Here is a 72,089-nt window from a genome sequence, read left to right as displayed (position 1 = left end):
ACAATAACGCCTTGTTGAGGTGCACAAGCTTGGGTATGCCCAAGCCATCCGTTCGGACAGGCAAAGAAACATTCTTACAAGTGACTAAAGCTTGGGTCGGGTTCACACACACGTCAACAATTTTAGGCAACCGGATGATACGAAGGAGATGCGAAGGAATTATGCACAGTAGTACATGCTTGATAAGCATCACACAACCAAGTTTAGAAAGGCCGGTAGCCTTGCAGCTTGGATGCAATTCTGTTCTCAATTTTAGCCCAAAGAGATGCAAGCTGCCTACCTTCAATGACAAAAAACCATGGTATTCTATCTGCAATACCTTGGTTTGACAACCATACATATCCCTTGGGAAAGAGGTTATTTCTCGAGTGGCATTGAGCATTACGATGCTACATTTATCCTCGCTAATGGTGAGGTTGGACAACAACACAAAAATCTTTAACAGTAGACACATCTTGGTGATTTGCGATGTGGAGGCACACTCGAAAATATGCGCATCATTTGCGAACAGAATCATAGAAAAATGTTTGAGGCCTTGCAAGCGTAGGTCATTAATAAAACCAATCGACATGGCTTTCCTGAAGAGTGCATTTAAGCTTTCTTCAATGATGTTGAATAGGAGGGGTGAGAGTGGGCACCCTTGTCGTGATCCTCTCTTTATAGGAAAAGACTTTTCACGGTCTCAATTAATCGAGATTGCTAGTTGAGCATTGGAGACTAACTCAAAAACCCAACTTGTAAATCTGTCTCTAAATCCCATGTTCATCATAAATGAATGCAAGAAGGACCAATTGACTGTATCAAAAGCTTTCATGATGTCAAGTTTAAGCATGAAGAAGAGCTGGTTCTGCTTTAAGAGCGTGTGCTACCTCATTCGCCAACATCCTACAATCATGAATATGTCGGCCCAATTACAAGAAAGCCCCTTGGAAGGGTGAACTTAGTGAATTGAGCTCGAACTTCATGCAATCCGCCAATAGCTTTTAGAGTGCCAAGTAGGGGAATGGCTTGAGATCACAAGATGTCCTCAATTGCATGTCTTTAGAAATGAGAATAAAGTCGACCCTATTCAGCTCCTTCAAAAACTTGTTGTTTATATGAAACTGATAGACCATATGACATGGATCTCGCTTTACAACAATTCCAAAATCCTTAAAGAAATGGGAAGCGAATTCGTCAGGTCCTAGTGCCTTACCCGAGGGTAGTGACCACAACTCAAATTTGATTTCATCCTCCCCAAAGGGTCGCTCAAGTACATGAGGCGATGTTGCACTGAGCTTACAGAATGTGGATGATGAGAACACACCCTTTGCATGTAGGATATGGAAAATAGTGATTCAAAATATGCAGCAGAAGCAAGGAGCACTAGTGAGCCAACATAGTGTTGATCACCAATTGTGAGAAGTGGGATCCGGTTGAGAATTCTTTTGTGCTAAGCTTTCATGTGAAAAAATTGTGTATTCAGAGTCACCCTATTTTAGCCATTGCACATGCTATCGATGTTTCTATCTGATTTCCCTGCACGTTCACTATTCTTTGATGCAAGATATGGGACTATCAACTTCAAAGAGAGTCACGTCCATTTGAGAGGACAATGCTAGTTCATCTTTGTCTAAGGTTTCCTGCTCCTTTACCCATGATGTGATTTCTCTCCTTAGAAGTTTTAATATCTAGGCCAACCAAAATGTTGCCCAGTAGCCTAGTTATTGTGTTTCCTAGGTATTTTCAATCAACTCAAACTCTGGGATGTGTATTCAATCCTCAATCCTCAAGTGTGAAGTACCTCTTACTTAGCAGGATTGAACCATGTTGGATAAGCACTATGAACCTCCCCTCACTGTGTGAGGGGATAAAGATATGCATGAGACCATTGGGAGCGATAGGGGTTATCTGATCTTTACTATCAAGGATTATCCTTCCAAATGAGTGTGACAAGGGCATTGCCCTACTGTATATACAGTGTACCTATGCTCCTCTAAAAGGTATGAAGTAAGGTTGTTTTGTGTTCATAGATGTAGGCCTTCCATGGCCGAACCATGTTAAAGGTGTCTTCATATCTCTCTCTCTCTCTCTCTCTCTCTCTCCTAGTCTCTACACTCTTGGATTCTTCATTGTATCAAAGCAGGGGAGATCTCCCTACATTAAACTCGTTGATTATCATCCCCACGAAGCCTTTCCTCCATGCTGAACTGCTGCTGCTGCAAGAGACTGACTGTTGACACTGGTTCTAAGGGTGTAGTCCCTTGTTCACCACCATCATTGATGTTGCCAGTCATCCTTGACCACTACTGCAGATGGTGGTCCTGCCACTACATCCATATTGTCCACTATCATTGTCAGTTTATTATTTTCTCTACTATCGAAGAACATACTTGAGAATGAGGTCAATCCCTTCTATCTTTATTCACTGCTTATGGTTATAGATGAAGGAGAGGTCACCATTCCAATCACATCCTTAGCAAACAAGTCCCTTACATCAGATCAGATCAATCCAAGCTTGAAGATCACTACCATTCCCTTGAATGACACCAACTATCTCTCATGGAACAAATTTGCCTCACTATAGCTGGGTCACGTTAATGAAAAAAAAACCAACCCCCGTTGCCTCAGATCCAGCCTTCGAGGAATGGCAATTCTTAGACTACCTCATCATGTCTTGGTTGTTGAACTCAATGGAACCGAGAATCATCGAGGGATTCCTCTTTCTGAACTCTGCTGCTGACATCTGGTATGCTGCCAAAGAAATCTATGGGAAGCAATACAATCTTGCCAGATGATATCAACTCCCTCATGACATCAACAACCTAAAGAAACTCAATAGTCCGTTCAATGAATACTTGGGCTTTCTCAAGGCAATATGGGACGAGCTCGACTTGTACTCTCCCACTACCTACAACCATGCTACGATTCGAAAATGGCATGAGCAGGACAAGATATTTCAGATACTTGCCAATCTCGACTCTTATTATGAGGCCATGAGGAGTCAAATCCTTATGACCCAGGAGCTCCTATCCCTAAAAGTCGTCTACTCTACCATCCTAAGAGAAGAAGCTAGAAGAAAGGTGAATGCTACTAAGCTGAAGCCCCAAAACCTTAGAGAGAAATCAACCTTCATTGTCAAGAAAGAAGAAAAAGATCGTTCACATAACAAGAATCATCCCGACAAGTCAAAGTTCAAAGGCAAGAAAATTTTCTGCACCTATTGTAAGAAGGAAGGTCACACTAGGGATCGGTGTTGGAAAATCATAGGCAAGCTCAGGACGTCCAAAAACAACTTAGACAAGAGAAATAGCACTGCAACTCATATTGCCAATAGCAACATTGACCCCCCTCTTACCCTTGGAGCCTCTCAAAGCTATTGCAGGCTATCACTAAAGGCAATGCAACAGTTATGGCAATAGCTCCGGCAATTATAAACAAATCCTCTATGGACAAGTCAGGTAGTCACTCATCCCTCTTATCTACTAATACTCAAAATACATGGGTTATTGATTCAGAAGCTATCAATCACATGACCAATATGGAAACCAGTCCCAACAAGAGCTTGGTTACCATTTCCAATGGCTCTCACATTGTTGTTCATGGGGTAGGAAAAATCCAGTTTTTTGAGGCATAACAGGAGAAGTTCTCTACATTCCCTCTCTCGCTTCTAACCTCATGTCAATCTGCAAAATAATCATATCCCATAACTGCAATGCAATGTTCTTCCCTACTAATGTAGGATCGCTCAATGGGGATGATGATTGGTGAGAGTAAGGAGTCTCGTGGGCTCTATGTCTTGGATTTTGGATGCAAGTTGCTCATTTCCAACCATGATTCTATAATAACTTTTTTCTTTAATTTAAATCTTTTTTGAGTTAAACAAAAAAACTGTAACTATTTTGTAATTTCAAAAAAATAGATCCACTATTTATGAAAAACATTAATCAGAAACCCTATTCTAGAATAATTTCAACAAATAAGTCTGAAAAGGAAAATATCTAAAACAAAACTACTATTTGGAAATTTCTTAAGCCTTTAATAGAAAATGTTTGAACTATTACAAATGCACTCATTTGTCATGGTTGGAAAAAAGGGGATGATTTTTGAAAATGGGATAAAGGAAGGATGATTTTGAGTTTGCCTTACTTGAGAGGGACAATTATAACCCCCTCATCCACCTTGGTTCATTGTCATTCCTACTTGTAAGGAGCTTATGAGCAACTAGGTTTTTCAAGAAGCTTACCAGTTGTTCAGCTTATCATTCCTTTTTCTAGTATACAAAATAAAGGACTTTCACCAAATCAATTCTTATGAAATATTGAATCTGATCATTTGCTCTTACTTCATCAGAAGAACCCTGAACCTTTTTGATTTTATCATGAGCTTAATAGGAATTCTTAATCTTTCTTTAGTCATCGCTATTTTTATTTAAGTTAAAAAAATGAAACCTTGATGCATGTTGACTTCAAAAATTAAGCCTTCTCTACTGAGTAAAAAATTATCAAGAGTAAATTACAATAGCCTTCTAACTTGTGATCAATTATGTCCCAACTTGTAATGTCACTAATGGACCATTGTTTAATCAAACAAAGTGATCAAGGGGGAGGTTGTTGCACCCCCACTCAAGAGAAGCCATACTTTTCCTTGGAAGGGGACACCAAAGAGGGAAACTGTTTTTTCATGAAGAAAGGTGTGAACCCATCTTGATAGGAGAAATAATTTTTTTCATATTTTTATGTGAATTTCATCACATATTTCTCATGATGGAGATTTTTGTCCAATGTTTCTTAGGAAAGAGGCCATTTTTCATAGGAGAAGGCATGATGAAACAACACTCCTTGAGGGTATTCAACAAAAAGACATGAGATGAGGTATTTTTATCAATAAAAGAAATATATAGTTTTATGCATTTGTCTACAAGTATGTTAAAAAAAAATCTGACATATGAATGTAATAATTGACCATAAAGCGAAGCTGCAAGATTCCTGTAGGAACTTAGCAGCTCACAAACCTGGATATGATAGAGGGTTGCCAGATAACGAAGCATGTGTGCATAAAGGAGGAGTTGAACCTCCAACCTTGTGAAGCTAGACGCTCTACTTGATTGAACTATGCTATCTCATCTCTAAGTGTGGTTCCTTCACAATCCTCTAAAAGAGCTCGAAGATGGCTTTGTTATCTAATATGACATGGTCATTGCCTTCTTATGTAGGCAACATGAAGGATTTGATTAATTTCACCATTAACTTAGAGATAGTGTCTCATTAAACCCCTCCATAATCATCATATATATTATGCATTCAACTATTAAATCAAGATTAATATTCACATTAATCCTACTTAAAAGACCCCATTATATTTCTTAATGAGCCCACCATACAATGTTTTTTGGAGTTCTTGTGAGACTCTATGGCTATATCTGAATCTGTTACCAAGATCCAATATCTCTCACTTGGCTATATGGGGCAAACATTAGCATTATGAGGATTTATCGCGCATTAAGCAAATTATTCACTCATTCATTTATACTTGAGTCTTATTTGACTCACATTTCTTGCAAAGGGCATCTTCAGAAACTTCCTTCATCAATGGATCAATCACCACATTTGATGAAGGTAAATAATCAATTAAGAGTTTATCCTTCTTTAGCATAAATAGCTAAACATCAATTAAATAAACTTGAATGTCATTATTCTTATTTGGAACCACAATAGATCCATATAATTAGGATCAAACAAACATTAACTATAGGCACATGCAATAAAGTGATATGTGAAACGTTTTAAGTTCTCATAGTGCCAATATGGATCAAATTTTCTGTATCATGAACAAATTCTATACGGATCATAACTATGTTCATATCACTCCACAAGTTTTGATCTCCATGATTGATACATATTGAGTTATACCCTCAAAACTCATAAGATAACTCATACAAGTATGATAATTATGCAAACATGTCTAATAGGTTCAACCGAATTTAATGATGTTTTCTTGATCTAAAAATATTCAACTGGATCTATTCAGATCCATTCATGTTTAACTAGATACAATATAGTTTTATCCATGTTTAGATTGGTCAAACAAGACTATGGGTCATACAGGATTTGACTATAGTCCAAATCCATTAGATTCATAGGTCTATTATATTCTATTATATAGACTCATCAACTAAGAGAGTATATTGAATTCATAACATGAATCATCCACAAATCATATCCAACAATATATTTTAGGATCTCATGGTGTTGTTATTAGTTAAAATAACAAAATTAAAACATTCAAAATAAACCCAATTACAAATACAAAGTTTATATCATGGGTCTATTACTTATTTAGATTTATGCAATATTATAGGTTCAAACCTATTACTTATCAAATTCATTATTATGTAAAATCATGGGTCACTAAAATTTGACTATAGTATAAATTCATGCTCTTAGGATCCAAAGTTTAATGAATCCATACAATATATAATTAGATCCAAACATATCAAGTATTATATTATTCAAATCAAGAAATAAAACTAGACCAATACTAGGTCCATACTGTAAAGGCATCCAATGGAGACATACATTAAGATGTCTATAGTCACCCAAACTAAATAATCTTGGATCTACATAATGCTAGTTTGGATCCAAACACACCCAAAACAGGTAGTGATCTAATTCAAACCATAATTGGATTCTTATAATACCTTGATTTTTGTGTTAAAATAATTCTGAAGTTGGATTCCAATATCTAGATCCAATATTGGGTTACCAAACCCAACTAAAAAATGCCCATAAACTCATAAGTTTGACCCAACAACATAAATCCAAATTGTCAAATAAATACAAGGTGATGACTTATCTTGATATCATGCAAGCAGTAGTCCAATATACATATTCATGGATCCTGCATTGATCATTGGTCTAGCTTTAGTTCTGGTTCCACTGGTTCAATCGATTTTAGACAAGCTCACTTGGTCCAATCTAGTTGACTAAATCCCATCCAATTCACTTGCGTTTCTAAGATTGTCGAGCTTGAATGCTAGTACGTGGATTCAATCTAGTTTGACTGGATCCAAACATATTTAAGTGGATCTATTCAAATATTTTAGGTCCAAATCGAGTCAACCCAAACTGCATAGAGTCAATCCAAAAGCTTGATCTACTCTAGGTATATTTTATCCATATCTGATCTGAATTGGACCAACCTGCTCCATTTATAGATCCATACTACATATCCATTTTGGCTTAAGTAAACAGATATGATCCAAAGCTATTTTGGTCCATATATCTGTTATTTACCGGATCTGAACTGCATATCCAAATTCACTCTTCTTTTCCTCCTTTTTTTCTTTTCTTTCATTCTCTTTTTATTTGTTTTCCTTTTCTTTTTTTCTTTTTTTTTCTTTCTTTCTTTTTCTTTTTTTCTTTCACGGTTTCACCCTCACTCATAAAAAGTGGCTCGATCAGGTTTTTCTCTTTTATAGAAAAGGGGAAAACACAAGAGAGGAAGAAATGGGGAGGGGGAGTCATCGCAGACGAGTGTCTTGTTGGTGATCAGTGATACCTCCCTTTGCAAAGTCTTCATCTGTGAAATCGAGAGAAGAAAAAGTGTGGCTGCCAGAGTGCCTCCACCTGATCGGAGAACAGGAAGAGGAAGCGAGCGACAACCGAATTCGTGCTTTCCAGCGACAATCAGTGGGCATTTACCGCCTACCGTGACTGTCAGGCTTCATTCATAGGTAGATGATCAATGGATTTTCATCACCTACCTCAGGAGCGTGGCTCATCGGCGATTAACAACCCCCTATTGTGCCTTCGCCTGAGACCACCCAAAGAAGGAGCAAAGGCCACTCCTTGTCGATGAATGTTTTGCATGTTCACATCGGGGGGTGTAGAGGGCTTGTGCACGCTAGTGGTTGTTCCAGCAATGATCTAGACCGACTTAGATCGATTACCCTCTCTTTCTGTACCTGGACCCAATCGTTTCTCTCGGTTGGATCTGAGCCGCAATCAATCGATTCAATGAATCTAAATCTTCATGGATCTGATCCAACACCAATCATATTTGCTCTTCTGCTAGTCGACTAGAGCCAACACTTGATCGTATCTACTCCTTTGCTAGTTGATCTAAGCCAACACTGACTGTATCTACTCCTCTGCCAGTGGCCAGATCGTCGATCACCTCAAGTTGTGCTCTCTCTCTTTCTCTCCTCATCTGTCTCTCTCTGCACCAATCTGCCATTCATTCTTCACCGTCGGTCTGACTCTTTGTGCTAGGGTTAGATCTGCACCCAATGGATCTGAATTGCCGCTAGCAGATCTAACCCCTTCAGGGTCGATCCATGTCTAGCCTGGTCAAGTATGAACCCTGATTGATAGATTTATACCCTAGTCAGTGGATCTAACATTTTGTCGATCGATCCGTGACTTCTCTGGTCAGATCTATAGTTTAGATAGTTGATCCAAGCCTATACTAGTCGAATCTAACTCGTCAAAACCTTCTGATAGCCAGATCGACAAATATGAGCCTCTATTAACTTGATCTATCCTTTGATTGGTAGATGTGCGTTAGAATGAGGGGTTGAACCTCCAACCTTGAGAAGGCGCACACTCTATGTGATTGAGCTATTCTAGCCCATCTCTAAGTGTGGTTTCTTCACAATCCTTCAAAAGAGCTCAATGATGAGTTTGTTATCTAATCTGCCATGTCCATCACCTTCTTATATAAGCAACAATGGAGGATTGAATTAATTTCACCACTAACTTAGAGATAGTGCCTTACAAAATCCAATAACTCCCTCTTTAATCATCATATTTGTTATGCATTCAATCATTAAACCAAGATTAATATTCACTTTAATCCTACTTAATGGGCCCCATTATAATTCTTAATGAGCTCTCCATGCAATGACTTTTGGGGTTCCTCTGCTGAGACCCTATACGGATCTGGTACCAAATCCAACAATTCCAAGTGTGTGAGAGTGAACAAAGGGCTTTAATCTCTTGAGTGTGGGCCATGCAACGGGGTGCCATTCTCTCTTGAGGCCCACCACTTGAACTAGGGTTTCTTATCAATAAATATGAAAAAAAATACCAACGGGACCTCTGCTTGTCCAATAAGAGCAGCTACTGTACGGCAGTGTTGGGATGTAGCAGGTGCAAAACCCAATGGTATAGCCGTTATAAGTGGTAGGGGTCTGCCTAACCCCAGCTTGCCTTTAAAAAATATATATATAAAAAAAATCATGAAAGTGTTGGATTTTGTTTAACTTACTTAACAAGGTTTTTGAAAATATATGAAATAAGATACTTCAAAAACCACTCATAAAGAGGCATTTTATTATCAATGGTTAGAATTAGCATAAAAAAAAAGCTCCCTCAAGGCGTGTTACACATTTTTTCTTTGTTTTTGTTTTGCTTTGAACAATGTTCATTGATTTCATAGTCAGTTTGATGAGTTTCTAAGGTGTTATCACTGTAGGACAGGTCTTGTTATTAAGAACAGATGTTATACCCACCAACAGTTGGTTGGTAGGAGCTGTCAGTGCACGTTTCCTTGTGGCGGGACTTTGCAGGTTCAAACCCCAGTGGTATGTTGAATAATAACAGGTGGAATCTAACTAACCCTAGCTTGCTTTATAAAAAAAACAACAGATGTCATACCCACCGGGAGATTACATTGTTGTAAGTTATTTTTAGTAAATCTGACTCCATAAATGGATTCAACACAATCGATTTGATGTTATGAATCAACTCTTGGACATGACTCTTAAATCGTAAAAAAACAGTGCTTTTACAACCATTGCTTTTTTAATTAATTGCCTAAAAATCCTGCACACAAGTTGGATTGCAGCGATTTAAATGACCATCTTCACTAAAGGCACCATGTAGGTCACAACTACAGAGTCAGATTTGATGATAACTGCTTGGGATGGTGAGACCCCAGGGTGCGTATGACACTAGGGTACATTAGGGATGACTAGATCCCATTCTGAGTATAATATAGTGTTAGTACTTGGTAAAATTAAGTAGATAGTACTAACGGGGGCTCTGCTTATCTGGTAGCTAGTGCACGTCACCTTGTGTTGGGACGTTGCAGGTTCAAAACCCAATGGTATAATTGTGTAATTAGTAGGGTCTGCCTAACCCCAGCTTTCCTTTAAAAAAAAAAATTTTAAGTACATAGTGCTCCGTTCATCTGGCAGGAATGACTTGTGAATGTTGCACCAAGTTAACGAGACATCAAACCCAGGTGAGAATTCTTTGCTGCAAGAGGAAAGGTAGGTGTACTCCTCGATGGGCAGGAGGCCGGGGACCTCAAAGGTTTTATATATAGAGTGCAGGTATGTCAATGTGCGGCTGGTGATGGGAGTTTTTCTTTTGTTCTAACCAAAAAAATTAAGTAAATAGTTTGAGATAAAAATGGCCACATAATGTCATTATCTGGACGAGAACAAAGCATGGTTTTCTTACAAACACAACGAATACGAATGTGGAGAATTTCTGACCTCTTCTTTAGGTGGGTGTTGGCTGTAGATCTTGAAACATTAGGAAACTTATAATATTAAAGTAAGTTTTTGTCCCTCTCTACTAGGAAACCTGAGTGCTCTCCAGTCTAAAAAGTATCGGTAAAAAATGGCGTTACGTGACTTGACTAGGGATGGCAGTGGACCGGGGGACAGCGGGGCCCCGCCCCGCCACGATCCCCGCCCCAACCCCGCTCCGACCACTTTTCCCCGCAATATCCCCGCCCGCCCCGCCTCATCCCCGTTTGGACCGGGGATGAAGGGTATGAAACGGGGATGGAGGCGGGGGTGGAGGATAAAATCCATCCCCGCCGCGGAGGCGGGGCGGGGGTGGAGGATAAAATTTTGAGGCGGGGCGGGGGTGGAAACCTTGTCCCCCGCCCCGCCCCGCCCCGCCCCGCCCCACTGCCATCCCTAGACTTGACCATCTTCTGCAAGCATTAAAGGGTGCCATGCTATCTTAGGGTCAATATTTTTGGATGTTTCCCATTTCGAGATGCACAACTGTTTCAACTAATGTAGTTGTTGTTAGGAAACTATTCTACACACTATCGATAGATCGAAGAAGCAAAAACAGAAAGAAAAAGAACAAAGATTTTATATGGTTGGGCAAGAGTTGTCTATGTCCACGGCCGAACTAAGATCTACTATTAAGATTGAGATATACATTTTTACAAAAGACAAAATTTTCCTCTTTAAATACAAGGAGTCGAGGGCAACCTATTTTAAATAAAATTACAAAACTACCTTCAAATTATTTTGGTCAGCAGCTCAGGCCTCCGAATCCTCATCTAATGAACAAAGATTTATTTAAATATAAAAATCAGGCTTCATACTCAGCCAATAGTTGTCGCTACCTCTTTATTCTCTTTTAAAATGATCTAGAGCTACTGAGGAATCAATTAAGAGCCAGGAATTAAACGTCTGCCATTGTTGCCTTGATAAAATATACGAAGAATTGTGCCCACAAGGTTTCTGCCTTTCTCGCTAAGGATATATGATCATGGTTTGTCACCTGACATGGGATAACTATGATTTTTTCATGAGGAATAGAGAAACCACCCCTGAAGTAAGAGGCCTGGTCGCGCTGATCGGTACTGGCCAAGCTATGGTAGCTTCTCCCGCTGCACCTTCAAGGGCAACTATAGTTTGAAACCTAGGAGAATCGTCTTTTCCAAAAGATCACCGGTGGGCAAGGGAGACCTTGTGCGTCTTACCAACTATAGGCTTGCCAATGTGCAGTCGGTGATTAAGGGGGTGGTGTTTTCCTTAACTTAGCCAAAAAAATATAAGAATAATAATACTAAGAATCACTCACTCCATGTGTCAAAAACTTGTTGGTGTTGCTTTACACCATTTGGAGACAAACTTCCATTCCACGCTTAATTGTTCGTTTAATTTCCATCTTTTTATTTAAGAATTTCCTTACACAATCAGAAAAAATTAAGAACATCCGTATTAACATAATCATTATTTTCTGATCCATCCAAAAGAAAACAATTAATGGTTTTCTTTTTATTATTATTATTTCTATTTGGCTAGCGGGTCGGACAGCATGGAGCACTTAATTTCATTTATGCACGCAATTATTCGGCTTAAAATGCACTTATTTATTTATTACTTCTGCAAAAAGAACAAAGAAACAACGTATTAAATCCTTCTGTCATTCCCATGATTAAGGAGATGGCTAAAACTTCTCAGAATCGTGTTGAAAGAAGAAACTTTCATCACAATCATCCTAAAACATAATCCTCCCATTGTCTTGATCCAAATGAATAAAATAAATAAAGACTATCACCCTGAACTGAAGACGCCCACAACACATACATCAAATGAAAGAATAATGGAAGGAATGAAGCTAATTAACATAAGTTCTAGATAGTTAATGGAGGGAGGTGATAACAGCATGTCCAGCGCCAGGGCTCGGGCCCGAGTCCTTCACTGCACCAAGAATCAGACTGTCCACAACTGAACGAGCCGACGGCGACAACGGGACCCCACGATCGCCGGCCAGCATGCGTCGACCTTCTACGGAAGAGCACTCTAACATGAAGAGGAAGATGAACAAGAAGAGAAGAGGAAGAAGCACCACTACTCTCACTCGGATAGCCATCACTAGCTAGGCAAGTAGTACTGTAATGCTATATGAATATTATTAGTAAGTATGCTTTCCTCTCCTAGTGCAACACATATATATAGATGCTGCCTTGGTGGCCGTTATAGAAGGCAATATTTGACTATAGCTTATTTTGTTCTACCAATTCAGCCGAATCCGAGAGATTCAAACGTGCTCTGCACCATCTCAGATGCTTCCTAGCATCAGGACGTGATCAAATTCCTTTTAAGGTTTTGGGTCTAGTCTGGCACAAAGTTGAAAAGCAAAGCCGATACAACAGATGTCTTTGACCCGTCTCGTTATTTCCGATATATGATCGAGCAGAGTCATGAATGATATAAGACGGGAGCATGAGATAATCGAAATCACAGTAACTTTAAGGACTTGGACATGAATTCGAATATCTTGGCATATATTATATGCGGGTCATTCACTGGAACAGATTCTAAAAGGATGTCAACACTTACCGGCCCGGGTCGCACAGTATAAGATGGGAGCACGAAAGCCATCGAAATTAGACATAAAATCAAAGTAATTCCGAGGACTCGGACACAAATGTGAACAACTCGGTATGGATTATATAGGGGTCATTTATGGAACCGAGTTGTATAGATGTCCGACTCGGAGCCACATGCAGATATAATCTGTCAAGGAAAAACGATGCCAATTTGAAAAAGGCTTTGAATGACGATTAGAGTGGTTAGAAATTGCCGGAAATTTTTTTCCGTCCGGATTCCGATGACCGGAAATGGCGGATGCTTTTCAAAAGTTTCAAGGTGGCAAAGGTCGTAGTAAAAGAGTTGGCATATTCAAACTATGATACGTCTTCCTTACTGGTTAGGTGATGAAATTTTGACCATTTTGGACACGTGCTGTCTGAGGAAACCCGTCCCCGTTGACCGTCCCTTGTTTTCTTTCTCTCCCTTTCATAGCAGCGGACGTTGTCACCTGCCGACGGCCTGATTCCGGTCATTCTTTCCCGGAAAACGGAACACTCCGGCGAAGTCAAAGGTAGTACGGGTGAAAATGGATCGGATTCGGTCGGACCTCTGAACCACACATTGTTCCTTGATTTTGAATCTCAAAAAGGTCCATTCGACTGCCAATTTGGATCAGATTTGGACCTACATGATCCAAATTCTCTGGCTTTGTCTTTCGGATTCAGATTGGTACTTTTCTATTGGATCAAATCCGTTTGCACTTTTTGTAAATGAAAAGCCCTTGTTCCCCAACCATTCTTTGTCTGATCCAGTAAGTTGGGTCCAGATTGAAATCTTAACATATCAGATCTGGTTTCGACCTAGATTTGAATTTGGACCATGTTGTTCACTTTTCAGATTCAGAGTCAGGTATGCCATGATCCGAGCCAGATTGGACCCGTTTGAATCCCTGGTCAAAGCTAATGTAGGGTAGTTGTTGCTTGCTGGAGAAGATCTGCAGTTTCTTCAATTCTAGGGTCCACATTGGTTAGTCGAGTTATGACTTGTGCCGTGCAGCACCTTAAATGATACAGATGGATCTAGAGACGTAGATCTTATGAGATGGATGGTTTTCGGGAGAAGGACGGTAATTTTTTTTATAGTTTCTTTTTTTTAATGATGGACTTCTAACTTTGGTAGCACCTATTCCCCACTCCACACACAGACACGTGTGTGTGGTAATATTTGGTGCTATTGAATGCATACAATTGAATATAAATCATTTTTTTTATACTTTTTAGATTTTTTTTTATAGATCAGACCTTATGAATGTGATTTACAAAGAATGGGTTTTTAAATGATGTGATTGTGACATGTAAGCAGGTTTTTTAAGAGCTTAAAAAAATTAATGGCCTACAATGTACTAAAATTTTTCCGTTCAAAAAATCACAATTTTTAGATTAAAATAACATAATCCAAGGTTTTATCCTTAGCAAACAAACCATGATGAACACATCTACGTGGCTAAGTTGAGTTGATAAAGCTTTAACTTATTTGGACCTCAATTGTTTTGCGCCTTCAATTGCACCAAAACATGTTAAATTAATGTTTCAGGTATTCTGTAACTGTTTTCACAATTCTGACCCTAATAGATGTTTCAACATAGTTGATTTACTATGAATTAATGGCTTGATGATATTTTTTTTGGTGAAAATAAATGATATTTAGGGCCTCAAATTTTACAAAGATTTTGGACTGTTTATTTTTCAAACCTTATAGAAACCTGTCCATGCATCTGAATCAAACACTTCAAGAGTTGTTTCTTATAAAATCAAGGGCATAGATCACATCTGTATGGGCAAATTTTAAAAAACAACAAAAAAACATGCTTAAAAAACTCTGTTTAACATGTTCACACATAATTAAGATGCAAACAGATCCAATACAATCAGATATTTGATGGGAATCCGGCATATTATTTTTGGATTCAGTTCCTTCAAGATCTAAATATGCATTTGGATCAGGCTTGGATACACTTAATCAGTTCATTTTGGATCAGGATCAGTATTTTGTCTAGTTTGAATTAGATCACAACCTATCTATTTGCCTTTTTTCACAAGATGCATACCCTCGTAGTTTTACCAGATCCAGTATTACCACTAATACTTCTGATCCAGATTCAATCTGAGATCTTCAGATCCTTTTCAGATTCAGATTGTGTTACGAATTTCAGATGCATATTTAGATTAGACAGGGTTGACCTTGTCTGATGACAATTATTAGTGATATCTTGAAGTACAACGCAACGCCATTTTATTACAGTAACAAAAAAGATTAAAAACCTACACGGGTCGCCTGTGTGGCCAACGGGGTAGTTGTGAGGGTGCTAAGATGAAGGCACCGGATCAAACCCTACTGGCGCACAGGTATGTTCATAGCTTTCAGAGGTGGGCCACATAAGGCAAGGTGGCCGTGTGCCCCACCCATGGTCTTCCTCGCTTCCTGAGTGTTCCTCATCATAAAAAAACAAAAAAGATAAAAAAAAAAACTAATTCAAGAAAAGGATATTTCAAAATATCTTTGCAGAAAATGATCGTTATGACAAAAATTACATATTTTTAAAAATATCTCACAATTTACCAAATCTTTCAAATGGACAATTAGGAGGTTCTCAATTTTTTTAGGACTTTTTTACCTCATGTGCGAACCTCACGAATTTCACAACCTCCATGCAAATTTCTTAAAAAAACTGTGGAACTTTTCTTCTCAAGTATATATCTCAGTCATACGATATTGAAAACTCACAGTTTTATAGTCTCATTGAAAAGTTGAGACTAAGATTTTGAACTTTCTTTTTTTGAGTCAGAACTTAAAACTCTTTTAGAGTTTTGTTTCTAAGATCTAAAAATGAAATAAAAAACTATTCTACAAACTGTTATAACAGAAGAATCTGTGTTCCAAAAGTTGTTTCTTTTCAATCATTCATCAGATCAATGTGATCCCGGTGGCACTAAAATTTAACATCTTGATCTTCCTTTATTATTTTTTGTTTTCTCGAATTCTTGGCACAAGTGGCCAAAAAATTACATATAATCATTGGAATAGGTGTAGTTGTGCCTATTGATCTCCTATTTTAGAAATGTTCTTAGGGTTGTATCTCAATACCCGTATATCATATCATTTTTTAGTGGATAAAATATCATTAGAAAGATACTTTCATTTAGAATCTCTATTCTTTTTTGTGTTTTTTTGGATTTCTTTATTTTCTAGGTAAAAAATCAGTGACAAGATAAAGTATTGTCAATTTGTGTTTCGCCAAAAATAGTCATCAGAAACGAAATGTTAGATTTAATGGAGCAGTAATTTCGCACGCTGAAAAGAAATTTTGTATTAGCGCATGTGAAACTTCATGAACTTTGCAAACATTTCAAGAATCCTGTAAACTTTTCAAGAATTTTGCAACCAATAACCCGAAACTCTTAACGAACTTTACAAGTATTATCGCAATTTTTGTACTATAGATTAAAAAATTATGCGAAATTTCGTAACCCCCATGTGAAATTCAAAATTTTGCATGGGGGTTGCGAAATTCTTTTTCTTACAAAATTTTTTATTCGCATCTACCATTCATAGGAGATTCGCCAAAATTTAGGATTTGCGAAAATAGGGTATTCAGATGCAAAAAAGGGGTTAAAATGAAGCATCATTTTTTTACAAAATAAAGTCGCTCATACATCGCATTCATTTCATTCTTTCATAAAATAAAGTCGCTCATACATTGCATTTATTTTATTCTTTTATAAAATAAAATTGCTCATACATTGCATTCATTCAATTCATCTACAAAATAAAATCACTCATTCATTGCATGAGGAGAAAGCATCATCATCATCTAACACATCTTAGGGGCTTTCACAATTTATTAGAGTGTAGGCCCCCATTGATTCTACATTATCATCATTCGCGTTCTCTATGATGAAAACAAATTTTTAGCTGATCAACTTTTGTACTTATGAACAACTTGCATATTTTTGGTTTCCTGTCTCACTCAAACCATAAGATCTCACCGTCGATGCTTTTACTAGAAAAACTCATTGTCGATGAAGTACTGTTGATTTTTTCACCATTGATGCTTTTATCAAAAAAATTCACCATTGATGCTTTTATCAACTTTTAATGTTGTGACCTGCGAAAATAAAAAATTCGCAACTGCGAGGGGTAAAAGCATTTAGAAAAAATCAAGAACCAGCAAAAATGTCTATTTGGTAAATTGTGGAGCATTTCCAGACGTCAAATTTGTTGTACAGTATAGTCATTTTCTGATATCTTTAGATATATAACAACATAGTTTTATAATGAAATTAATTTATTAACACTCCGTTTGCATCTCTTTTTACAAGTTTATACTTTAGTAATTTCTTTATTTTCATGTTTTATATGTTAAATTACAAAATCCCACACTTTCTGCAGATTTTCTAGAGAAATGAATTTTGTATTTATATCAAGATTTCCCTTGCTGGGAAAATCCCAATAATGAGATTTGTGATGTTGCTCGTGATAATGTCTCACGGTTTTTCTTTTTTATAATGAGCAAGCTAACAGATAGACCTGTGGGATTCAATCCTGAACCCCTCGTATATGATACTTCCAGATATTTCTAACCTAATATTCTTCACAGTGCATATTTCAGATGTTGATTTAACGTATGTCACAATTATTGGTGATATTTTAAAAGTGCATCATGATTTTATTGTGATATATTTGTGAAGTATTTTAATTTGAAAATTATCACAGTATCACATCTTACATGACAAAAGCAATTTTTGAATTTTTATGTTTTTATTATTTATTTAGTTATATGTTTATATTTATGCTTTTAACTTTTATTTATGCTTTTAACGTTTTATTTTTGCTGATATTTTCCTGAGTTTTTCTTTAAAAAAAATGATTTATCCCATTTTTTCCTTTTTGAGAAAATCCATACACCGTTACTGGATTTATGCCTAAACCTGCAGTTGGACTTGGGGTATTTGTAAGTTGTAACAAGCAGAGAAAACAGGTCGTTTTAGCTAGGCTGGACGATGGTTGATCTGGGTTCAGGTATGGATCCCCAGTTGGATCCAGAAAGGTGGACATGGAACTGGACTGATGAAATAATACCAAACTCAGTTGAAAGCGGAGTTTTTTAGATAGAAAAAAAATGAGAAGAGATGATCTTATAGAGATCTAGCTCAAACAAATTGGTATGTATCCGAAAGGATCTGATGTGATACCCAAATGTCTCTATGATTTGGTCTAGAATAAAAAAATTGGGTTGAATATGGACAAGTGATCTGACCAGATCCAACCCACTTTCTCTAATTAACCCCTAACCCGAATAATACTATATCACAATGCAATTTAACTTTAATTACAGGCTAATAGATTAATCTGATTTGAGTTTTTACATTCCTTAATGGGATGTGGGTTTGAAGTCATATTAGGGATATAAAATAGCTTTGGTTCAGTTTGCTTGTAGGCCAAATCCAACATTATCTAATATGGTTTAATCGGATTTGAATTTGGAGTTAGATTCAGATTCATGTGGTAACATATACTACCAAATATGGATCAATTTAACTTAAATATCAAATCAGATATGCATCTTACATACAATAAGATTCAGATGTTGGGGTGAAATGAGATAGTTGGATGGATGGTTAGGTCAAGCTATCATAACCAAGGGATCTCAGGTTCTAATTCCATGGGAATTATTTTTTAGTTTACCCAAGCCAAAAATAAATTCAGGATGTCAGTTTCAGATTCGAGTTAAATGTAAACCGAATTCAGATCTGATTATTAATCAGGTGTTTTCTTTACTGAATTCGACTAAAATTGTACCTGTTTTTCTCCTCAAAAAAATTTATCGACTAAACAAATTCTGATTCACTTGGGTATCCAACCCAACTCCAAACTGTTGGCATCCCCATATGCCATGTCTAATAAGATCTAGTGTGGGTGATGAAACTGATGATTATATTAAACATGACCAAACCATAGCTAATGGAATCAAGAACCTAACCAGACCCAGTGGCCCACATCATTGGGCAACCAAAGGATCTAAGACATACAAGCATGACCCAATGTAGTTTGAATAAACTTGGCTTCTACGTCAATCCTCATCATGATATATGCATAAGAGGACAATCGTATTGGGTCACAAAGACCCACAAATACGTGGTGTACTTTGAAGATTAAATTGTCCTCACAACTGGATGAATCAAGGTAGGTGTCTGATCCAAATATTTTTGACCCTATGAAATCCAGCTCTGGTCTGACTCATCTATCGCCACATCCACCTAAATATAATTAGCCAATGTGCTCCATTTTAATCCAAGCAAATATCTGATCCTCCAACCTATTATAAATCGACCTAATCTGATCATTTTGATCTTGTAAGGCCATGTGGCCATAAGGTAACTCTTGGGGGCCATTACAATACTCAAATACTTGAGACATGTCTCTTGGGAGATGAAAGGAATTATCCTAGGGGTGTGTCCCAAAAACTTTGAACTCTTTGCAACTATAAATGCAGTGAAAAGGGTATGGTACAAAGATGATGAATCATTTAAGGAATCATAAAGCATTCAAAGAAAGTAACGGTTTGAGGCATTCAAACTTGTGAAAGGGTTGAAAGTGTGGACTCCTTGGCGATTTCGAGCGTAGCAACATCTTCACCCCCGCTGCAATTCTACATCCATGGATAAAGGTCCCAATTTTGGTATGAGTGCAGGTTTGGCAGATCCCTGACAGTGCTGGAAGAAGTTTGTGCATGCAAGCGTGTTGACGTAGAAATTAAACGCTGGTGACAGTAGCATCTCATCGCCAAATTAAAATTGAATAGTCATGGCCGAGTTATCCAAAATCAAAAAACTCAATAGGATAAATTTTGGAATGTGAATAAGGAAGATGAAATATCTATTAACACATGACAAAACCCTATACATATTGAACAATGTAAAATCTTCACTAACTGATAAATCGAGTAAAGAAAAGAATAAAGCTCATAATAAATTTATCAAAGATGATCAATTTGCTCGAGCAATTCTTCTAACATTTATGCAAGATGACCTCATCCGAGTATTTGAAGACTTTGATACTGCAAAGCGAATGGTGAAAGAAGTCAGAAAGAAGTATAATATGACTTCAGAAACTCACAATCAACTTCTTCTAGAGTAATACAACTCATATAGGATGAAAGAGTCAGACAACGTGATCGATCATATAAATCGAATGTTGGTAATGGCTAAGGACTTAGCCATAGCTAAAAATGATATTCTCGAGAGCATGCAAATTTCCACTATACTAAACAGTCTTCCTCAAACTTGAAAGATGGTGTTAATTGTCATGAGATTAAATAAAAAAAGTCTTACTCTAACTCAACTCCCTTTATAATTAGCCATTGATCAAGAGTACATGTCGAAAGACAAGAAGAAAAAAGTTATAAATACCCAAGAATCCTTCTAAGAAACCTCTGACAAGTTCAAGCCTAAAGGCACATTCTTCAATAAATTTAAGAAGAATAAATTCAACAAGAAGCATCTAGTGTAAACTAAAAACTCCAAGACTACAACCAAGAGAGCATGTTTCTCTTTTATAAAAGTTGGGCATTTCAAGAATAATTGTCCGAATAGAACCAAGAAAGAGAATCCAGAAAAACAAGTAAATGGAGAACGAGAATTAGTATGCATTGTGTCTGAATCATTGATCGCATATAGTGATCTCTCAGGGTGGTGGATTGATTCAGGGGCAACGCGACATGTGTCTAAGACAAAGGAATGACTTATGGAGATGATAAATTGAAGCTTGGATATCATACGATGTATATGAGAAATAACACCTATAATGATATGGTCAGGATAGGGACCTACAAGCTTCAAGTAGAAGGGACCAGTCTCCTACTAACAAATGTACTTTATATACCTTCTATGAGAAAAAATCTTTTAGCAGTAAAAGATTTTGCTAAAATGAGCTTCAAAATCCGCTTTCGGGGTGACACTATCATTATTGAGAAAAATAAAAAAGTAAAGCTCAGGGATCGTTAAAATGTTAACCATGGTCTCTTTCGTCTTAATGTAACTCCTTCTACAAATAATACAATGAAACTTTTTTGTTATATTGATTGTGCATTTAATATCGATGCATATTTATGGCATTTAAGGTTAAGGTATGTAAATGTCAATAAAATGAAAAGAATAATTCGCATGGGATTATTACCTTCTCTTAAAAATATAGAATTTAAAAAATGTGAACCATGCATATCAGGTAAAATGACTGGAAAATAATTTTCTAAGGGTAGTAGGTCATGTGACTTATAAGTTTTGGTACATACAGATATTTGTAGACCTTTAACAATAAAAACACATAAAAGAAAATCATATTTCATCAATTTATAAATGACAACTCAATGTATGATTACATATTCCTAATATCTAAGAAATCTGAAACTCTAGAAAAGTTTAAGGCATATAAACATGAAGTTGAAGGATTATTAGGAAGAAAAATCCAAGTTATTAGATCTGATGGAGGAGGTGAATATAACTCTGATGAGTTTAAAACCTTATGCATAGATAATAATATAACTCCTCATACAACTATACCTTATACACCACAACAAAATGATGTAGCAAAATGAAGGAATAGAACCTTAATGGATATAACAAGGTCTATGTTGGCACATGCAAATCTTTCCAAAAAATTCTAGGAAAAAGCAATTTGCACTGCCATCTATACCCTAAATAAGGTTACTTCTAAGGTTGTAGAGCTTACACCCCGCGAATTATGGATTGGTTGAAAGCCAGACTTCAGTCATTTGTGAAAGTAAGGGTCACCTACTCATGTGTTGATTCCTAGTCAAACGAGAGACAAGTTAGATAGCAAAACTATCAAATGCATCTTCACGGGATACCTAAAATGATCAAAGAGATATAAACTATATAATTGATCATGCATACATTTTACATGTTTATTCATCTTTATTTATGTTTGAACGATGATAAAATCACATTAAAAACCTGTCTTTATTGTTGTTTTCGAGAATTTGCTTTGAAACTCAATTTTCTTGAAATACCATATTTTTTTATTTGGCCCTATGTTTTTCGATATTTTTATTAGATAGAACCTTTCTAATTCATAATTTAAATTAGATTATAACTTAATTAATTATTTCTAATTAGTTTTAGGAAAAACCCTTTTTTAAAAACTCATTGTTCAAGAAGAGACCTTTTTGGATTAAAAATTTATCGTATCTCTTTTGAGAATCTGGTTTTTAACCTAATTAGGCTTATAAATAGGATTAAGAGGGATGGAAACATGTTTTTTCCAGCAGCCTCAAGCTCCCCTTGCTTCTTGCCTCCCTCTTCTTTCTCTCTCTTGCTCTTTTGCCGATTTCTTTCTCTCCTTGTTCTCCCCTTTCTCTTCTTCTTCCCCTTTTTTCTTCAAGCTTCGAACCATTTTGTCATCGATAACTTCTTTTTTTTGTTGGGGCAGCATGTATCTATTTGGATCAACCATCTTCTCTTCTCAACCCTTCCATCAGAGACGATCTGTGACAGGTCATTTCTTTCTCTCTCTCTTTTTCAGCATAGTATTTAGGATAGTTGCATCTTGATTGATTTTTCGTAGATTCATTACATATAGGGTAACCTGAATTATTTATTTTATGTTTGTGTTTCGTATAATAGATTAGATCATATTCATCATAGAAATTTATTCGTATTTTGTTAGTAACATCAGCCACATGGTTCATATAGACATAATTCAGTAGTGTTGAAGCACAAGTCGTATGAGTCTGCACAAACATCAGTCCATCATCTGGAGTAGTTGGAATCTGCCTGATCACATTGCACAATACCACAAATTCTTTAGTGATTTCAGCTATTACAGACGATTCACACCAGCACGGGTGTTAGTGTAGTGTCTCACACGGTCTTGATATTTCTTTTTAAGGTTTAATGTCAATCACAATTTTTTTTGTGATTGATGATAAGCTCAGTTCATTGTGGTTCAATAATGGGATATTAATTAGCTGATGTCCCTTTTTGTTTAATAAGTATTTACATGTCTGTTTCATTTAGAGTAACTTATATTTTTTCTAGGAAACATTAGTTTTAGCACCAACGTTCTTTTTTGTAGTTTATTAACATATTCGTTATCCAGAAATTAACCTAGTTGCTTTTATTTTAAGTAGGTAATATTATATGGTTTTTCATGCAGCAACCAGAAGGTTTTAAAATTAAGGGTCAAGAGGATAAGGTATACAAGTTAAATAAATCCTTATATGAACTTAAGCAGTCACCAAGACAGTGGTATTTGACTTTTTATAATGCTATAACCAAATTAGGTTATGAGGCAAATAGTCTACACCACTATGTATATGCCAAGAATAGTGAAAGTAAGTTTACTATGTTATCCATCTATCTTGATCATATATTAATTATAGAAAATGACATAGATATAATAAATATGATTAAATCATGGTTAAGTTCTTGATTTGAAATGAATGATATGGGTAAAACTTTATATATCCTTGGAATTAAGATAAAGAGAAATAGAAAATCGAGATTACTATGTCTAAGTCAAGAAAAATATCTTGACCACATTCTAAAAGAATTTAGAATGGAAAGTATCAAGGCAAAGAGTACTCCTATAGTAAAAAACCAAAAATTAAGTAAGAATGATTATCTAATAAATGGACAAAAAAAGTTGAATGTTCCCTATGATCAAGCAATTGAAAGCCTGATGTATGCAATGCTTTGCACTACACCTGATTTGAGTTTTGTTGTAAGTCTTGTGAGTAGATATCAAAGTAATCATAGGCTCTCTCACTGAGAAGCAGTGAAGAGAAATTTTCGATATCTAAAGAGAACTAAAAAACTCAAGCTATACTATCAGTCAGATAGTTTAAAGCTTATAGAATACTTAGATGATGACTTTGCTGGTTATAAAGATGGTGATAAAGATGAAGCAAAGTCCACCTCTGGTTATGTATTTATGTTAGAAGGTGGGGCAATTGCATGGTCATGCAAGAAACAAGGGTGTATGGCATGACATACCTAGGAAGCTGAGTATATTGCCTGTAACATAGCAGCCACATTTGGTATGTAGATAAATTGTTTCCTAAATGAGTTGAAATTGGATATTCCAAAAGATCCAGTTCAACTTTATTATAACAATAAAGTTGTTATAAGACTAATACAAATAGGAGCTGATAACTCTAAAAGTAAGCATATTGAAGTTAAATATCAATATATTCATGATATGCTTATGAAAAATGAAATAGCAGTGGATTATATTCCTTTAAGTGACATAGTAGCAGATCCGCTAACAAAGGTAATCACTGAGAATGTTAATTTTCACTAGACATGTGAGTTAGATAAGATTCAGATATGTCTAAGTGGTGAGTGAGGAAAGATCACTCGAAAAGTGTGTATGCAAGGTTCTGATTGAGAACAAGCATATAAACACAAGAAATCCCTTATGACCAAGTGAGAGATGTAAGGTCATGTGGCCATAAGGTGACTCTTGGGGGCCATTCCAATAGTCACAATACTCAAATGCAAGAGACGTGTCTCTTGGGGGATGAAGAAATTTCTCCCAAGGGTGGCCTATCGGGTTGGCCTAAGCTCAGCCCATGTATGTAACAAGTCAGATTTTGGCCTAGTACCTAAAATACACTTTCTCTTGTTTTAGTATAAGCAATGAAATTTAAAGATGAAGAAGAGGATAAGAATAATCTTTTAGATATAATTTTCTTGATGTATCAAACTTTTCTTAAAACAACACTCATGTGAACTAATGCAGGAGCATGCTGAAACTGACTAGTGGTATCTACTGTATGCATAATATCCGATCTAATAAAAAATAGTACATTAGCGATCAGATAAGTTTCCTATAAGGAGTTGGATTGTAAAGCCTCAAATATTTAACTCAAAAATGTTGAAATAAATTTTTTTTTTCTAAACAACAGGTAAAATGTTGTATTAAATCTTCAATCAATTTATTTGGGCAGGTTACAAGCAATAGCACAAAATCAATAACATTAGGCAAATTAAACTCTTACATTGAAATCTTATAAGTCATTAATTACAAACTTAATGAATCTAGTAAAGTTAGAGTTCCTCAGAACATCCACAGAAAATACGGTCTCATGGCATTGTCCGCAGCGATGACCATAATTGCCCATCTTTAACTGTTTCCTGAAAATATTAATTCAGAAGGGATCAGACTACCCCGTCTGAGTAAGAAGCATAATATCCATATGAATGTGCACAGTGTCATGTGTACAAATATATGTGCAACACAAATAGGTGTAAATAACAACATTTAAACAAGTTCAGAATGTACAGTTTACTAAATTCAAACATTTCATATTACATAAATGAAAGACATCAATGCACGACACATCATATTTAGGAATCCCACTTAGGTTATCACAATTTACATGTAAAGGAAAACAGATATGCGCTAAGCATCACAATCATATTCTAACAATTTCAACATCAAGCATTATGTGACTACTTGAAGACTTTCAGAAATATACTAACTTTATGTTTTCTCTTGTTAATTACCATGTGGGTACGCACAGACATTCGATATCGTAGCGGACCGAGACCACACGGGGATTCATTATGCTTTTTTAATTAATACCCTGTATGACTAGCCGTACGGAGGTCCAAAGAGGATGGTTCACGATCGAGAGAGTACTCTCCAATGGCTAAAAGTTGAATTAAGATGTACCCTATAACTTTTGCAGAAGACTTGGATCTACCACCTAGGATGCATTGGTAGTCCTGACCCCCTAACTCCGAGGACTGAGGATCGGGTGAGATGCCTCGCTCTTACAAAACTAAAATGTCCCACGGAGTTTGTACCATCTACCCTCTCCAAGGTAGACCTTGGGTTCAATAACATACATTCTCCTTCAAGTGTACCCAAAGCCCTGGGAAACCAGTAAAATATAATATTTTCAGGTATACTCAGTATCTCGATAAACCAGTAACATATACTATCTTTCAGGTATACCCAGAATCCCACATTTATGTTATGTGTGCATATATTTCATTATTGTTTATTTTCGTGTGTGAGTCAGTGCACAACCAAGGATTTCCAAAAATCCCAACCCACACTAGGGGTGATCTCAGTGTATGCACATTTCTTGACTTAGTGTGCAATAGACACTAATACAATTTTTCATCGTTTTGGTTCAAACTCAAACCAAGTACTTGTATATGCATTATCTTAGTTTTTATTTCCGTGTTAGGGTATACATATTATACCCCACTGGATATGCTACCACATGGCATATCCCAAACTTTAACATTTCATAAGTGCTTGTATGGCACTATAAGAATTCTGCGAAGCTGTAAGCTCAATTTTAAACTTTCATCGGATCATGGCATGTCAAATGCCCTTTATTTAGCTAACTTTTGCAAATAAGCATATGCAAATCGATATTAGACATGTAAATAAGCATTTGTATGCAATCATCATGAAATCAATTCATATCATAAATGCCCACATGTCACCACAAGCATTTTGTATGCATAGCTTCCATATTATACCACCATGCACTGTAGTTTTCCTTGATTGCAGTTGTAACAAATATATGCATTTTACAATAGGCCACATACAAAACTATAGGCAATAGGAATATATATATTGTTGCTATCTCGTTCAATTGCCATATTCATCAACACGTAACCTTCTCTCCCTAAGTAGATAATACAATCATTATGCTATTTAAATATGTACATTGCAGTGAGGTGTGCCATAACCAATGTCTATCTACCTTAGTGAGTTTAAGACCTAAGGTGAGTATGTGCATAGTCACAAACTTCCAATGAAGTACCTATATTATTTAAAGGGAAGTATCATATGAAATTGTCATTTTTCTATATTTCCCAAACTCAGAAATGAACGAAACATTCATTTTCGGGAATGAATGGTGAATTATGCAACTTTGGCAAAAGTGTGTATGTGTACATGATGATAGCCAAAACCATTCGAATTTCTATATTTCTTTAGATTGACGAATAAAATGAGGATATGTATAACATTGAGGTTTTGCAAATTCAAGCATTTATTATTTAAAAAATCGCACCAAACCTTTGTCTCTTTAAAAAAGATTTAATATATATATATATATATATATATATACACTTGCGACCATGGTCGGATTGCAACAAGTCATCAACATGTAGCAATCCCACTATAGCTAAGACTAGGCCTAGGAAGGTCTTTAAAAGCCTTGCCACTGCCTCTGTGTAGTCTACCACTAGTCGTGGCTGAAGTCAAAGTGACTCATCCGACAGTGCACAAGAAGGTGCAAAAGTTTCTGTTGTGCACAATGGCTTTTAGCCATTGAAATGCCCGACCAGCTACACCCACCATCATGGTCATAAAGCACCAGCATAGGAGTAGAAGGTTGGGGGCCGTTAGACACCAACCTGTTGCACCCGTATGGCCACAGTGTGCTATTGCACACTCGAACAAGCGGCTGGTTTGATGCACCACCCAATACCTTTTGAAGGTAATACAAAATCAAAAGCATACTCAATTTTTTTTTGGAGACCAGACAAGCCTTCAACACTCTGCTGGTATGTATCATGGCATGGAACCATTCAAAGAAAAATTGGTGCCTTTGATTGCTTATATTGATGTAATTAAATGAACTACATGTATACATACCAGCAGAGTGTTGAAGGTTTGTCTGGTCTCTAAAAAAAAATGTGTTTATGTATGTACGTATTCAGTTTGTTAGTGTGCGACATTGTTTGACAACCCAATGATTCATGATTCAAGCCGTTGAATGCAAACATGGCTTAGCCGGGTCTTTTATCTTTGTCAATGCAAATGTAATAATGGAAAAAATGTAAAGAACATAACGATTGAGTAACATTTGTTCTAACTAGTAAGTTATCAATCGTTCAAAATCCTCAGGTGACTACCATGCATCAGATATATTCGAATAACCAGTATCATGATATGAAATAGGTATTTACAAACTTATGATATAAATCAACCAGTTAATCAATCATGATTTTCAATGTAGAAGGCCTTACAAATCTAAATTAGTAAACAATGACAACTAGCAAAAGGTTTGGAAATTGGAATATTTGTCTTATCTACACAGAACATATAATAAATTTCTTGCAACTACAGTGAAGAAAAAAGAAGATAAATTTTATGTAGAGTGGGTCAACCAACTAGGTTGACTTAAGAGGGGAGGTTCTAAATTTACGTGGTCTGCCCAACAAGGCAAGGAAAAAATATCACACTATTTCACACGGACAGAAAGGATATTGTAACCAAAGTTTTATAAGACAATATAAATCCACTAATACACGAATCTGACTTTCAACATGGAGCAGAAAATTTAGAACAAAAGGGTAATGCAACTCAGTATATTCGAATGGGGTTATATTCACACGCTGGGAATTTTTTTCTCTCTCATAGGTTCACTGATGTGTGTGCAGGTCGTGTGATCTGAACTGCAAAATCCCCAGATCTTTCATCTAACATATTCAGTAAGCAAGTTATTCACATGATGGAACTTATATATATATATTTTTCTTACAGATTTAATGTTGTGTGTGCAGTTCGTGTGGTATAATCTACACATGATCAGGCTATAATCTTGTTTAACTATGAAACTATACTATAAATATTCAAAATACTAACATATGCAGACCTACTGCTCACGAACACATACATTTGCACATCATAAATCAGGATTTTACAAGAATTTTATCGATTCATTTTCTTTTATACACATTCCTGCCTGATTTTGAAATTTGATCTACATGAACACGTAGGTTCATGTCTGTATTGCAAATATACAAATCTACAATACCTTGATCTTCGTATGTTATATACACTATTGTTCTAAACTAAACCAGAAAAAGAAAACCAAGTTTTCTTGTGGGGGTACCGAAGATCTGTGTATACAACTGTAGAAATACTGGGAGACCTCGACGTCAATCATAGTTTAGACTGCTGGTTGCACATATACCGGTCATTGTATATGCAGACAGTTGGTCCAACATATGCATATGCTTCATAACATTGTACCCAAGCACACATAAATTATGCCCTTACCTTTGTTGAAGACAGAATCCACCAAACTCGACCGAATATTAGACTTCGCTCCCCATGCCACTTAGCCTGCATCCTTCTCCGATGAAGCTGAGAGTAGGGACAGTTCCAGCACCTTCAGACACCACAACTCGCTGGTTTGGGAAGAGGGTTACATAGAAGTTTGGTGGAAGAAGAGGAAAGGCTTTTCCCCCTTCCACCGATTTTTGTAAAGTCTCTAAAAAAACATTTTTTCTTTTTGAAACCTTCCTCATAACTCCCCTCTTCCTTCCCAAAACGTGCCTTCATTACTCTCCTTCTTGAAACTCCTCCATTCTATTTCGAAAATGTGGAAGGGAGGCTCTTCCCAATCTGGACGGTTGGATTTCCAATGTGGCCCAACCGTTCAGCCTTCTTTCCTTTCAAGGTTTCCCCCCTCGTTTAAGTCCTCATTATAGCCATTTTGAGTTTCAAAAGATATTAAATATATGTTTTTTTTTCTTTCAAGGTTGTTTTTAACATAAAGGCACTCTTGACGTATAGGGGGGATTTGAACAAAGGTTCTCCTCCCTAAAGGGTAACGAGCCCTATTAGTGAGCTATTGCTTATTTTGTTGCAAACTCTTGCAACATTATTTTATTTATCCTCTTTTAACATTTTGATGAGTTTTACAAAATGACATTTTTGACAAAAAAAAACATGTCCGCTTTCAAAAATCCATGTGTATGGCTAATGAGATTTGAACTCGGGTTGCCTCATAACTAGGCAAGACCTCTTGCCATTACACCACTTCACCTCTTGTTGTAATATTGGTCATGTTTAATTCTTTTATATATGATTTTGGTTCTTGACGAATCTCAAATACGAGTTAGATCAAAAATTATATTTAGATCCTTTGAACTTTCTAACTACGTTTCAGATCTTGATTGAAGTTCGACCATATTTGGATCTATTAAGATCCAATTGGATTCTAATTGGGTTTCAGATCCATCTAGGATCTGAATCTATATGTCATATCCGAATTCAAATATTGGATCCATTTAATCTTGTTTGGATACAAGATCCATTTGTATCGACTCTATATCACTTTACCGTATTTATTTTAAAAAATTATATTATTTATTTATTTTGATATTTATCAAAATTTTGCAGGTTTTACATGGATCGTCTAATAAAACTCTATCTTCAGCTTGTATTTTAGCATTTTACTTTGGGAGTGTCAGCATATTATGTGTCTGTGATTTCCGAACATGCAACAATATCAGTTGTAAACTTTATTTGAGGCAAAATGTATTTTCTTGGCGAATATGTATTTTATAGGAAAAAACATCCAACTAGGGGTGGGCATCTGACCGTCCTGACTTGACCTGTTTACTAACGAGTCGAGTTTTGACCCAATTTTTAATAGGCTTGGGTTTGAATAGAAGCCCATGGCCTAGCCTATTGGCCCAACGGGCTAACATGAAGTGGGCTGGGTCTGGCCCAACCTTGGCCAAACCCATTTATTTTCATGATATGACACAAAAACTTAATTTTTAATTAGTGCAACTAATTAGGTAAATGCTAATAATAATTAATTAATAGTAAGTTTTCATCCAACTAATTAGGTAAATAGTAATGGTTATCCAAGTTACTATGTAATAGTTAATTTTTAAAAATTTTATATTATCAAGAAAATAATAAATAACTCAAGCCCATCGGGTTGGCCCAAGCCCGACCCACGTATATAATGGGCCAGGATTAGATTCGATACCTAAAGGGCCCAAGCCTAAAATCATGGCCAAAAAGCCCATGGTGGGCTGGGTCGGCTTGGCTCATCGGGCCACCCGGCCCGTTGCCCACACCTACAACCAACAAAGGCATGTTTTATTTTACAAGATAAAATCTTTGTAAATTAAAAATTTATTTTTAGAAAGGTGTCCAACAAATATAGGCAGATATAATGTTAAAAAAAATTAAATTTATATACAAACATAAAAAAAAGTTATTAAAACACGCATCAAAAGTGCCAATGTCATGATAAAGCCATAATATTTTCAAAATATTATCTTCTTGCAATACAATGACAGTTTCAAACCATCACCTGTTTTTTTTATTAACCACTTAATCAAGTTTGTTTCATCTTTTTAAACTCATCAAACTTCCTATTTTTGCAGTATGCCTGTAACACCCAAATTTTTATAACCCAAAAAATGATGGATTTTTTTTAAATGCTTTTAAATATTTTAACAAATAACAACAGAAAAATACATCGAGTCTAAAATTTAGCTTGCTACTTCACATGAAATTTTACAATCATACAATTATAGAATTTAAGATTTAGTAATTAATTAACCATGCATAAAATAAAATTAAATCTCCACAATTATCCATAATTAATTATATTTGTTCTTGAATCAAATTTAATTGAAAATAAAATCAGTGTCCAAATTTCTTGCAAAGACAAAGGAAAGGTAGGCTCAGTCTCTATCACAACCTTCCGCCTTCGCATGTAAGCAGCTACTCATCACCTGAAAAATATTAAATCATATAGAGTCAGAACAAACATGTCTCAGTAGAGTGAAATATACTAAACTTGTGATATAATATGAAGCAGAAATTTTATCAATTTTTTTATAAATTTAAAATTTTAAATAACAAGACTAACAAGTGGACATCTGTTTATTCATTAAATGCAATTAAAATGCATGAACAACTAATATGTATGAACTTACCAGATGAATAAACCGTTGAATGCATGCATAAATTTTTATTTTTAATGAGGTGTTCTTTCTTAAATGATACATGCAATGCCTAACTAATGCACATACATCTTAGCCCCGTGGGTACAACACAGGTTGAAAACTAGTTCACGGCCATGGTTCAGACAGTATTTTACATACAGGGGTGGCTTTGGTCTAGCCAGACACCTTTTACTAGACCGGGTGTAGGACGATAAGAGCGAGAGAGACTCCTAAAACCACCAACCCGATGCATCAGACTTTTACTCATGAGTTTCTTACCCTCTATGATGCAGTCTATTATAGAGGTTTTCCCTATCTTCGTGGGTGAGGAGGAGCAATCTTCCGTGCTCAAACATAGTTCCATGAAGATAGATGTACCACTTGCCCTCTCTTTGCAAGCTCTTACTTTAATGTTGTGTGTTTTACTTAAGTGCTTTAATGACTTACATGCAACATCATGATAGAACTTATTATAAGGATTCAACCACTCTTTAAGCAATAAATGCATTTTTTAAAGCATTGCATTTAATTATATTTTTATTTTTATGCATTGGCTAACACATATGCATGTATATAAGCAATGTGAAAAAGAAACCAAATTTTCATGTATCTGCATAATTACAACATTAACAACAACATCATCATCATCAGTATTATCATAGCAGGACCTTACATGCATCCAAACAATATTTAAAATTAAACTATATGTCTTGCATGTTTGGACTCTTCAGTCCCTTATTAGTGCTTCTAAGCACTTAGCCTTCTTTAGGCAACATACTTAATTTTTTCCGCATTTACTTATGCCTTAGGTTAGGCATATCATAACCTAATTGAAATAAAACATTCACATGCTTATACATTATATTTATTGATTAAAATAAATAGATTTATGATATACACAAACATCACCACACGAATCGGGTTTTGGTCCTTAGACCGGTTCTGATTTATGAAACCCTTAATTATGTCCAATTGTTACAGTATTAACAAAAAAAATTATAGTTAGTGAAAAGAGCTAAAATTTTCACAGATCATAGAAAATTTTGTCAGCTTTCCGTAGGCATAAATCGTTTATAAAAAATTCTCTATATGAGGAAGTTATGAATATTTTACTATGAACATGTCAGACTGTGTTCCAACTATTGCAGAATCGTACTCAGACTATGAATAGAGCTCAAAATTTCACAAAAGGTAGAAAATTTTGTTAGCTTTCCAACATAATAAATCACTTATCAAAATTCCTCAGAACGAAAGTGTTATGAGAATTTTTCTAGTCAAATGTCAGACCAAAAAACTATAATTTTAGGTCTATACATTCGGTTGGGCCCAAATCGAGTCACCCGAATCCGTACACCCATAATTTTTTTGATATAATTTAATTCAAAACTATAATAAAACTACACATCTAGGTCTGATCTAATATCCCTAAGACAAATCATATTTTTTCTCAGACTTTTGGCTAGAAAAATTAACTCGTCTCTCACATGCATTGTTTTCTCAAAAATTAATTCAGAAAATACATAATTAAAAGAATAAATCATAGAATTTACATACAAATAAAATTCAAAAAAATCCATAAACATCGTATAATATTTACATGCATATATTCTACCAACTACAATAAAAAAAAATTACATGATGTAAGTCACAAAATTCATGATTTCTCTAAATTACCAAAATATTTTCTGAAAAAATTGATTTGACAAAAATTACGATATCTCAAAATTTTGACCATGGAAATTCATAAAATTTTTACAGAGGGTCTACAACATCATATACTACTAGCCCAAATCTAAATTTTTATGAAAATATTAGCCTAATCTTTGTATTAGAAAATTTTATGGTTTTACTTTCTGAGAAACCGATTTTTAGGCAAAACACATTTGTAAGAGGGGTTTTCTCTCAAAAACCCGTTCTTTTTCCATGGTTTGATAGCTCTATACGAAACCCACATGTATGAGGGTTTGTTTAGGGTCTACATTCATGAAAAATTCATGGAATTTATACTACAATATATGTTTTACAAGTAGAGTATAGATCACCTACTTTTTTCATCAAAAAATCGCTCCTACGTATGTCAATGGGTCTTTTTGCATGATCCGATCACTCCATGCACACTACGACACCATAGACTCCATTCTTAAGTCCTTTTTAGTCACGTGGAGGCCTCTCTTGTAGACCCAAGAGAGAAAAAACTATGGGTTTGGTTCAAAAAAACAGAAAAACTAAGGAAAAAGATAAGAAAAATTGGGCAAGAGAGAAAAGCTAAAAAAACAAAGGGTGTCAAAATGTGTGTGTGTGTGTGTGTGTGTGGGTGGGTGGGTGGGTGGGGGGGGGGGGGGGGGGGGGGGGGCTCCTCCTCTTATATAAACCTTAGTATTAGGTCAAGGGCTTGGATAAATCCTAGCCCTTGATTTAATCTAACAACAATTTCCAAATCTCTATGTCTTCTTCTTGCCTTTTCTCTTTTCTTTTTTTAACATTTTCTTCCTTCTTTTTTCTATAAGTATAAACTTTATAACATAGTATATTATATGTATTATAACTACCATAATTAATAATTAGAAGGTCTCCATGGGACTGGTCGACACCCCCATGAAACCCCTTTCTTTCCAATTGCATGAATTAGCAACTTGCTTGCTTGGCAAGCAAGTTGATTAATTCAATTTCTTTTTTTTTAATAAATATTTTTCTTACCTTCCTAATACCTAAAGGGAGGTCCAGCCCTTGCTGGACCTTCTAGGTTCTTCCAAAATCAATGCCTCCCCTTCTAGGGCTCTTTTATTAACATTTTAGAAAGTATTGACTTTTTCAACCTTTTCTTTGTTTTTTGGAAACTTTGATTTTAATCTTAATTTTAAGTTTGTTTTTGTTTTTAACATTTTAAAACTTTAAATAGGATGGGAGGGCCCACCTCTGGACTCCTACTATATTTATAAATTATAACTAATTAATTTTTAAAATTCATTCCATAAAATTCAAGTTAAATTCTTTCTAAATTAAATTAAAATACCTTGTAAATTAATTCAAAATTCACATAAATTCTAATGTATGTAATTTAAGTAAATTCACACCTAAATAAATTTTATTAGTTTATTTTTAAATTTTTAAGCATCTAAATTATTAATTTTAATTAATTCTTCTAGGGCAAAAATCAAAATTTTACCGAATTGTGACTCAAATTTCCAAAAACTTTAGGCGTGTAGGGTTAAACACGTTTTAAATAATTTTTTTCTATTCTTAAAATTTCTCAACTAACTCCACAAACATCTTTAGTGCATTTCTAGCTAAAATTTTAAAATTTAAATTTTTTCACATTATAAGAAAATTTAAAATTTTACGAAAAGGACTAAAAAAAAACCTGGATATATATTACAATGCCTACATGCAAACACAACACAAGATGGAAATACATGTCTTATGAAAAGGAGGACTTACAATGGGCCCGATACAGTTTGGATCATAGTACATCCAAAGCCAATCCAAATATTGCACTGAATTTTAAATGATAACACTGGATCTGATATAAAAGGTTGAAAACAAAGGTCTTGCATGTAAAGAGTGAAAAAAGAATGGATTTGATCTGGATCCCGAATGTATATCCAACATAAACTGCCCTTCTGAATTATATTAAATGCGAAAATTGTAGGTCTGAATCCAGCCTAAATATACATTTGGATCTTTAGAATAATTTGAGGCGTCAGTAGTATTTTTAAAGTCAAATTATCACCTAATATCCTTGGCTCATCAAGGATGGAGAGTGAAACCCACCCAACCCCCTCCATCCCCCCCCCCCCCCCCTCCACGCCACCAACACACACACACACACACACACACCTGTATTTATTGGAATTGCCGTATCGTCCTCTCCGTCCTCATACCTGCACCCGCGCCGAGGTGACATATTTTAAACCATAGGACCTTCACCCAAGAGATTATATACTAACAAAATTAAGTTTTGTCTGTGGGTCGATGAATCACTCAAATGTCACATGCCCTGTGCATGATCCAAAAACGAACGAGCCTCCTCCACAGGATGAGTGGACTCAAGTGAAACTGTATCTCCGTGTCAAACACACTCAGGGTCGGATGCAACAACCGAAACAGTCAAATCGGTTTGCTGGCCTGGAAAGTGATGTTCCTGCAAAAGTTTGGGCGGAGTTTGAATCAGAAAAAGTACCAGTGTGTTCTGGCCCTAGAAAGCTCTGGGAGGGTGACCAAGGCATCCTCCACTGGGCCCCGCAAATCTCTGCAAAGTCATAAACAGCTCATAAGGGTCCATTTACAGGTGAGGGTCATAAGGGCCTCTATGAGATCCTAACAACGTGAAATGACATTCTCAATTAGCTCTGCACCTCCAAATCCCACTCTGACATTAGCTGGACCCTCTGGTCGATCAGTTTGGCTTCATGGTCGTCGCGTCTCAAACCTGAACCAAACTGAAGGTTCAGTGGGAATCGGCCTAGGCAACCCAGGGACTGTTGTGAAAAGAGTTTGGTCGGACATGAGTCCGGTTCAGACTCCCCCTTTGTAATTGTTTCCTTCTTTATCTATTAATAAGCAGGTAGGGGTCTGCCTAACCTCAGTTTTCTCTGTCAAAAAAATAAATATAGGATTATCACCCCGGGTTTACTTGGCAGAGGGGTGAGCCCACTAAGCTAAATGTGTCCCTAGAACGTTCCTCATAATAATAATAATAATATTATTATTATTATTATTATTATATAATACATATAATCAATTCAGGCAAGATTGTATTTTTATATATTTTACTGGGTTAAACCGCCTTAGGCACAGAGACCTAATCGCGCGGGTTCAGCCTGTCTGTGTAAAAGTCCAAGTGCTTACTCCTTGAGCCCAGGGAATTGCCAAGCTTCAGCTTCCGAGGGGGTTGACGCTCATGAGATTTGAACCTAGACTGTCCATCAGGCAAGATAATCTTGATTGGACACGTATCCCTCGCTCAAAGAGAGAGAGAAGGCTTTTTTCCAATACTATATTAATTCAATTCTGGTGCAAAATACAACTTTTGCCATAAGATGGTCCATGAGTGACCATCTTATGCTAGTGAGTAACAACGCTACCATAAGGAAGCATTAATGCATTCTACCATACAGCTCATATAAATCTAGCCTTTCAAGTGACCTCAAAAGCAATCAAGCTTGGTGTTCCTCAGCCGCTGCAACAACTTGACCAAGCGCCTCTCCTTCAAGTTCATCTTTGCAAACAGAATAACTCTCCTTTCACAGTTTGCTCGCTTTTCAGCATCTTGAATTCATTCAAGATCCTCAACATGAGCTACACCCACGATACTCCAGAATAATAAAGGAAGAAATATGAATGATTTTGCATACTATAGATTACAGAGACAGCACATGTTACATGCAATGCCAATGCAAGACTTTAAGTTTCCAAAATAGAGGAAGCAAGTACTCATATGGACAATTTTATCACACACACATACAGAGAGAGAGAGAGAGAGAGAGAGAGAGAGAGAGAGAGAGAGAGAGATGGATCATTTTTTTTAAGAAAAAATTAATTTTAAGCATTGAATATTTTTCAAAATTATAGACCGTTGATTTTTGAATCTTATAAAAACTTAACTTAGTTGATTTTTGAATCTTATAAAAACTTAACTTAGTGTTGAAATCGACAATCTAAAAGTCGATTCTCACAAAAAATCAAGCATGTAGATGACATTATGGTCAGATTTAAAAACAATCTTTCCAGAAACCACACTCTTCGAGCAATGTTGTCCCCATCGTCCATAGCTATGATTGTACGTTCCTTCACCATGAGCGGCCCCCCCCTATGCTTTTCAATCAGATTTAGATGTATGTTGAGTTTGCCTTGATGTATCGTGACTGTGTGCTTCCATTTTCGAGAACCCAAACCATCTGCAGGCAGCCGGCATGCATCGTCGAGCTTCGAATGACTTACTGTGGTATGATTCTGAGTATGCTCACCTTGATGCACAACAAACTCTTCCTTCTTGCAGCTGACAGCGCTTCTGTAGAGATCTTGCAACTCCCTCTCAATCTCCCTCCACTCCCTATCCCTTTCCATTCTTGAAAAAAGCCAGCCCCTTTTGATATACAATTACCAGCACAAATTGCAAAAATATAAAACATCTCAAAAACCCTATACTTGTCATCTACATGTTTTAGCATTTTTATTTGTTAGGAATTGCCTGTTGAATCATGTTTTTTTTTTATAAAAAAAATACAATTGTATATGATTTCAACTTTATGAAAATTTTAGGTCACTGATTTTTGAAACCTTACAAAAACCTACTCACATGTCATACTCATACTCAGATGATCCAAAAGTTGATCCTTAAATCACATCTGTAAGGTCAAAAAAAACAAAAAGAAATCCATGTGGATAGTACTGTTTTTCAATATTTAAAGTCATGACTTGCAGGGGTCGCTAGCGTGGCCAGCAGGGTCTTATGACTTGTGAGGGTGTTGAGATGAAGGCACTATTTTAAATCCCACTGGTGCGCTGGTGTGTCCGCAGCTTTTAGAGGTGGGCCCCATAAGGTGGGGTGGTCATGGGGCCTCACCCAGGGTTTTCTTAGCTAAGGCAATGGTTATTCATCATCAAAAGAAAATTTCAAGCCATGTTTTGCCGCTCATACCCCCACAAATATGTTCATGATTGGTTTGCTAAGAATCAATTGTTGGATTGTATTTTTTTATGAAAAAAATGATTTTATGTGTTTTTAAATTTATAAAGTTTTGAATTGTTGATTTCTGAAACCTTATAAAAACCTGCTTACATGTTATAAATTAGTGGTGGCAATCGGGTCGGGTCGGCGGGTCAGGTTGGTGGGTCATAATACTTCAACACGAACTGTTTATTAAACGGGTCGGATGTGGCAAACACGAACACAACCCATTTATTAAACGGGTAACCCGACACGACACAGTTAACCCGTTTAATAAACGGGTCGGGTCGACACGACATGATTACACGATACGGTGACCCGTTTATTAAACGGGTCAACCCGATAACATAGACATTTTTGTTTACGATTTGGTTTGGTTTGGACTATTGGTCAAAAAAGAGTTAGGTTTAGATAAGTTTATATATATATATATATATATATATATATATATATATATATATATATATATATATATATATATATATATATATAAACAGGTTGCGGGTTGACGGGTTCACGTAAACGGGTTGACCCACCCCCCTAACCCGTTTATTAAACGGGTTGGCATACCCCTAACATGCATGAACACGATCGGTTTAATAAATGGGTTAGGCAAGTTGACCCGTTTACGACACAAACCCGTTTAAGCCAAACCCTAACCAGGCTAAGAAGCGGGTTGGCGGGTCGGGTCAGAGTTTGCCACCCCTATTATAAATCGGATGATTTAACAGCTAAATTCTACTAAGTAAACCATGGAGATCACGGATAGATTCCAAGAAAAAAAAATTGAAAAAATAGACATTTAAGTCCATCCACACGCCCCTACCCTGCTAGGAGGAGCCAATCACTTTATATATAAAGTAAAAAATATCTCGAAAGTATGGCTGGAAATCGAGACGAGGAGCTTGCCATTCGGCTTAGCTTGGAAATTGAGCTTGGCGAGCAGCAAGCTTGTTTAGGTAAATCAGCTGAGCACGAATATGGCAAGCTTAGCTCGACTCATATAGGCTTGTTTTACATATTATATATATATATATATATATATATATATATATATATATATATATATATATATATATATATATATATATATATATATATATATATATATGTTTTATAAGTGTATTATGCATATATTATAAATATTTTATATATTATCAACTTTAAAAACACTTTTAAAACATTTTTTTTAGAAAATGATTCAACTTGTGATGAACTTGCAAAGCTCGGCTCCTCGTGACAAGCTCAAAAGCCAAGCCCGAGCAGAGGTGTACCCTTAATGAGCCAAGCCCGAACAACCCAAACTCTGCTTGTTTATGAGCCCTATTCAGGAGCCCTCTTGTTACAGTGGTGCGATTTAACCACAGTTACCAGAAGCGCCTCCCTAAGGCGGGAAGCACCATGCTTCTCTCAAAAGGAGAAACTGTGCATCATAGTCTTTCACCCAAAGGGGAAGCATAGACAAACTTGCTTTTCATTTGCTTCACTCTTACATCCCTTTCTTTTCCACTCACTTCTCTCTCGTTTTTTTATATTTTTCATGCTATTATTTATTTGTTTAGCTTTCGCTTCCCTTTTTCTTCTATCTTATTAAAATTTTTTTTTTTTTTATGTTTTTCATATTAGGAATTTAACAGTATACTGTTATGTCAATCATTTTCATACCAATGCTGTCAGTATCGGAGCTGAGTATCGATATCAGCCAAAACAGCCGAATCGGTGTACCAACGATTCCAAGCCGTATAATAAAATATAATGTGTCAACCATAATGTGACACTAATTAAAATAGTATTAAAATAATAGAAAAATAAAAATTTTAGTACTTTTTGGGATTTATTTAAAATAGCCGATTCAGGGTGAAGCGTATCAAAATTCTGCCAATACGATGTGTATATAACCTTGCTTCGTGAAACCAGGGGTGAGGGTGTCTGCTAGTCTGGCAGGAGCAGTTAGTGCACGTCACCTTATGTTGGGATCGTTGCAAGTTCCAATCCAGATAGTATATGGTTACGTAACTGGTAAGGGTCTGCGCAACCCAGCTTTCTATGTTGAAAAAGCAAATGCTAGGGTCAACCAGGTCAAGAATTTATGTCAAAGTTCTCGACCTACTTGTTACTTGGTCAACATTTTAAACCCCAACACCGGGACATCTGGGTTCAGGTCGGTCGGGTATCCAAACATGCCCGAACCATTAACTGCACCACACGTTCAGAACGGGTTCGGGTACAAATAATCCAACCCATTGCTAGCAGGGCCCCGGCCACCACCTACTCCAAAGTATTCGAGTCCCGAACCGAGACGTTTCAACCGTCTTGATTCATGACCTCGTCGGTCACTTATACGACGCGTGTCTTGGGGGGAGATTTCAAACCGCTCCGCTCTCCAACGATTCCGAAAGAATCAGATTTCTGAGACGAGACGTTTTAACCGTCGGTTCGGGGCCCAGTCGGTCACGTAGCACGCGTGTCTCGCGCGCCGGGGTTTCAAACAGCTCCGGATCTCGGAATCATCCACGTGTCATCATTCAGTTCATTCTGGGGAACAGGTAGACGGCCAAGATGACACTTGTGCGGAACGGCTAATACGGTGGGAAGAATTCGGGTTCGGGTCGCGACCGGTTTTCGATTTTCGGGTTTCTGTTTCGTTTTCTTCTTCCTTGGTGCTCTGCGAACTGCGAGTCTCTGGTTGAGGAAGGAGAAGGATGGAGAAGAGAGGCTTAGGGTTGCAGAAGAGGGAGGCGTTCAAGAGGAAGAAGAAAAGGAAGGAGGAGGGTGATCGGTTGTTGGAGGGGCTCAGAGACTACCTCTTCTCCGACTCCTACATGTACGCCCCGTTGCTCTCTTGTAGTGGTATCCCCTCTTCCTCCTTCGATGGCCTTTCCCCGATCGACGTCTCGGGAAGGAAGACCCCTCTCTCGCCCAACAACGGTGCGCCTCTCTCTCTCTCTCTCTCTCTCTCTCTCTCTCTCTCTCTCTTTAATGTGTAATGAAACGAAAGTGTGCTGGGTGAGGAAGTTTTTCCTTGATTTGAGATTGTAGAGGGAGAATTATTATTATCCCTTTTGAGTGAGATGATTTGATTAATGGAGCTGAGTTTGATTGGTTTAGAAGATGCGGAAATGTTTTTTTTTTCTTTTGGCATGGAAAGGGGTATGATCTTGGAGAAGCTTTTGGTAAGGAACTGCAAGGGCCATACACTCATTGTGAAAAATGATAATTTGTGCTTCATCTTAGAAGTACTCTGTTGAGTATGACTTGTCTCTAAATTTGTGCAATTAAGTTTGTGTTGTTTTTCGCAAGTCAAGGGAGCATGATGTTGGTATGGTGCGAGGACGTGAGCTTCTCAAGAAGCAGCCTGATTAGACCAAGGTTGGAAGGAAGCTGAAAACGATACGGGAAGCAAGAAGCGAGGCATTTTGAAATTTATAAGAAGCGGGAAGGGAGGAATCAATTTGAAAAGGAAATGGGAATCGAACAAGAAGAGACATTAGAATCGAATGTAAGTGAAACGGGAACCAAATGGGAAGCTAATAAAAATGACTATTCTTAAGTGTCATGATTTTTTAGTGTAAGAATTAAACTTTTGTCAAAATCTAAAAATGATGGTTACCTATTTAGATAAAGCACATGGGAAGTGAGTAGAAGCATGAGATGAAACACAGAAAACATGAAAAAAGCGTGAGAGGACATTTAAGAAGCATGTAGTAAACATGAATGAAGCCTATGGGAAGCATTAGAGAAATGTGGGTGAGAGTTTCATCAAGTTTCTGAAGAGCTGCATAGGAAGCGATTTTTCAGGAAGCGCGCTTCCCACCTATATAATAAGCTTCCAGTAACTCTGGATTAGGCAGTATTTGAATATGTAATAGGTAAAACCATTTTACATTTCTTGGATATACTGTATCCAAGTCTATCTTTTCCATTTGTTTACATACCTTCTTCAATACATCTAATTAGAAATCCTAATTACAACATGAACTCCTTGTCTTGCTCCTTGTTACTTAGTTCATTTACCTATGCATCGAGTCTGTCTTTTCATTTCCAGTAATATAAGCTAGATTACTCAAATTGGGATGAATGGTGGAAGCAATCAGTTCATGCTTGTTTGTGATACATAAATTCCATGAGCTATCTTGGCTTTATGCTTTATAACCTTTATAATCTGTTAACAGCAATCTTAAGAGCTAGCTCCTTTTAACTTACTAGTTTATGTAAGACTTCCACGTTAAGTGGTAATCACCATTATCGTTATTGTACTTCATGAGTCACCAATCTATGTCACATGGATACAGATGTGGGGGCGGGATGTGATGCAGATATGTTTGGTGTGACACGTAATTTTCAAAAATTAGGACATGGGTACATGGCCGTACATACCATAGTTACCATTTCTTGCCGAGGATTTTTTTCTAATTAGTTTTTCTCATATAAATTTCAGAAAATGTTTGGAGTTTTAAAATTTGAAAAAATAGAAAAACTAGTAAGAAAGATAAGAAAGTAATTGTATAAATTTTCTTGCAAAAATATAAGGAAATAAGTTTGAAAAGTTTTCAAAATATAAAAGAAACAAGAAAATAGAAAAACTAGGCTTAAAATATATATAATAAGATTTTTTTTCGAATATATCGCAAAAATATCGTGATAATATCACAATATTTTAAAAAAATATTGGCAATGTTGGTGACTATGGTACACACACGCACACATACATATTTATTGAAATGTAATGTAATTGATGACGGACTTTGAAAGAAAAAGAATGCAAGTGAATAGAAAACAAGTAGTTAAGATCACAAAGGAAATAGATAAAGTTAAAGAAGCGGTGTTGACTGTGTCCATGAAGTGTCCAAGTGTCATATCGTGTCAACATAGGACACACAGGCTAAGTGTCTGTGTGACATTCACCAATATGGGGATAATGATCAAATCAGTGATCCTGCGAAAATGATACTATACATGGAAAACCATGTAAAGATAACATGCTACGAACAAAATGAGAAGCAAAGATTAGATTCCAATTAGTTTACATGTCTATCGAGGAAAATAGTAATGAGTCATAAACCAAAGACTAAAACTAAAAGGACATCTGCTGCTTTTTTATAACAAGGAAGAACGTGTGGACTTCCTTCCAAATAAATAATAAATAAAAAAAGTAAGGGGATTCCTATGATGCATGAACAGGAGGAACAATTACGCTTATTCTAAGGCTTGTAAACTGTATCTCCCTTGATGAGACTGAAAAGTAACAGATCTACACCAAATAACTAGTGACTAAGCCAGCCTTTCTCCTTAATGGCATTAGGCCAGCTTTTCTCCTTAATGGCAATTCACAAGAATGATCTTTGTTAGCATTAATCCAGCTTTTCTCCTTAATGGAAATTCCTCCTTATTGGACCTTAAGCTCAGAACAACAATCAAGCACCTCAACCATTTTAACTCAGCCATTGGAAATAGTTTAGAGAATGTCATAATCCTGATTGATTGTAAAAATAAGGCTGGCTTCCTCTATAGTTATTTTTTGTGATAAAGTGGTATTCGATTGCAGTTTGTTTCATTTTAGTACAAGACATAGTTTATGTGCAAGCTGAATAACACTTTGATTGTCACATTGAAGAATGATTAAATAACCTCTGTTGTCCTTGATCCCTAGGAAGATAAAAAAACAAGTTGAGAAGTTGGTATTTACTATGTGTTGCTTATTATAATGCTATGAAATGACACCAGAACCAACAATGTGTCAGTATACCATATGTGCTTCTGTGAAATGTTCAAGCATGTGAATTCTTCCACCTTTATACTTTAAGGTATTCCAGTTAAGAAAAAACTTACTGTAGTAGTTAATGGTTTTACCCAAGATTGAAACCATAATATCATTTTATTAATATAATGAAAATGCGAGGATGTGCTCATTCTTTTCATGTTTATGTTTTTATTGTTGTTTCAAGTAATTTACATTATGGGTACTTGTTTGAAGTAGAGGATATTAATATAGTTCTTTTCTTAAGTAAATTCTATTATTCCAGTAATTTGAAAATTTTTCAAAAATGGAATTACGACAATAATATCATGTTTTGGTGATTATAGTTTCAAGAGAAATCAATTTCAAATGCATGACATGATAAGTTAGATCTGATTTTCTTCTTAAGCTTTAAGAAGCTAATCACCTTCTTCAATTTTTTATCCTTCCATGAGCAGAGGCAATTTGACTATAAATCTTGATGGGAACGTCACATATGTAATAAGTTCGCAACAACAATGATTGTCCAAACCAAACATTGCTAAATCCAATTAGATCAGGTTCAGTTGTACCTAGAGCTAAACCAAACATCGGTCATAATGGTTAAAGACGGACAAAATTTGTGTAGGGAAAGCTACCAACATGTTATATTTCAAACTTCGTTTCCAGAATTCTTGGTTGATGATTGGAACTCAAAAACCAAAGCTTCCTAATTTTCAGATTGGATCAACATGAGTAGTTGAGTAGTGGAGAATAATATCATTTATGATTGAGAATTTGCAAGATGTTCAGTGACTATTTATATGGTTATCTCTTCTTATGTGCAGTTTGACGATATTCATATGTTGGTTTCTGTTGATCTAAATTGAAGGACTTGAAACATTTTCCTGGTTTTTTTACTTGTAAATTGTTGCAATTGCAAACTGCAGGATTATTTCAATATATTTTACTTTGAAATTGTTGCTATTGTAAACTACAGGATCATTTCAATATATTGAAAGAGCGACGATGGCAATTTCTATCAGGAAACTAGCTGATCAAAATGAACCACTGCATCAACCTGAAAAGGACATTTGAAAAAACTCTACCTTCATGACCGATCAAGCATTATTGTGCACCTCACGTCCTTCATCCTCATTAGACAGCAGAAAATTGGCAAGTCGTCTGCCCTATCGTGAATACTCTGACCGTGTCTCTAGTGTCCTTTTTTTTCATGGATTGCTGTATTTTGACATGTATACAATCCGATGGATTTCTTTTGCCTTGTATTCTCTGATGATCAAATGATTCTCCTTGTCACCTTTTATTGATTTAGCTTGGTTCCTTTGCGGGGATGTCTGTTGCTTAATGCTCTCTCTCTCTCTCCCTCTCTCTCTCTCTCTCTCTCTCTGCGCCCAAGGGAAATTCAAGGCGAAATTGTATTTTGCTTGGTCAATATATCAAGTCTTTATATGCTTCACACTAAGATTACGTTGTGATAATGTTGTAACCTGAACAATTAGGAATGAAGAAGATTGAAAACACAGGCATAGTTAAAAAATGTAAGCGAACACAAACTGCCCCTCACTTGTCATCCCGTTCTAGCCTCTCAGCCACTCACGTCAGATTGAAAATTCAGATTGAAATTTCAACTTGTTGGACAGATGAGGTGGGCCTTGTGGTTGCATATGCCCATGAACATATTTGTCCCTTCTATCAAATTGGTCGTCTGTAATCCTTGTGGTTTAGCTCTTTATTGATTACCATAATTTTCTCTAATAGACGTTTTGCACTTTTTACTTTGTTTTCAATATCTCGTGTGACACTGCTTGATGATAACTTCATTAGTTGTATGTGCATTAAGGGTGTTTGGATAATTGTGGAAAGGCAGCATAAAGTGGGATGTTTCATTTTAGTTGTACTTCACATCAAAACATCCTGGATTATCCCAATTTTCTGGATAAGGTGGTGCATCAAAGGTCAGCCTTTGGGATATTCTTGGTGGGTGACCGTGTGCTGAATTGAAGATGAAGTCCCAGTTGTGCAAATCCCTCTCTGTCAAGGTTGCCTGTAATCCACTTGCAGCCTTGGCAATTCTGAGTCCTGCAGCCTGCTCAACGTTCATACTGCCATATTGGTGCGTGTGAATCAATTGTGTGCTGTAATTTACGTGGAAAAGTGGGATACGTGGTACATTATGTTTCCGAACACGATATCCCAGTCTCATTTCTATCATTCAAGTAAATGAAAAGGTTTTTAACATGTCCATGTACAGGACTTGTTGGTCCCTTTCTCCTTAAGGGCACAGGACAAACATCTCAGCCACTGGTGGTTTTTTCTCTTGGTTGTCGTGAATTTTAACTTTGGAACTTGTATAATGTCTGGTTAATTCGACAGTGGTGAGTGATGGTGCATATGTAAAACTTTTATGCTCTCCTTTCAGGCAAAATTGACTCGTTAAAAATGCACGTGAAATTACTAGCTGACATGGAAATGCAGTACTTGAAAGGTAAAATGCAAGATGGATGGGTAAGTTCCGAGGCATCACAGTGTTCCAAAGTAGAGGGAGTTATTGCCTGGTCAACATCTCAGGCCTCTTGAGCGTTTCTCTTTGGTGAAGCATCAAATTGGGGTTGCAGACATGTGACTTCTTTTCTCTCCCTTCACCATGTCATGCATGAAGCACGCATAATCACACTAGATCATTCTGTCTGTTTTGATTCCTCGAGACGCCCGAAGACATTAGCAACATATTTCATTACATACACCTGTGCTTGGAGGGAGAGAATGTAGTCTGCAGTCTCACTCAAGAGAGAAGCTGCATCCATGAGTTCTCCACCAGGAATGAGTCTTTTCAACTTCTTGGTCTGTTTCCTTGCTAGTCTTTCAGCTGTGATGGATGCTGAAATCCTGCTGTTTGATTGCCGCCTCCTATAAATGCCATACCTCCTTAGAACCTTCATGTTCCGTTGCTTTTTGCACCTCCTCTTGCTAGACCTTGTAGTGCAAAGAGAATGATATTTCTTCATGGCATCATTGTCTCCAGCAACGGGGGAGATGTTGCTGATGAGGGCATTGCTCCAGATTGCACCACCAGCAGCAGAAGCCATGGCTACATCTGCTGCTTGTTTGATCACCCTTCTTCTCTCTATGAAGTTCATATCCCTAAAATGGAGACCACATAGTTTAAGACTCCAGATAAATCTTTTGTATAATTCATGCCTCAATGTTGCCATGGTTCAGTAATGCAAAGAAAAACGAGAGATGGGATGGCTTTAAACACCCCAATGTTATTTATAGTGAAAGGTATGCTGCAAATTAAAAACTGTCAGTACTAAAAATTCAAGAACACTGACACTAGTCAAAAAAGAATGTGGCACAATCCCGTATTCAAAGATACTCTATATTTTGTATTCGATGACTATGGTAGAGATGACACTGTTCTTCCCTATGCTTTAATCTGTTTATTATACTCTATATTTTGTATTCGATGACTGTGGTAGAGATGACACTGTTCTTCCCTATGCTTTAATCTGTCCATTTTCAATACTTGTCAGAAGTAGCTTCCATTCTTTTGAGGAAACATGTCATGTTTTGACGTCAATAATTGTGAATGTGTATAATGTGGAGGTACGGTTGTGCATTTTCAAGTACATCGGATGATATGGATAGATTTAAAATGGTTTATCTGATAGAAATTATGTCTAACACCTAGCAATTTGAATGTTAAAAGACTTTTTTTTTTTCATGGTTCCATTTTTCATGCAATTTGAGTCATCTATTTTTATTTAACATATGTTTTAGTATTTAAACTTATCGATGCAAAACACGTTCCATGGTAAATGAACCATGATAAATCCATTTATAGTCAAATCTACTTAAAAATCAACGCAGTGCTATCAAATTTGCGTTAAGCAGCAAAAACTTATCACATGCATGTTTATTTATTTGTTTATATTTAAAAAAAAATTGAGAAGTATTTTAAAAAAAATTATACCGTTTCTAGTATCTTATTCTTTTTATTTTGGGCATGGCATAGGGATGATCAAAGGTTATGTGGCCGTATAATACGGAGAGAGAGAGAGAGAGAGAGATGGTAAAAGGAAAAGAATGGTAAAAAGCACAAAAAAAGGGGCGTGTAAAAAAATAAATTATTTTCATAAAGCGGGAAAGTGGACCCTTGAACCCAGACACAGCACATGCATGCACATGGTATGCATGGCCCACCACGCTCCTGCATGACCATTCATAATCATTCCCCAGATCCTGCTACTCTTTGTTCTGGTTCGTCCTAATCACTAAGTCTGCTAGGTTTATAAGACGCAACACCAATTGAGGTTGTTTGGAGGTATGCTTTGTGTTTTTATTATATAACAAACTCTAGGAGAGTTAGGAAAAAGGGTAATGAAAAGCCTAAAAAAAAAAAAACTAAAGTGAAGGAGTCAGCCAGGGGCTCATGATCCGGAAAACATGCCGGTTCTTGTGGGGAACATCTTCTTTTTCTCTAAAGGTCTAGCCCTTGCCAAAGCATAGGTCACATGGAGTCCACATGGGGAGTTGAAAAAAATGCAAGTCAGATTATGAGGACCCTTAAAAACAAGGATCCTCTTGTAATCAAGATGACAGCTTTCTATTCATACTGTTTTTACTTTACAGATTCTAGAGTTACTTGCCTATGGAGCTCAATCGTAAAAATATATTTGTAATTTCTTGCCCTTGACAGGCGCATTAGACTCATCATATACGATTTTTGTGGTCCTTTTGGTGTCTAATGTGCTTTAGAGTGAAAGCTTTGAATGCCATGATAGCTTTTTGGGCAATGCAAATTTGATACTGTAACTCTAAGCAGAGTAACTTGTAATCATCCGAATCACTTGATTTCGAGCACTGACTAATCGACGGTGAACATGACATTCTACGGTATAATGGCAAGAGTACACCAATATTTGTTCGTAACTTGCAACATAACCAAGCATTTTCTCAATGGATTTGGTATGTTCAAGTAAACGTTAGCCATTAATCTTGCAGTTTGTATGTAGATTGCCATTACAGACTACTTAATACTATTGAATTAGTTACTGTAACTCAAACAAGCATATTTAGTTGTATAAATGGTACTTGCATATCAATTTGGCTTAGGTTAAGCCCCCATGGTGAAGTTCAAACCAGATATCACCTTGGTAAAATGGTACAACTCTACCCATCAGAGAGAGCCTAACGAAACATCAACATTACTAAGACAAAGGGTCAAAGCCCGCGAGCAAACAAACAGCAGACCCAAAGCAAGGGCTGAAAACAGGAAAGCAAAAACAGAAAAACATAAGGACAGAAGTCGAAATTCCAACAAATTCAGCCAGGGTCAAGAAGAAGAGAGGGCGGCTGAAGGCGATGGAGACTAGGGCAGCAGAGGCGCAAAATTGCGTACACATCAGCCAAGATGCAATGCACGAGCTTATTAAAAACAATTAGAGTTTGACGGAATATCGCATTGTTGCGGGTCATCCAAATAGCCCACTAGGTAGTGAGGAGCCAAGTTCTCCAGATCAGCCGCCATCTCTTGCAACTGCGCACCTGCGGTGGGCCCCACAGAAGATCGAGCGTGAAAGAGTCCTATCGCACGTTGATATCAAGTGGTTTGTTCCACGTACTCTTAAAGAAATCCACAAAGATGAGGCAGGCCCAAAACAAATGATAGGTGGATTCTTCTAACGCATTGCACATGATGCACCGACTCGAAAGCTGAAAACCCACTCTTTTGAGGAAGCTGTCCGTCTGGACCAGATCATGCAAAATCAACCAAGCTAAGAACCGAGAACGCGAAGTTGAACCTTTAGCCCATAACAAATGCTCAGGTAGTCAGTCAGCTCTAGGAGGAAGAAGAAGAGACAGATAAAGAGATTTGGTGCAGAAAGCGCCACTAGGCGCAATTGCCCGATGCAAAAAGTTGTGCAACAGGGTCAGGATCACCCTCATTCATGAGGACGAAAGACATAGCTTTAAGCCACATGCAATGCATGTGCAAAGTAGGAAGCCTGTGATAACTACGATAAAAAAAGAACAACTCAAAGGAGCCATATTTAGCATGCAATAAGGCAGCACACGGATTGTCAAGACGGTGCACCATCCAGCATTGCTTCACGATGAGAGCAATACTTCTAAGTCTCGAAGCAAGAATCCCCAGACCTGCCATACACCTAGGGAACAACAAAGAATTCTAACCCACCAGATGGTGCTTAGTCTGAGGATGGCAGTCAGACCAGAAAAAAATTGTCATCAAACGGGAGAATTTCTTCTCCACGCCCGTGGGCATCAAGAATATAGACATAAGGAATTTCAGGATAGAGGATAAGACGTACTTGATGAGGGTAAGCCTACCTACGATGGAAAGGTAGGAAGCCTTCCAAGAGGACATTTTGGTTTGGACTTTTTGAAGAGTGGCATTCCAAGTGGTTGAGGGGATGCGCGTAAGTTGCAAATGGAGACCTAGATAGGAAATAAGAGGATCCGAAGTAGCGCAGCCAAAAATTTGTTGCTTAATGGCCATCCAGGAAGGAGGGCATTGAACATGAGCATACAACATTTACTGTTGTTCAGAGATAAACCCGACAGAGAGAGGAAAAACTGAAAGATGAGCTTGAATATCAATATTTTCTGCACGGAGGCGCGACCGAAGATGATCATATCTTCAACATAGGTGAGAATATGATGGGGAAATTTCTGGATGCCGAGAAGATCAATAATGCCAGAATCTGCTGCCCTCTTGAATAAAGCCACGAATCCCTCAGCAACGTCGTTAAATAACAAAAGAGAAAAAGGGCAACCTTTCTGAATACTGCGCTCAAGTTTGAACTGCGAGCCTCTAACTCCGTTGATCTTAATCAAAGAATGAGCATTTGAAACCAGCTCGTGCACTCATCAAGAGAAACGACGACTGATACTGAAGTTGTCAAGCATATGGAATAAGAAAGGCCAATGAATCGAGTCGAAGGCTTTATGAAAGTCGAGCTTGAGAGAGAGAAAAGGTTGGCCGATGATATTCAAAGAGTGCAGGACTTTCGAGGCCAGAATGAAGGAGTGATGAATCCGCATAAAGGGGATAAAAGCGAACTGAAAATTTGAGAAAATTCAAGAAGCGACGACTCAGAGTCTGTTAGCCAAAATCTTAGCAATAATGTGGTAGATCCCCCCAAAACCAAAATAAGACAGAATCTCAAGATATCAAAAGATGTCACGTCCTTAAGGATGACAAAGACAATGGCTAAATGCGTGTGGACTGACAGTCGACAATTACGATGGAACTCAACGAAGATTTTGATAGCGTCATTCTTAGTGCAGGACCAAAAGATACAGAAGAAGTCTATGGGAAAGCCGTCAAAGCTAGAAGCTTTCCAACCTGACAGGTTCTTAATAGCCGAAAACATCTCATCATCAGCGAACAGAGTTTGCATGGATCTGGATTGGGCTAGGTCAATAGTCCGAACGAGGAGATGACCAATAGAGCTGCCGGCGAAGTGTTGGGCAACATAAAGGGCCTTGAAGTAGAGAGAAACCGTAGAGATGACATTGTCAGCAAAATAGGTTACTCCCTCAATGGAGATAGAAGGGATAACATGCTTCCTATGCCGGTGTGAAGCACAGGAGTGAAAAAATCAGGTGTTGTCATCACCAGCCGCAAGCCAATGCACTCTCGATCGCTGCTTTCATCGAATTTCATCATTGATCCGCCAGGTTTGCAAAAGCAGAGAAAGCTCAGCAGATCTTGCTTTTAAGCTTTAAATAAAAGAATCGAAAAGAGAGTTCGAGAGCGACAAAGAGTGATGAACGGCAGACAACTCTTGTTCTCGGGCTCAATGATCATATATATTAACCCAATGTTTTGGCCAAGATTGAATTACCAAAAAACAATTCATAAGAGGAAAAGAGGATCCCGGGTGGCTTTTGTTCACGCATGAAAGTTACAAAGGTTGCTTGAATTTGTAAGAAAGCATCTTACTTTAACGAAAGGCAGCCAAAGCAATAATTCAAAATGTTTCGAGTAATATTCACCATTTTCATTTCAAGTGAGACGGTGTTTGACACTGGTGTCTAAAGTTGTTTTCTTCAGTATTCTTTGCCAAACTACATCATTACTCTCTCTCCCTTTTTTTAATTTTTGAACGTGTCATTACTGAAAACGTACATTTTTTTCTCCCAAGAAAAAAAGGCTACCTTGTCTGTTTTGTAACTTTGTGTATAATTTCATTTCAATATCACCTGATTCAATTTCGTTTGGTCCCACCTCTCTCTCTCTCTCTCCATTATATAGATATGTGTCTTCCAGACCTTTTATCTCCTAGACTGTCCCAGACCCATTTACAAAATATACTTGTGTTTTTTGTTTGATCTAAGCCCATAGATGTGATATCCACACTTTATTTAGTAGAAAACATGTATTAATTTAAGCATTTTTTGTGTTTAAAAGTATTTTTAGCTCAATGAAAAAATCAACAGTATATATTCCCCCAAAAACTTGATTACCTAAAAATCAAGAATTCTGGTTAAACTGATTCAATCCAAGGCATGGTTTTTCGCAAATAAGCAGTGATAAACACATATACTGATTTGGATTAAGCAAAAAAAACTTGTGCAATTATGTTTTTTTAAAGAGGTCTGGGACGGCCAGAGAGATAAATGGTCTGAAGCTACACATCACTATATATATATATATATATATATATATATATATATATATATATATATATATATATATATATATATATATATATATATATATATATATATATATATTGGCAGTTACGAACAACATGCAAAATAAAAGTAAGAGAAGAGGTGACAAGTATATGAACAGATTGCCGTTTATTCATATTTCATCCTGTGATGCCAGTGTACATCTTGACCAGCAATGGCTTTACCCTTTTATCATGTGGTCTGACTGCATTAATCTGTTTTCTGCATCAGATTCTACCAACTAGCATAACACTAAGTGATTTCATTTTTTGAGTCTGTAGCTCCCTGCTTCACCCAGTTTACCTTTTACTCTCCTTTTGCGCTCACTGTTTGATTGAGTACATGAACACCACTAATCAACTTTAAATCTTAGCACTAGTAAGTGATATAAGCCTGTCTCAAAATTGTGTCAGAACATTGTATATCTGCCATGCGACATTTATCAAGCCTTTGTACCTTCATTGAGATTATCAAGGCAAAATCAAACCAACAAATGCTGACCAGAAGCGTCCTGAATTTCAATAATGGCATCATCAGCTTTCACTGTAGCAAACGGTACACAAAAGCCTTTGGTTAAGCTTTAGCTGCTTACTTTAGACAAAAGGGACGTGCACCATCTACTGCAGGACAAGTCTAGCAAGCCAAATCTCACGCAATAAATCATAAGAGATTAGGATGATCCACCAGATTTGACCAAAACAATAGAAACACCAAGCGGGCACTCATTCAGCTTTTCGTCATTGATTGTTTTTTTTTTTTTCTTCACTCAACTTGGTGCTTGCAATTTTTTCTTGTAGTTCTAACTATGCCCGTTTAATTTGTACTAAAATTTGTTTAGGTTATTTCTTGTAAACCTAAATTTTCAAGCTTTTGAATGTTCGAGATATGCCTAATAGTTATCAAGCATTTTTCTAAAAGATAGTTCATGGTTTGCATGTATTGCCAGGATGCAGGTTGACACTATTTTTAACCAACGGACACACACTCAATCGCATTCATGTGCGTGCACACACACACACACACACCTGCAGCATGGGAAATCTTTTTGGGAATAGGGTTTCCTTTCACGATCTTATCCTAAATCCAAATCGCCAAAATTTTGTGAAGATGTCTGAAAATCGACGGAGAATCTAAATGTAAGCTTTATGTGCATAGGAGCTACCTCTTACACATTAAATCACTTTCTATGCATACATCTTCATGTGCCTGTGCTTGCTAGAAGCTAAGTTTTGTGCCCTTTTACATGTTTACATTGAGCTCCAACTTAATTAGGCCGCTCCATAGTTGGCAAAACCCGGTGAGGTTAACTCGGGAATCGCCCCAGTCGACCCGGATCAGACCCCCAACTGGGTCACTATCACCTCATGACCGTTGATCCACATGCTTGTGTTTTTTGTCATGCATTTTGTGATTTTAATGCATAATGCTCATAAAAGAATACTTGTTACAAAGAATCATATGTTTTTAAATCATAAATATTAACAATTATGTATAATTGATTACTTGTATAGCTTAGTCATTGATGTTATATGCCAAATTTAGTGATTATGCAGTATGAATTTGGTTTTTTTCCATATCTTAACACTAGAAAATGCATAGTCCTAACTCGTCCGCTGACTTGTGATCCAAATCTGAGTCACTAGTTTGCCAACTATGAACCACTCAAATGTATTGTTGTCAGAAAGGTGCACAATAGAGTTCACTTATGCCGTTACAGGATAGCACAGCTGGTGTCTTTCATCACGATGCTACCGTATACAAAAACCACAAAAAAAATATAGAAGTGATAAATAACGATAAGAACACAAAATTTACATGGTTCAGGTAAATCCTACATCCACAACAACAACAAATTGATAACTTCCACTATATCAAGAGAAATTATATAATCCGAGCTCCTATTGAAACAATGAGCACCCTGAAAATTACAAGACTCTAAGAGGATGGATCTAACTCAAATATTCAGTGGTGCTTTGGATCTGCTCAGGATTTGAGAGGTGGTATTCGTTTATTTAAAAATTTCTGTCTTGGACAATGTTGTAGGTATGGGTGAGTATCGGCCTATGCGTATCATATCGGCAGAAAATCGATACAATACTAACCTGAATCAGCTATTTTTTAATAAATGTAAAAAATACTTAAAATTAATTTTTAATATTATTTTAATGGTTTTAACACATCACTTTTTTATTGACATGAAATATGTTTTAATTATTTTTTAGCCGAACAATTCACTTGGGAATCGGTAGTTGATTCACCAGAATCGTTGGCCAAACGATTCAGGGCCGATACCGTTACTGACAACATTGGTCTAGGTATTATAATAATGACACAGATACCTACTTGATGCAATATGTTAGAGAATGAAGTAGCAATAAACAGATAAGTTGCTCTGATCATCAAGTAGCCAAGATCGCAACTGATGAGAAATTGGTTTTTCTCTTGGCTTAATTAGAAGGAAAACCCCAAAGGGGTTTGTCATAGTGGGATGGCGCCTAGGTCTCTAGACAGGCGCTGTAGGTTCAAATCTCATGAGTGTCATCTCTTGCACAAGCCAAAGCGTGGCGATTCCTTGGAGTTAAGGAGTAAGCCCATGGAGTTTTACGCTGCCAGGACAGTGATCGTAAGTACGGCAAGCAGAGCTAGTTCGTGTAAATTTCAACAAAATTAGACGGAACCAAATATTATGCAGCATGTACCCTTGGTCTTGTAGGGTCATCCATGTTTTGAATAGCAAAAGAGTGTTTTGGAAAGTTGGACTATAAGTCACCCTTTCTTTGAGGAAGGCATACATACAGGTCATAATGCATACAACCTATGTCACATGGGTGCGGATGCGGGGATGCCGCACTTCCAAAAAACTCGGGTGCGGGGGTGCGGCAGGGGCAAAAATGTTAAAAATTTTATATATATATATATATATATATATATATATATATATATATATATATATATATATATATATATATATATATATAATTTTGAAGTTTTAACAATTTAACATTTAACATTTAACCGTTAACATTGTCATAATATGATTCATCATGCATGCATTATATCAACCTAAATATCAAATTATCAATCAAATAAGTAAAGTAATTACATAAATCGACCTAAATATCAATCAAATAAGTAAAGTATAAAAGAACTAAATTATATACCAAAGTATATCCTGATGAAGTAATGGATGTTAATAATTTTCTCCTTCATCATCAAATGCATCATTAGAAGGAATACTTGGCTCAGCTAAATCCATGTTTGTTATGTTGAAATCATGTTCTCCCTCGGAGTCACACTCTTCTGGGTTTACATCCCAAAATTTTGATGTTCCTTGTCTGTATTACAAACCCAATTTGAAAATGATAAATACAATACAAGTATACTTAAATGAAAACTAAGAAATAATCAAATAACTAAGAGAGCAAATTAGTACATGTATTCATCATTGCTTCGCGAAAGTAATCAAAGATTTGAATGAACATATACTAAATCCTCTGCACGCTTGTTGGTGAGTTTGTTTCTCTTCATGTTGTAGATTTGAGAATATGTGCTCCAATTTCTTTTATAACAAGATGAACTAGCATACTGCGATAGCAATCTTAATGCAAGATGTTGGAGAAGAGGTGTTTCTGATCCAAATGTTGACCATGTGAAAGGATCTATATTATCTTCTTCTCTCGCGAATAATGCCGGTCCATATAATCTTGAAGATGAAAATTTTCCAAACTCTTGTGTGACTTGATGTAGAAGATATGCTTCTGGAAAAAGTCTTGTCATACACATATTTCTATGTCTTGATAGCTCTGGGTCTAAATTTGAAGGGACACGACCAATACCACCAGCCTGCCATTTATTTTCATAATATTTTGGATTAAGAGAATGTGTCATGCAATGCAAAGGGGTGTTGCTCTTATTCCATCTTCTGACTAAAATTGAATGAATATGATTAAAAAAATCTGAATCATCCAATGCAGGATTTTTTTCTTCATGATCGAAAACTATAGCTTGTATTTTTCCAATCATATTATCCCACATTTCATAAACTCTGTGAAGCATGGGCTCATCCTTATCAACTTCTCTTAACATTTCTCAAATAAGTTACGTAAATTGAAGGAAGTATACCACTCTGTCCCAAAACTCATCATCAAGAATGAATTTTTTAATTTCTTGAGCTTTGATATCATCATCAGCATGATAGAATGTCCAATTTTCATCAGTCACCATGTTAATCAAAGCATTCTTCACTCTTTTAATCATCTTCATCATCACAATGATGGACACAAAACGTGTTTCAGCGACCTTCAATAATTTCAAATCAGAATGCCTATTAAATATAGCATTAGCACGATGGTGGTTAACAACAAAATTCCTAATGCTTTTGACATTTCTTTCTAAATCTTCAATCCATGAACATAAAGCATATGCTTGTGAATTTTCTTCTTCTTTAGGGTTGCAGATGCTCTTTAGGGCTAGATTTAAGTTGTGTGCTACACAAGGAGTCCAAAAAATATGAGGGTACTCACTCTCCAAACTCAACGCTGCACTTTTACAAACCGGAGTGTTGTCTGTAATGATTTGTACCACTTTTTGATCACCCACTTCTTTTATCACTTTTATAAATAATCTTTTCAAATACTCTGCATCTTTATATTTCCCAGATGCATCAACTGCTTTCAAGAATATTGGGCCACTAAGCGAACAAGCAATGAAATTGATTAATGGACGCCTTTGAATATCTGTCTATTCATCAAACACAATAAAAACTCTATTTTGCTCCCATGAATATTTTTTAATCTCTAGCAACCTCTCCACATTTGCCCTCTCTTCTGCAAGAAGTGTGGTTCGTATTTTTTCTGAACTTGGAGGCACATAACCACTCAAATTACAATTTGCCAAGGATGTTACTAAATCCTTCCAATAAGGATTTCTAGCCGCATTAAATGGGAGTGAACCAGAATAAAAATACCTCCCAACTTTTTTATCCAATTCTTATCTTCCATATGTATTGAATGCTGCTTGTATCATTCCTCTACCTCCTACATTGACTTTTCTTTTTTTTTTCAGCATCTTCTTGGTGTCTTGCAAATGGCACACTGACTGCAGAAGAATCGGTCATTGCCTTTCTTTTCTCATATTCTTCTTGTATTTTCTTGTATTGTCTTCGCATTGCCTCATCAACTTTTCTGCAAGCTGAAATGCCATGTCCTGGTATCTTCAACAAATGAGTATTCACTCTTATGTAAGACCTAACAAAATATCTTTCGCAGAGCTTGCATCGAAATCTCTTGTTTCCACCACCTCCTTCTCCAGTTTTTGCAAGTTTATCTACATGTACCCATAGTGACCCCACATCATCAATCACACTGCAACTATCAACAAAACTAGCAGCATAACTCACATGTTGGGATGAGGATGACGCAAGTCATTTCCCTTTATCCGTCATTTTTATCTTGAAAACACAAAAAAAAATACATTAAAATTTTCAAATCAATTATACTCGACCCCCTCCTTCTGTCAAAAACACAGGGAGAAGGGGGGGCTCAGCCCCTCCCCTGCCAACCCAACAAGAGAGCAAGAGCGAGGGGGGATTGGCCCCTCCTCTGCCGAAAACAGAGGGAGCAGGGGGGGGCTCAACCCCTACCATGCCGACCCAACAAGAGAGCGAGAGGGAGGGGGGGCTCGACCCCTCCCCTGAAATCAAAGGGAGTATTTTGGGGGGCTCGGCCCCTCCCCTGCCAAAAATAGAGAGGGGCGCAGCCCCTTCCCTACTGAAAACAGAGGAAGCAGGGGGTGCTCAACCCCTCCCCTGTCGACCCAACAAGAGAGCGAGAGGGGGGCTCGACCCCTCTCCTGCCGAAAACAGAGGGAGCAAGGGGGGGGGGGGGGGGGGGTCAGCCCCTCCTCTGTCGACCCAAAAAGAGTGCCAGAGTGGGGAGGGGCTCGACCCCTCCCTTGTCGACCCAAAAAGAGAGACAAAGGGGGGATGGGCTCGGCCCCTCCCCTGACGACCCAAAAAGAGAGCCAGAGGGGGGAGGGGCTCGGCCCCTCCCCTGTCGACCCAAAAAGAGAGCCATGGGGGGGAGGGGCTCGACCCCTCCCCTGACGACCCAAAAAGAGAGCCAGAGGGCGGGGGGGGGGGGGGGGGGCTCGACCCCTCCCCTCTCGACCTAAAAAGAAAGCCAGAGGGGGGAGGGGCTCAGCCCCTCCCCTGCTGATTCAAAAAGAGAGCCAGAGGGGGGAGGAGCTCGGCCCCTCCTGTGCCGAAAACAGAGGGTGCAGGGGGGGGGGGGGGCTTGGCCCCTTCCCTGTCGACCCAACAAGAGAGCGAGAAGGGAAGGGGGGCTCGGCCCCTCCCCTGCCAACCCAAGAAGAGAGAGGGTACTTACCTGCGAAAGGAGAGGAGGAGCCTGGGAGGTGGAGCTGGGGCGTCGATAGGAGAGAGCTCGAGCTCAGGGGGAGAGGAGAGGAGAGATTAGGGCAAAAAAAAAAATCCCTAATCCTCCTTTTCATCGGGATTTTTTTTTAACCCCAAAACAGTGGACAAAAATGACCCTGGGTGCATTGACCGCACCCAGAGTCGTGTTGACTGCACCCGGTGCCGCACCCGCACTCGCATCACGTCGCATCAACGCGGGTGCGGCACCTGTTTTGCCGAGTTCCTGTGATTTAGCATACAACCTAACATTATTTATATCCAATCCCCACAACACCTCACTTTACACACCCACCCATGCGACGTGACTTTCCCACTAATGGCATGCCCATGCGAGAAACTGCTTCCTCATGGTGGGGGTATATGGGAGAGAGAAAGAGAGAAGGGATCAATCATTTAACAATGTCTATTTACTATGATAATAGGTTTAATCATTTCCAACATAGGATTATGACCATGGAGTTTTACGCTGCTGTTAGGGCAGTGATCGTAAGTACTAAAGGCAGAGACAACACAACTATGTCTCGTTTTCGAGGAGCGGTTTTTTTGTGTAAATATGAAAAAAAGCATATTATATGATTCAATTTTCAAGCAAGTGATAAATCAACAGCTATTTTTTCACACGTGGAGAAATTAATTTATGAAACAAAAACGACAAAATAGCATGCCCCACTAGGGCCAAAATCAATATCCATGGTCCATTACAAGGGGTCCACATAGGCTTACAATTCATGAAGACAAGGATACATTACAATGACCTAAAACACTATGTTTATGTCACCCTTAATACAAGAGAACTGTAACACATTCTACAAAAGTTAGATTTTCCTCATGTAGATTAGATCTATTTGCATAAAGTGTTAAACCACTGTAAGTTATACTCGTTCAGTACTACAATAGAAGAACCCGATATATATATATATATATATATATATATATATATATAGAGAGAGAGAGAGAGAGAGAGAGAGAGAGAGAGAGAGAGAGAGAACTGAACATATTAGGCCCTATTTCTCATTCTGCCCCTCTCTGACTCATGGGTTTTAAGTGTTTTATGATAGATCTGAAATGTTAGATATGTTTAGCATGCTCGATTTAGTGAGAATCAACTCTTGAATCAGGTTTTTTTGACGAAAAAACATGTTTTTCTGAGCTGAAAAACCTGGTACCTTCATAGCCATTGATTTTGGATCACCGAAAAAAACTGTATATAGGTAAGATTCGAGAGATCCAAAAGTCGGTTCCCACTAAACAAAACCTATAAATCACATCTATTGTGTTAGACGTGAGAAAAAAATAATTAAACTACCATTTTTGAAGAGGTCTAACGACACCTAACGAAAAAGGGGCATTAGGAATGCATTACTTATATATATATATATATATATATAATCACTAGAATATGAGAACTAGAAATATGGGCATTTTCAACAGTTCTTTTGCAAATTCAACCATGTGGATGTGTTTAGCATGGTGAATTTGATATGAATCAACCATTTCATCATGTATTTTTGATGAATGATTTTTAAATGCTTGAATATTTATGAAAATTATGAGGCATTGATTTTAAAGCCTTAAAAAAATCTCATGCATCAAAATCGGCTGATTAAAGAGCATGTTCTTATAAAACCAAGCATGTAGATCACATTAGTATGATTAGATTCAAGAGAAAAGAACAAAAAAAATCATGAAAATTGCAATTCACACATTAGTTCTCATATTTTCGGTTCTCATAATCTAGTAAATATATATATATATATATATATATATATATATATAGAGAGAGAGAGAGAGAGAGAGAGAGAGGGTTAATCTAATATTAAACTAGTTATGTTTAACATGAGATGGATTTCACTACAAGAAAATCATGGATTAGCGACGGCTTATATCCATCGTTAATCCGTCGCTAAACAGTTTAGCGACGGATAGAGGCCATCGCGAATTTTTGCTCGCTAATTAGCGAAAAAACTTATTTGTCGTTAATTCCGTCGCTAATTTGCGACAGATTAGCGACGGACATTATCCGTCGCTAATTCGTCGCTAAATTTTAAAAAAAAAATGATCCCTGTCGGGCGATATTCCGGTAGTAATAAGCCGGACTTATACCGAACCCGACAGGCATCGTCGTCCTCCGTGAACCGGCGTCGTCGTCCTCCGTGAACCGGCGTCACCGTCGTCCTCCGTGAGCCGATGCTCTCCGGCGTCGCCGTCCTCCATGAACCGGCGCCATCATCTTCCGTGAACCGGCGTCGCCGTCATCCTCCGTGAACTAGCGTCGCCGCCCTCCGTGAACCGGCGTTGTCGTCCTCCGTGAACCGGTGCCGACATCCTCCAGCGATCGCCGACCGTCCTCTGGCGTCGCCGTCCTCCGTGAACAGTCCTCCGTGAATCGGTGCTCTCCGGCGTCGCCGTCCTCCATGAATCGGCGCCGTCATCTTCCGTGAACCGGCGTTGCCGTCATCCTCCGTGATTAACCAGCGTCGCCGTCCTCCGTGAACCGACGTCTTCATCCTCCGTGAACCGACGCCGACGTCCTCCAGCTATCGCCGACCGTCCTCCGGCGTCGCCGTCCTCCACTCTCATGTACATGCTCTCCAACGCACTCTCCGACGTCGACATCCTCCGAAGAAGTCGGTTTAAATCGAGTGCGATCGATTTAAATTTCGAAAGAGAGAGAGGGAAAATTTCGCGCTCGGTTTAAATTGAAAATTAGCGAGGGATTTAGCGACGGAATTTTTCCGTCGCTAATCCGTCGGTAATTAGCGACGGATTAGGGACGGAAAAATTCCCTCGCTAAATCCCTCGCTAAAATGTTTTTCTGGTATTGAGAATTAGCGACGAAACAATTGTTGTCGTTAATCCGTCGCTAATTAGCGACGGATTAGCTAGAGAAAACTTTCATCGCTAATCCGTCGCTACTTAACGACGGATTCATGAAGAAAGTTTTCTCTAGCTAATCCGTCGCTAATTTGCGACAGAAAAAATCCGTCGCAAATTTCTGTCACTAATTAACATTTTTCTTGTAGTGTTTGACCTTATAAAAATAACTAAAATACCCTTAAAAGAATGGTACTTTTAAAAATGCATAGTTATTTTTTTGGCATTACAAGTCTTTAGAATTTGAAGGGAATTGAAAAGTGAAACACCCTTTAAAAGAAATAATTTTATAAATTAATCAAATTTACTTTTTTGACTTACAAAAATTAATCATATATTTTAAAAAATATCATTTTTAAGAGTATTTTAGTCATTTATTATAGTTGAATTTATTTAGTATTAAATACAATTAGTTTAATGTTAGATTAACCAATATATATATATATATATATGGTGGTGGTTTTGTACCATGATACCTTATAGTGGTATATACTCTTTTTTGTATAGATCTAGCCAAATCTAACCATTCAGATGCAGATGCGTTTAACATATTTTATTTAATATAGATAGTAAAAAATCATTGGCTTACAATTCATGAAAATATGAATTGTTTTAAAAATGGTATAAAAACATCCTATTTAAGTTAACTTTAACATATGAAAATAACATCATCCAAAGGTTAGATTTTTCTTTTGGAGCTTGGATCTATGTAAATGTTGTGTACTCCTTAAGTCATGATCTTTATCGGCGCAAATTAGTAAAAGATCTTTGCTGACGTAAAACAGTGCTAGTATTAAATTTTTGCTTACGCAAATTTGCGCCAACAAAAACCATTTTTCTCCGACGGTGTAAAGTTGTGCTATAAAATGCATTAATGGTGGTACCTTTTCTGGCGCTACTGCTAGCGCATTCGTGCATCAGTAAAGGTTTTCTCATTACCATCATGATCACCATATATATATATATATATATATAGAGAGAGAGAGAGAGAGAGAGAAAGAGAGAGAGAGAGAGAGACCCAAAAACGACCGCTCTTTAACGAGCTGGCCATCCTACCCTCTTATTTGAAAGAGACTCCCAACATTTATATGCACGAATTTTCTTATCTGCTTGAAATTGTGGAAACCCTAAAGCAGCCCAATTGACCCCAAATGGATACAAGTTGACATATTCTAGGCCCCTCCAACCCACTGCAAGTATCTAACTGGCCCAGCATCATCCATCATTGAGTAGGACGTGGTGGAGAATTCATGATAGCTAGGCAGTTTTATCCACGCGCATTATGAGAAGCTAAAAGACATGAATGGATTGGATCGAACGTACACGTCAAGATATGAATGCCACTGCAACATTGAGGAATAAAAACTATCACTAGATTTTGGGAATGCATGCACTAGATCTCATGTTTAAGCAAACATTAGACACGTGCTTGGTTTTAAGTAAAATTATCCATACCGGTTATTGACAAACTCTCTCTCTCTCTCTCTCTCACGTCATACAAACGTGATCTATATGCTTGTTTTTACAGGAATCACTTCTTGGAGCATTTTGTTATAATGAATGAATATGTTTTTATAAGGTTTCAAAAATCAATGGCTTACAATTTTCATAAATTTTTGAGGCTCCAAATACCATTTTTTTCATATCTAAAATACATAATCCAAGTGTCAATCTCTAGTAAATCAATCATGCTCATCTATGGAGTCAAAAAATTGAAAAAAACACACCAAAAATCCAATAGCATGTTTCATTTAGCACCATGTAGGTCTTCATTTATATATATATAGGCATTTTCAACATTTTTTTGCACATCCAGTCATGTGGATGTGCTAGGCATGGTGAGTTTGCTAGGAATCAACCATTGGATCATGTACTTTAGATGAAAAAAATGTGATTTTTTAATGCTTCAATATTTTTGAAGATTATGAGCTATTGATTTTGAAGCCTTAAAAAAAATCTCATTTATGCATCAAAATGGATGATTCAAGAGTGGGTTCTTATAAAACCAAGTGTAGATGACATCGATAAGGCTAGATTCAAGAGAAAAAAACAAAAATTTGTGAAAATCTTAGTTCACACATTAGCTCTCTCTCTCTCTCTCTCTCTCTCTCTCTCTCTCTCTATATATATATATATATATATATATATATATATATATATATATATATATATATATATATATATATACCAGTGTGTGTACGTGGATGTATCCAACACGCCACATTTGCTAGGATCTGTTCTTGGTTTGTGTTTTTTCAACGAAAATAACATCATTTTGTAACATTTAAAAATTTAGAATTTATGGGCCAATGATTTTTCAACCCTTAAAAAAACTTGCTTACTTTTCCGAATTGAATAATTCAAAAGTGAATCCCCACTAATTAAATCATACATATAAACCACATCTGTTAGGGAAGGTTAGAATTTAAAAAAAATAGTTAAAAATTGAATGCACTATATGCTCATCGACAATTCTGTGCACCTCTGTCATTATATATATATATATATATATTCAGAGGCGGAGCTGGGGCTGTAGCCCAGTCCTACCTCCCGAAACAGTTAAAATATATATATATATATATATATATATATATATATATATATATATATATATATATATATATATTAAAAGCACAGTCCTAACCCGGCCCTGACTGCAGCAAATAGTTTGATTTGTCCATATGAAATAGATTTTTATTAATAATTGTAGCCATTTTTTATTTTATCTCAAAAAAAAAATTCGGGGGCGCTGCCACAGAACCCCCGACTATCACACAAATTTTTTTTTTTGGCTACACCCCTGTTCCCCCCCAACATGAATCCTAGCTACGCATATATATATATATATATATATATATATATATAAAATCCTGCAAAAAAATTTGTAGAAGCATATTGCTTTGGGACCTTTAGCAACGGCAGTCAGGACTGCAATTAAAGACATTTTTGTGCAGAACTAAGCATGTGCCGTTGGATCATGCACAATCTAACAGTGCGTGCACATCCATTTTTAGTCAGTGGCCATTTGGTGTGGGCAAGTACACCAGAGAGAGAGAGAGAGAGTGAGGTTCCGAGTAGGGGTACGAAGGGTCGGGTTTGATTCAGACCAAGGTGGGACAAAACCTAGATTTGATTTGAGTTGCTGGCTTCAGGTCAAATCGGAAAACCAAACCTGTATCCTGTAAAAATTGCATGAACCAAAACTGGTTCACACCCACTAAAATAATATTTTTTTATCTTTTTTACATTAAAAATTTGTGGATCTTAGTGGGAACTCTGGTCAGGCCGAGACATGGTATGAAATTTCACAAATAATACCCAGCTGCATAAATTAATCGGGCCCTTTTGAGTCTGATGCAGATTCTAATCAGACCTCCTTATTTGACTCTATAGGGCTTGATACGGGTTGGGTCGGATCAAACCCGAACCATTGAAACTCCTAGTTTCAAGTGAACACCTGTCCTTGTGGACAAGATGTAGATGGGCCCCACCTTTGAATTTACCAGATGGAATGGCATGCATGGGCGGTTCCAAAATCCAAACAAACCATACGCTTATCCTCAGAGTCCGTCCACACCTTTCTCCATGCGAACACCTCACCGCCATATGTATGTAAGAGAGAGAGAGAGCAGGGCGACTAGGTTTCGGTGCCTGGGGCGGTTTCTTTGAGTAAAATATATAGAGAGAAAGAGAGTACCTCCTTCTCCATCCTTCGTTGTTGTAATGACGGCATGTGCTCACATGCATTTTGTGTTTGAACAATGGTGGCTCCAGGAGCTAGACTTTCACACTATTATTTCAAACTCTTGGAACAAGCCCTCCAATGAGCAGTGAGCAGTTATCCGGTGTCATGAGAAGTTGTCTCGTCTCACTAAGGATATCAAAGCTTGACTCCATAATCAAAATGTGGTTAAATTTCAGCAAATGACTACTTGGAAACAAGAGATATCAGCATTGTATCAAACTATGTCTTCCCCAGAGTCTTTATCTGATTCACACCTGCAGAGTTTGTAGGTCAGATCTATTGAGTTATCAATGCTTTTGAAGAACTGGAGGGTCAAAGAGAAAATTAGATGGAAGCAATGGGCAAGGGTGAAATGACTTACGGTAAGAGACGATAATACTAAATTTTTTCACTCATATGTTTCTCATCGTCATAGGAGGAATGTCGTTCTATCAATCACCATTGGGAGTGTTTTGTACCTTAATCAACGCATTATTTCAGCTGTCACTCAATATTTTAAAGATTTATATTCTATTTCACTTACTACGATGGGTGTCATTGGTCCTGTTTCTGTTGGTTCGATTCGACAAGATCAGGCCAGAATTATGCCAATGAAGTTCTCTGAAGATGATATTTTTAGGGCCATCAAAGGTTTGTCGGGGTGGAAAGCTCCAGGTTCTGATGGGTTTCATGTGGATTTCTTCAAAATTTTTTGGACTTGTGTGAAGCCTGACGTTATTAACATATTTGATGAGTTCTATCGCAACTCCAGATTGCCTATTCAAACCCACTTGGCAATTATTTCTTTAATTTCGAAAGATGATGCTATCACTGATATCTCTAGGTTTCGCCCAATTTCTGTTATGAGTGCCCTTTATCGGATGATTGCCAAGGTATTGGCTAATAGGTTGAAGATTGTGGCTCACCATTTTTTTTCGAACTCTCAGTTTGCCTTTATCCACAATAAGAGGATTCACCATTCATTCATCTTGGCCTCTGAAGTCATTCACTCCTTACATCTTAGTGGCCAGCCCTATTTTTCTCTTAAATTAGATTTTCATAAAGCCTTTGATTCTGTGTATTGGCCCTTTTTATTTCAAATGTTATCCAATTTTGGCATTGGTCGTCGTTTTTCTGGGTGGATGAGGGAATTGGTCTCTAATGCTCATGCTATGATTAAGATTAACGGCACTAGAGGTGGCCAGATCAAGTTGAGGCGTGGATTAAGGCAAGGCTGCCCTCTCTCACCTTTGTTGTTCAATGTCATTGTTGAGGGTCTCGTGGTGTTGCTCAAGAGTGTTGCGGAGAAGCGCCTGATAGATCCTCTAGATGTTCTGAATTTTTTGAACCATATTCTTATTTATGTTGATGATATGATTTTTTTTTTGCGAGCAAACGTGCAGCAGATGCTTAGATTCAAGCTTATTCTCCAGTTCTTTCTTTCTCCTTTTGGGCTTTCCCTAAATGATAGCAAATGCTCTCTTACTATGTTCAATGTTCAGTCTCCTATGCTTGCAGCGGGTCAACATATTTTTAATTGTGCAATCTCTGAGTTGCTGATGACGTATTTGGGCCTGCCGTTACAAGTGAAGCACCTCTCTTCCGTTGCTTGGGCTTCAACTATTCAAAAAGTGAAAAACATTTTTTTTCGTGGCAGGCGTCTTATCTCTCCATTGTTGTCCGTCTAACTTTAATCAGACATGTTCTTTCTTCTATCTCTGAATTCTTCATGTCAATGTTCGTGGCGTGGAGAAGCAGATTTGTCGTTTAATGATGGATTTTCTTTGGTCTGGGTGTCAACTTAAGAGTAAACGCCATTTGGTTGGTTGGCGAACGATAGTGTTACCTAGGCGTATGGCTGGCTTAGGTGTTTTTGCTCCAAGACAGAGGAGTATTGCTCCTGTGGCCAAGCAATGTTGGATGACCCATCAACCAGGTTCTCCATGTGCTCATTTGCTTCATGCTAAATAGGGTGCTCCTGATTTATCTCATTTTCATCATGGAACCTGGGGGTTGGTGATCTCGCACTTGCAAAGCATGTGGCTGAGAGCCTTATTATCCTTCAGAGATCAAAATGGGGATGCAGAAAATTATGATCAATGGTTGCAATGGGCGATTGCACCAAATGGTGTGTTCCACACCCACAAAGTGTATAGATCGTTGCTCCCCTTAGGGGCTGATTGGTTCCCTGAGTGTGCGTTATGGGGTAAGGGCCCTTCCCCAAGATCCCGGGTCTTGGCTTGGTTAATTTTGCATGATAGGGTTTACACTCACAATTATTTAAAGAAGTTGGGATTTCAGTTTCCAAGTTGGTGTGTGCTGTGTCAAGTTGCTGAAGAAACTACTTTTCATTTATTATGGTCATGCCCAATCTTTGTGGCTCTATTTAATAGGACGTGAAGATCTCCGAACGTAATTGTCAAATGAGAGTCTTTTGCACTTGATCTGCTCCTGGGCCCTATTGAAATTAGACGATACAAGCGGTGGAGACTGATTTGGAAGACATGGTTGCTTACTACTTGGTGGTTTGTTTGGATGGCACGCAATGATGCTACTTTCCGTCAAATTCCGGTCATCCTTAATAATCTTGTCCATAAAATCCTGGTTGATGTATATGGGATTCTACGTATGCATCTTAGATACCTCTCCTTTTGTCTGAACAACGTTCACTCATCGGTGGTTTCTTCTAATCCAACGGATCCTGGTTGAGCTTGGCTTTGTTGTTTGTTGCTAGCTGTCTATAGTTTCTTTTTCTTTAGCTTTTGTTTTTCTATATTTTAGTTTTGTTTTCTATTTTGTTCGGTTCATGGGTTCAACATTTTTTGTTGATCTTCATGAGTGATAATGTTGATCTTCTTTCGGCTCTGTCACACTGTATCGTGAAAGACTGCCTCATTTAGGACAACATGGCGATCATTCGTGTGCTTTCCATGTGAGAATCTCAAAGATTTCAGCAACTACATCATTTCCATAATCACATCTAATTGTCCGAGCTTTCTAGATACTGATACCCCTCTGCTGCAGTCTATCACATGCAGTCTATTTCTTGCAAACAATTTAAAGTGTTCAATGGGTGATCATTCTTCTTCTTTGGGAGGCACATGTTACTTGTGCCCACAAGAAGCATGTGTGTCTCAGTCGCTACAAGTAGAAGCTAATTGTGACGATGGAAGGACGTTGTTGGTATTGAAATTTAATTTCATAATGCTTATATCTGTTACTATGTATATGAAAAATAAATAAAAAAAGAAAGAGGATCAATGCAACAAGCACTACAGGACAGATATCTGTGACCATCGAGCCAGTCAATGGATTACCCAGACCACTTGTGTCGTGCACGATCAGTGATTTTCAACTTGATCTGGAGTAGAATACAGTCCAGGTCACCTCTCAAGCCCTTAAAAAATCTAATGGTTCCTCTCCAACCAAACTCGCCAAACAAATTTCCATCTTTTCCCCGATGAGTCGAGGTGCCTTGCAATTATACGATCTCTTGAAAATTGCAAGGCTGACAATTCCAGATTCAAGTCCCCCCAAGCCTGGTTAAGCATGGTCCAAATGAAGCAGCAGTCCCAAAATACATGTTGTAGAGGGAGCATCGGCTAGCAAGATGGAAGCCTTTGCACTTGAGGCGTGTCTCCGTGTTCACCTTCCCTTTCAAAATCAGTCATCCCCTCTCAAAAAAAAAATTGACATAGCTAGGTACAAAGAGGTTGGCTTGTATTGACCGTCCCCCTTAAGCATCCAACTAATGGACTTCACCTAGTTTGATGGTGACCAATGTGATAGGTCACTAGTTAGGGCAGACCATTGCTGAAATGCAGATTCTGAAGGTTCCTTCTCAAGACAATATCCCAGGATCCCAATGGCATGGACTAAACCTCTGAGATCCCACTATACTTCTCTCTTGCAGCTTCATACATGTCGGGAAAAGCCTCCCCAAGTGGCTTGCTTGTCCCCCACCACTGATCCTGTCAAAAAAGCGTTGAATTTTCATCTCCAACCTGAATTTTTGTGAAGTGACAAAAAAAATCTGTAAAACCAAGATCAACCCATCCCAAATGCCAGGTCCCCTTCTCCGTTTGTAATTCACCACCTAGTTTGCAGACCAACCAAGCCGTTAAGTCATATTTTTATGAGAAAATAAGGGACAACCTGTCTTCACCTCTACTAATCCACCACAACCACTTGACCAAGAGTGTCAAATTAAATGTGTGAAGGTTGGGAACCCCCAACACACCAAGATCTAATGGTTTGGAGATTTCCATCTAATTCGCCAATGATTTCTTTTTTCCTTCTAATTTACCATTCCAAATGATTTTTTTGAAGAAGGTAGTTATGTGATTCTCAATTTTTCTTGGCATTTTGAAAATTTAAATGAAATGAAAGACCACACTTGCGATATTGAAGCATACCAAATTAATCTATCCTGCCAATGACAAAAGATGAGATGCATGACTGGGTCTTCTCTCTAATGTGATCCCCCACCCTGTTGACGTCTTTTGGATAGGATTCTCGCTCCTTGTTTTTAGCAGGCTGTTATCTTTGTATTCTATCCTAGATACTTACGGTATTTAGTTGTTATCTTGAAAGATAAAGTTGGCTATTTAACCTTGAGGGAGTGTAACTAAGGATTCATAACAGAATATGAAAAAGATCGATTTGTTCTCTTCGTGGATGTAGGCAAATGTCGAACTACGTAAAGTCTTTTTCCTCTATATTGCTATGCGCAGATGCTTTCATCAAGTTTTTTGTGTTCTTCAACATGGTATCAGAGCCCCTTTTTTGATCCTGCACAACTTTTTGATTTAGCATTACGGTCAGCTGCTATATCCTTCTTTTTTGGCTGAAAGCATCAATATTTACAAGATATCTCTCTGTTTTTATGTGTCTCTATGGATACCTCATCTCAAAGCCCTAGAAATGTTAAAATGGTGATTCAAGATCAGAATCTCACTCTTAAGATTACTATTGTTTCATTAAATGAAACAAATTATCTTAGTTGGTCCAAGGCTGCTAGCTTGTTTCTCAGCGGCAAATGGAAATTGGGGCATGTAACAGGAAAAACTTCTCGTCTGGAACAAGATGACATCGATTATGATGAATAAGAGTTCGCAAATCATTTGGTGATGTCTTGGCTCCTCAATTCCATGGATCCAAGTATTGTTGAGGAATTTCTTTTCTTAGAAACCGCCTAAGAAATGTGGGAAAGTATATGTGATGTGTATGGTGAACAAAATAACCTTGCTCAAATTTATCAAATTTAGAAAGACATTTCTCTTCACACTCAACAAGAGAAACCTTTTCACACTTATCTAGGGACTCTTAGAGGTCTTTGGGACGAGCTTGCTCAATATCGACCCGTCACTATTGATTCAGAGATCATTAAAAAATGTATAGAGGAAGACAAGATTTTTAAACTGTTGGCCGGTCTCAAGCCGGAATTTGAATCCTTGAGAAGTCAAATTCTCATATTGACGCCATTACCTACCTTTAACACAGTTTTCTCTATCATTCAACGTGAGGAGACCAGACGAAAGGTAATGAATCCATCCTCACAAGCCATTGAATCCGCAACTAAAAAAATGGCATTCAAAGCTTTACATCCTCCATCTACCACTGGCATCATTGACCAGAAAGACATCTCGAAAAGGCCCAAGTTTTGTTGCACCTACGGTAAGAAGTTCAGCCATATGAAAAATAGATGTTGGAAGCTTCACGGCAGACCACCTAAAGCCACGTCCACGAGACTCACCAACCCGAGAGGCTCCTACGCAGCCAACGTAGTCTCCATTGTCGATCTTACCAATGTCTTGCAACAGCTGAATAAGGGATATCTTGTGGAACCAACCGGACCAACTTGTGAAAACACATCAGGTATCTCTCATTGCTTTACCTTCAAAATGTTACCTGAAAAATGGAGTGTGGACACTAGAGAATCCGACCACATGACAGGAGAGGGATCACGGTTGCATGACATTTGGTACACTATAGAGAAAAATGTATGCATTGTCGATGGGAGCAAAGTCTCGGTAGAAGGAATCAGTTCAACTTTCTTTTTTGATAACTA

General features: G+C 37.3%; 1 protein-coding gene and 1 long non-coding RNA gene across 2 annotated transcripts; one reads left to right on the top strand and one right to left on the bottom strand.

Moving 5' to 3' along the window:
- Positions 1-41,216: 41,216 nt before the first annotated feature.
- Positions 41,217-45,588, top strand: LOC149838779 (uncharacterized). The gene is made up of 2 exons (XR_016432211.1): positions 41,217-41,470; positions 45,259-45,588. It is a non-coding gene; the product is annotated as an uncharacterized LOC149838779 (long non-coding RNA).
- A 1,372-nt stretch (positions 45,589-46,960) lies between these two features.
- LOC149838778 (transcription factor IBH1-like 1) lies at positions 46,961-47,419 on the bottom strand. The gene has a single exon (XM_090008318.1). It carries the CDS (start codon positions 47,417-47,419, stop codon positions 46,961-46,963), a length of 459 nt encoding a protein of 152 aa, XP_089864444.1.
- Between the last annotated feature and the right edge of the window lie 24,670 nt (positions 47,420-72,089).

This window comes from Nuphar pumila, chromosome 5, assembly GCF_984573655.1.
Source record: "Nuphar pumila chromosome 5, dmNupPumi1.hap1.1, whole genome shotgun sequence".
Lineage (NCBI taxonomy): Eukaryota > Viridiplantae > Streptophyta > Magnoliopsida > Nymphaeales > Nymphaeaceae > Nuphar > Nuphar pumila.
The sequence above is the reverse complement of the archived record's forward strand: the minus strand, read 5'-3'. Positions and strand labels throughout refer to the sequence as shown.

Excerpts from the sequence above, each read along its gene's own strand:
- LOC149838778 (XM_090008318.1), bottom strand. The coding sequence starts at position 47,419 with ATGAACTTCATAGAGAGAAGAAGGGTGATCAAACAAGCAGCAGATGTA.